The 72,089-nt window shown below is 40.4% G+C and overlaps 4 protein-coding genes and 1 long non-coding RNA gene across 6 annotated transcripts; 2 read left to right on the forward strand and 3 right to left on the reverse strand.

The window, feature by feature from the left end:
- Positions 1 to 14,957: 14,957 nt before the first annotated feature.
- Positions 14,958 to 44,735, reverse strand: LOC143851214 (KH domain-containing protein HEN4-like). 2 transcript variants are annotated; one of them, XM_077360562.1, is made up of 7 exons: positions 43,999 to 44,735; positions 29,280 to 29,630; positions 28,665 to 28,940; positions 27,459 to 27,758; positions 17,969 to 18,051; positions 17,163 to 17,274; positions 14,958 to 15,355 (listed from the first exon to the last, which is right to left on the reverse strand). In XM_077360562.1, exons 1-7 carry the CDS (start codon positions 44,617 to 44,619, stop codon positions 15,197 to 15,199), a joined length of 1,902 nt encoding a protein of 633 aa, XP_077216677.1. In that variant the 5' UTR covers positions 44,620 to 44,735; the 3' UTR covers positions 14,958 to 15,196. The 2 variants fall into 2 exon arrangements, 1 of the variants encoding a protein (XP_077216677.1); XR_013236258.1 differs by having other exon boundaries at positions 15,218 to 15,355; positions 17,988 to 18,051.
- Positions 44,736 to 48,958: 4,223 nt separating this feature from the next.
- Positions 48,959 to 50,178, forward strand: LOC143850397 (uncharacterized). Its single transcript, XM_077359655.1, has 4 exons — positions 48,959 to 49,344; positions 49,433 to 49,591; positions 49,676 to 49,762; positions 49,854 to 50,178. The coding sequence occupies exons 1-4, from the start codon at positions 48,959 to 48,961 to the stop codon at positions 50,176 to 50,178; spliced, it is 957 nt and encodes a 318-aa protein (XP_077215770.1).
- Positions 50,179 to 50,409: 231 nt separating this feature from the next.
- Positions 50,410 to 52,175, forward strand: LOC143850398 (uncharacterized). The gene is made up of 2 exons (XM_077359656.1): positions 50,410 to 51,556; positions 52,036 to 52,175. The coding sequence occupies exons 1-2, from the start codon at positions 50,410 to 50,412 to the stop codon at positions 52,173 to 52,175; spliced, it is 1,287 nt and encodes a 428-aa protein (XP_077215771.1).
- A 1,794-nt stretch (positions 52,176 to 53,969) lies between these two features.
- Positions 53,970 to 54,884, reverse strand: LOC143849568 (uncharacterized). The gene is made up of 3 exons (XR_013235719.1): positions 54,362 to 54,884; positions 54,160 to 54,255; positions 53,970 to 54,073 (listed from the first exon to the last, which is right to left on the reverse strand). It is a non-coding gene; the product is annotated as an uncharacterized LOC143849568 (long non-coding RNA).
- Positions 54,885 to 69,883: 14,999 nt separating this feature from the next.
- LOC143850399 (uncharacterized) lies at positions 69,884 to 70,483 on the reverse strand. Its single transcript, XM_077359657.1, has one exon. It carries the CDS (start codon positions 70,481 to 70,483, stop codon positions 69,884 to 69,886), a length of 600 nt encoding a protein of 199 aa, XP_077215772.1.
- Positions 70,484 to 72,089: the final 1,606 nt, after the last annotated feature.

Raw genomic sequence — 72,089 nt, forward strand, 5'->3', positions numbered from 1 at the left:
AGTAGACTAGGACTCTTTGACACCGATCCTGTCTTAAGGTGTAAGGTCTCCTAGATTCTTAGAGGTCTTCCAAAACACTCCGAAATGACTCGAAACCTGGGTCATTTATCCTAAAGTTTAGGTAATACCCTAAAATGTAGGACCCTCCTACAATTTAGGGTTTTTCCTAAATTTTAGGAAACGGCTCGAAATGACTCAGAATGCGGGTTATCCTTTTTAGATCCAAAGGATTCCCCCAAAATTTATGTAATACCCTAAAATGTAGGACTCTCCTACAATTTAGGAATTTTCCTAAAATTTAGGAAACGGTCTGAAACAATCAGATTGTTAGATACTCTTCTAGAGTTCGAAGCGTTCTCCTAAAACGTCAAGAATACCCTAAAATGTAGGACTCTCCTAAAATTAAGGATTTTTCCTAAATTTAGGAAATGGTCTGAAACGACTCGGAATGGCTGGATATTCTTTTCGAATTCTGAGGTTTTCCCTGAAATTTAGGATATATCCTAAAATGTAGGTCTTTCCTACAGTTTAGGATTTTTCCTAGAATTTAGGAAACGGCCTGAAATGACTCAAAATGACTCGAGAGATCTCGAAATGTACGGAATGCCTCCTTATCTTCAGGAATTCCCTGAATACGGAACTCTCCTAATTTTTAGGAAATTTCCTAAAATTTAGGAGATGGTGCGAAATGACTCGGAATGACCGGAGTAGCCTCTACCCTAGGGAGTTCTTCGAGCGTTTCAGCATAGAAGCCTTAACTACTTTGAAACGGAGCAAAATGAGGGTGTCTACAATTTTTTATTGACATGATAATCTAACTTAGCAGATAAAACTAATTTGTCACAATTTATTAAATGTTCATATATTTTGTGCAAACCTTAAATGTGGAATAGAGGTTATGAGTTTGCTAATTCTTCGAGGTGAAGTTCAATGTTAACTAAGTTGATAATTTGGTTTTTTGGCTTTTGGAAGGTTTTCTATGTAGGAAATTCATAATGCTTTTGATCTAAAGACATTTTTTGTTTGCTTCATTTGATTCTTTGTTTTTCGTTCATGTGCAACGCACGGGTCCGCAACTAGTGATTTATTCTAAAACATGATTTCAAGAATACATATCAAAATACAACATTTGAATGTAATCATGAAAACACAATAACATGTAAAGCATGGATTCGAAAACCTTAGTATAGAGATGAGGTGCTTACCATGAATATTGATCAACTTATTTCACAAGTGAAAAGCAGGATGAACCAATTCATATCAGATATTAAGAATGCTAACTCTATCAGATATTAAGTGTGCTAAATCAGTGCCTAACATACATCATAGGACTGATAGGAACACAAAATATAGGATTGATAGGAACGCAAAATAACCTCCCAAATCTCCCCGGGATCAAATCCCCCCATAACGGCTAGTGCCGTAGACGACCGACTGTGCGATCTAAAAGCTTTTCCAGATCTCGCGGGTTCCCTGTTTTTTTTTTTTGGCTTTTCACCCAAAACCCTTAATTTTCTTCAATAAAAATCACCCTAAGATCCATGAATTTAATATTATTCATCTTTCTTCAATAATGTGACCCTAAACGATCTTTCATGAGAATCTTTGCAATGAAAAATCCCCATGAATCCATGAAAATCACTCGAAATCCTTTTGAATCAAAGCCAACGATGAAAATAGGGTCACACGTTCGAAAATCTTACAATTATGTTAATGATTTTACAGATCATTCACATAACTCACCATTAATAATCACTACTAATGATCAACAATTAATCGCTTACCGTAAATCTGACCTTCCTTCATTAAAAATTTCCCTGTGCAGCACTTCCTCTACTTCTAGGGTTTCTTCTTCTGTTTCTCCCTTTCTAGGGTTTTCTCTAGAGAAAAAGTGTTGTATTAGGAGATTTAATGTGTATTTATACTTGGTAATCCAGGTTTTAAGTGATTTGACCTATTTACCCTTACAATTTTTGGGATTTTTCAATTATGCCCAATTGGGGCTGATGGACGAAAAGCGCCCCTAAGTTGGGCATTTCGTTCTACCCACTTATGAAAATTTCATCCTCAAAATTTAAATAGATTTCCATACTTGAGAAAAAGGTGGGGTACTTTTCTCACATCTCTTCTAACTCTCAGGTGGCCTCTCTCTTCGTCTGATTCCTCCTTTTCACCTTTACATATGGAATGACGTCTCAACACTTGGTCCTTTCAATCAACAATCCAAATTGGTTTTTCCTCATATGGCAAGTCCTCTCTCAATTGAAAAGGTGTCCATTCAATTCCATGGTTTGTATTTGGTACATATTTCCTCAACAAGGAAACATGGAACACATTGTGAACACCTACCAACTCAGGCGGCAATGCAATTCTCTATGCTCCACTTCCAACTCGATCCAAACATACTTGGGACTCAACTTGCCTTTAATTCCAAATCTAGCTACTCCTTTAGTTGGAGAAACTCTCAAGAATACATGGTCACCTGGTTGGAATTCCAATTCTGGCCTTCTGGTATCAGCATGACTTTTATAATAACTATGCGCCTTCCGAAGACGTTCCCTTATCACTCGCACATTCTCCTTTGTTTGATGAACCATATTTGGCCCTAAAAGTTTCCACTCATTAACGTCGTCCCAACAAATAGGGGACCTACATTTCCTCCCATACAATGCCTCATATGGAGCCATCTGAATGCCTGCTTGGTAATTGTTGTTATAGGCAAATTCTACTAGTGTCAACTACTCATCTCATAAATCCTTAAAATCAATGACACAAGCCCTCAACATTTATTCAAGTATCCGTATGGTTCTTTTAGATTGGGCATCAATCCGAGGATGATAGGCTGTATTGAAACTCAAATTCGTTTCCATAGCTTCGTGTAGCATTCCAAAATTAGGACGTGACTCTCATGTCTCTGTCCGATACAATTGTTACAGGAACTCCATGCAATCGCACTATTTCATCCACATACCTTTTCGCCAACTGCTCTAAAGTGGCAACGATATTATAGGCCCGACAATGCGCGGATTTTGTCAGTCTGTACATTATCACCCATACAACGTTATTTTTATTATACATTATCACCCATACAACGTTATTTTTATTAAGTGTCCGAGGTAAGCATGCCACGTAGTCCATCGTAGTATCCTCACACTTCCACTTAGGGATGGGAAGAAGTTCTAACTTACCTATTGGCTTCTGATGTTCAATTGTTATTTGTTGGCACCTAAACATTAAGATACGTATTTTGCAACTTCTCATTTCATGTCATCCCACGAGAAGTTTTTCCTCAATTCTATGTAAATCTTTGTGCTACCCATATGGATTGAATAACCTAAGCTATGAGCTTCTCCCAAGAGCCATCCTTTTAGAATCTGCATCGTTAGGTACACACAATTAATTTCCAAATCTTAGGGATGCATCCTCATGAATTCTAAAATTTGGCTGCTTCCCACTGTCTACACCTCGCTCTAATCTTCTGCAGTTGTTCATCTGCACTTGAGCTGACTTAATTCTCTCTATCAAAGTGGGCTGAACCCTTAGGTTTGCTATCTGAGCTACTGACCTATTCTTTACTACCATGACTTCTAGTCTTCTTAAGTCTTCCAAAATGGGCTTCTTGACCGTAATCACCATGGACAATTTTCCCTGAGATTTCTTGCTTAGCGTGCCACTACATTTCCCTTCCCTGGATGGTAGCTAATTGTCAATTCATAGTCCTTCAATAATTCTAGCCACCTCCTCTAGCGCATATTCAATTCCTTTTATGTGAAAATATACTTAAGGCTCCGGTGATCTGTAAATAGCTCACACTAATCCCCGTATAGATAATGTCTCCAAACTTTTTAAGGGCGAACACCACCATTGTCAATTATAAATCATGGGTGGGGTATTTTTGTTCATACGGCATCAACTGCCTGAAAGCTTAGGCTTCAACCTTTCCATGCTGCATAAAAATACAACCCATGCCATTCTTGCATGCATCACTGTAAATAGTAAATCCTCCACTTCCAGACAGAATCACGAGAATAGGAGCCGTCACCAATTTATTCTTCAATTCTTGAAAATTTGTTCACATTTATTCATCCATACAAATTTGGCTCATTTATGAGTTAACTGAGTCAAAGGCGCAGTATCCTAGAAAACCCTTCTACAAACTTCCTCTAGTAGCCAGCCAAGCCTAGGAAGCCCAAGCCTAGGAAGCTGTGTACCTCTAACACATTTGTTGGTTTGCTCCAACCAATCAGTGCCTCTATCTTCTAAGGATCCACTGATACACCATCTTATAAAATAACATGCCCCAAAAAGGAAACTTCATTGAACCAAAATTCGCACTTCTTAAACTTCGCATACAATTCCTGATCCTTTCATGTTTGGAGAACAAACCTTAGATGGTTTTTCTGTTCTTCTTAAACTTTGCATCCATCTAAATCTAAAGACAGTCTTGGGCAAATCTTCCGCTCTAATTTTCAGCTGATGATAGCCTAATCAAAGATCAATCTTCAAAAACACCTGACTCCTTGCAACTGATCGAATATCCGGGTAGAGGATATTTATTTCTTACAATCACCCTATTCAATTCTTTGTAATTTATGCAGAGTCTCATACTTCCATCTTTCTTTTTCACAAACAAGATCGGCGCTCCCTAAGGCGAAACGCTCGGTCTGATGAAACCTCTATCCAGCAACTCCTGCAAACTGCGCACTTAGTTCCTTCAACTCTGTTGGGGCCATGCGGTACGGGGTTTTATATATAGGACCAGTGCCAGGTAAAAGGTCTATAGTAAACTCTATCTCTCTTTCAGGGGCAGACCGAGTAACTCCTCTAGAAGACATTTGGAAATTCCCCCACAACGAAATTATCTTCCAGTCTCGAATCTCCCCTTCTAGAATCCACAACAAGGGCTAAATATCCTTGACAAACCTTCCATAGCAACTAACTGGCTTTCAATGCGTAGATACTCGTGGCGGAGTAAATACCTTACCTCCGACTACGCTGCGCTCTAGCAAGTCAAGAATGTAGAACCATACAATCTTTCTATGACAATCCAGGTGGACATGATTGGCTACCAACCAATCCATCCCTTGTATGATATCAAAATCTTTCATGTCCAAAATCACAAGGTCCACAGGTTTCCTCCTCCTATCTATCTCCACAATACATGATTTACACACAAAACTTGCAATCAACAAACTCCATACTTTCGAATCCACGACTTATTCAACATCTATAGGCTCAAAAACGCATCCATGCTTATCAACATAACTAGATGACATAAATGAATATGTGGCTCCCAAGTCAAATAAAACATGTGCAAATGTAGAGGACACAAGAATAATATCTATTAGATTTAACCAGTCACTTATTAGTTAATATTGTACATAACCATATAATAAGGATCATAGATTATCAAAATTAACATTGTAAGTGTACACAAGATTTAACTAAAATTGGATGCAGTACGTGACACTACAGCCTCTGAGGCCTGTGCTTCCGGAGCCGACATAGAGTAGACCCTCTCTGATGATCGAGGCTTTTGGCCTCCTGCATTGTTGTGCCCTAATGGTGGGTCTATGCAGGTCGAGGGGCTCCTAAAGTCTGAACGCCCTGCGCCTATGGGCAATATGTTACCTTTTGTCCAACCTGTCCACATCGGAAATAGGCTCCAATAATCCATGAGCAGCCTTTGTCATCATGTACCTACCCGCATCGAGTGCATGCAATCCCCTAATTTCTTCCTTTCTGCTGAGACCCATCACTAGAACGATAAGATTCCTGTCTTTGCTTCTTGAACTTTGTCCACCCTGAAAGTTATGTGACTTAAACTTATTCCTTTGGTGGAACATCTGAGTCCGTTGTGCTTTTATTACGCCTTCTTCCACGGCTAGGGCCTTGTTCATTGTCTCCGCATAGGATCCAATTTGAAAATCCTTAACCCTTTGTCTAATGGGCTCTCTCAATCTTTTCTGTAATCAACGAGCTATTGCTCCGTCGTTCTGCATTAATTATGTTGGGGCAAACTTCCTCAATCTGCTAAACTAAGCCTCATACTCAGACACAGATCTGATCCCCTGTTTCTGATTGAAGAATTCATTCTCCTTCATTATCTATATTATTGATGGACAATCCTTGTCGTAAAATGCCTGCCTGAACTACTCCCAAGGTAATCTCTATCTTTCCAACGAATTCTCCTTTTCATCTGCCACCAATCATCTACTCCCGCTTGCAACATGAATATGATAGCATTCAAATTTTTCGATACTGTAAACCCAAGGAAACTTAAGATCTTTCCAATACCCTTCATCCACGACTCTGCTGCTAAAGGATCAGTAGTCCCCTTGAATGATGTCGCCATCCTCTGAAATTCTAAAAGGCGGTTCCTTGCCTTAGCTGAATGTGCTCTTCGTGGAGAGTAACTACCCCTATGAGAGTCCTCATCATCTAACCCAGGGTAGGTGACCATGGCTGCTTCTACTTGGGGCTCCTGACGAGTACCCTCAACGACAGGAAGAACGTCTAGTGCAGGATCATCACCCCTAACATCACGGGGTTGCTCATGAACCTGCTCTCTCTGGGGTGGGGACTATGCGACCCTAGGGTTAGCAACAAAATCCGCTACACGCCTATATCCCGCTCTAGCCATTATCCACCTATAACCATCAATGTCAATTAAACTAATAAGATTTTGCATGGCTAGGTAAATTCAAATCAAATCTAATGCAACAAAAAACAACGGAACTACATTACGTCCCCAGAGCTCATAACTAATTGCTCATATATGCCCACATAGCTCGCTCACAAGTCGAACCAACAAGCCCCTACACGTGAGTTTGTCATGTGGTTCCTTAATGTCACAACTAAATCATGCATCAATCAGGTGTCCCCGTCGCACACAATTCCAACGTATCAATCCTAGGAGCTCCTAGCCTAGTTCTACCCAACTCACATCTCACGTGTAAAATCCCATTGTCTCGGCTTTGTAGACACCCCCATTTTGCTACGTTTTAAAAAGCGAAAGATTTGGTTGGTTTGTCAAATATCGAGTCCGTATTCCGCATTAGATTAGGCATCCATGAATTTTAGGGTAGATTTCATCTCATTTTAGGTGTTTTGAAGTTGATTCGCAATCCCAAAGGTTTCTAGGGTGTTCCAATGGTCTCCGGAAGATGAGAATTTAAGTTTCCAATCAAGTGAAAAAAACCTGCCATTTTGGAATTTCTCAGGGTTTTCCCTATTTTCACCTATTTTTACACCTCGGGGGTAATTTGGTCATTTCCAATGTATTTCACTTGACCTTTAGAGTGTGTCTAAGGAGTCTTAGATGATTTCATGAGTTTTTGAAAACCTGCTAAATTTAGAAACTCTTAGGGGTTTAACTTGAATTGGAAATTTTATGAAACGAGGGCATTTTGGGCATTTTCAGGGAATCCCAAGTAATCATGTTTGATATCACCCACCAAAAGAAGCAAACTTAAAAAATTTCTATTTTTTAGGTTTGACCGTGAAGACTTTCTATTTTAAACTTTTCCCTTTGAGGGCAATCCAATTTAAGGTCATTTTAGTCACCTCTCGGTGTATAATGATCAAACAGGGGCGTTTTTTGTCCGAAAAATTATATTTTCTAGAGGGGATGGTTCGACCATAAGTCGAGGGTGCACCATGAATGTCATATATGGGTTGGGTTTATAAATAAAAATTTTGAATTTAAAGGATTTTATTGAATTTTCATTTTAAAAAAACCCAAAATACATGTCATAAAGCCCATTGGGCTAAAGCCCACAAGGTGGGAGTCCATGTGGGTCGGCCACATAAGTGGGTGCCTCACATGGGGAGGCCACATGCAAAAACGTCCAACGTGGGATGAGGTGGTTGGTGACATCATATTTGTTTTGAAAAAAATAATAAAGAAAGGAAGGGTTATAATTAGAAAGGGCTAATATAGTTAGGTTACTAAAACGGCCATAACTTTTTATCTTTTCGTCCAAAAAATTTACACTTATACTTGTTTTAAACGTCTCAAAAATATCTACAACTTTCTAGTTTATGACTTTTCTTGATTCTGTCCCTAAATAGGTAAAAAATGAGCTCTTTTTTTTACGGGAATCTTTCATATATATATATATATATAATATATATATATATGTTATTTCCATTGTATGAGAGCTTCTAGAAAAGTCTTGAAAGATCTACCTTATGCAAAATAGTATGTCTTGGTTTGCAAGTAATCACAATTAGAATTCAAGTTGATTTGGAAACTAAAAGGAAGGAAATATAAGGAAGAGAAATAAGAAACTAGCTAATGTGAGACTCCCCACAAAGGAAACTACATATTCTTTGCAAACTCTAACTTTTTCTATAAAAGCAACCAAACATCAACCCTTGTGCTGCTCTAGAAAAATCATCCCTCTCTCTCCCCCCTTGGAATTCGTTCCCCCTCTTTTGGTGCCTTAGTGCTCTTCTCATCCACTTTGTTCTACACGAAGTGCTCTCATATTTCTTCATATATTCAACATATTGGAAGTTATAAAATCATTCTTTGGGGTTTTCTTTTGCGATAATAAGGGCTGGACAAAGCGTATATCTCGGAATATCAGCCCTAGAGATAAGGATTCGCGATCAACAGTAGGCGTTCTTTCACTTTTTCACTTTTTTGTTTAGAAATCAAGTTTATGATGTTTTAGGGTTTAATTTTTAAATATGATCTAAACGATGGAGTTTTTGGATGAAATTTGAGTATGATATAATATAAATCATGATCTTTTATTTTTCACATTTTCGCTGGAAAATTGATTTTTCTTCATTAAAATATTGATTTGCTTCGATCTTTCTTCAATGTGGGTTTTGAATGAGGTTTTCAAAACAAGTCCTCCAAATCATTGTGTTTTTCAAAACCTTATATTTTTCAAGTTTAATATAAAATTAAAAACTACTGAAAAATATAATTTTTTACCAAGGTTTGATCGTTTTATTTTTCAAAAGATAACCTAGAAAAGGGTTATTTCTCGAAGAATAAAATAAAAAATGGGTCAAATCAAATGAAAAATCGATGGGAATTTATTTCTAAACCGATTTTTAGATTTCCATATCACTCAAAAGATTTTGAATTTTTTAGAATATTTTTAATCAAATTTTAAATTATTTTAAATATGGGCTATTTCTAATAAATATCAATTTGAAAACTCATGAAACTTTCCAGATATTAGGTTTATATATAAATAGAATTTTTCATGAAAGAAAATTTAGAAAAATTTGCTTTATTCATTGTTTTCTAACCCGAGCTTCGTTTTGCTACCATAATTATTTCTTATGATAAAATTGATTAATTCTGAAACTTTTCTTTACAAACCAGTAATATAGATTACTGGTATGTCTTAGAAAAATTGTCATGAATTTTTATAAATATTTAATATGGTTTTTGACTTTTTTGAATAAAGCGGGTGTTGATTTTCTAAGAAACAAGTGATCTTTTCTTTTAAAATTGGGTTTCTTGGAGAAATTTTAATTTTCAAGTTTTGAAATTTGGAAGAGAAATATCATGATATATATTTATTTACTCTAATTTTCCTTTGATTTTAGGATGTCATTAAGTATGTCTTTTGATTTATTTTTCCAAAATATCCAGATTTTGTGTTATTTTTATTTGATATCAAATCACAATAAAAATTCATGAAATTTTTACAGTAGTTTTCTATCATGATCACCATTTCAAAAAAAAATTGATTATCTTGTTACTGTTGGATTTTGGATTAATTTGGAATTTGTTTACTATGGGTTGTTTTGTAATTCATACAATCTGGACTAAATCTAATAAAATCGGATTATGATAGTAAATCACCTTATTAATTCATGAAAGTTTTACAGTAACCTTCTCTGGTTATGAGGAAGTTTCTGTAAGAATTTGAACTTGATTAGAATCTGATTGCTATATGTTGCTTTGGAATCAATAACCTAGCCTCAAATTGATAAAATTCTTTAAAAATTAATTTTAATTCAAAAAAAACCATGAAATTTTTTAAAACATCTAAACTTTTCAGTAAGAATGTAATTCTTAAACTATTTAAACATAAGCCATAGATGTTAGTAGTTTTCTTTGGAATTTAGAGTGTTAGGTTATTCGAAGTGCAAAGGTTGAATTCTTAATCGTTTATTAATTGCATCCATCTTATATAGTCTAGGCATTTAAACTATAGCATGTTGTTGCTTCAGAGGTCTTCTGTCCATGAAAATCCTGAGAACATGTCAGGCAACAAAGTGTTATAATTTATATGCTAAATTGTATAAGAGTGGAAAGTATGATTTCCTTCCATGAAGGCAACCTATGCATAAGAATATGCCAGCCCTTAGAGCCTTAGGTTTTCCTTAAATTTTAGATATTAAGAACTCCTTTAAAAACTAAAAAATCAGCAACTTAAAAAATTAAGTTCATTTGATCCATGCTTTTGGAACCGTTGGATTGCGGTCTCCCATCGTAGGAACCTTTAGGGCCCCTTAGGAACATTTACGTCACGTTGTGTTCTAGGTTTTAGTGTGTTCTAGAGTTAGGAGTCTAGCCTCATCACAGTCGTTTGCTATGGATAACAATCGTGCCATAGATCTAGTTACACTAGTTAACCCATTGCCCATAGGACAAGCCTAGTTAACCTAGGATGTAGGTTCACTTGCATTAGTTTATGGAACGTCTTGTACTTAGATAGGATCATATAGCATCTTAGATGAAGTCCTAGGATAATAAAAGCTACTCAACTTGAATTAAATGAATTCCCTTAAACTGGTGAAACAATCGGCCCAATTTAGATTGGTGTCCTAGATGTCTTAGGCATATAGCTTAGTTTAGGCGCCGAACTACGATCGACTCTGATTCCAGTGAGACTTGGATACGTAGGCAGCTTTGGATGCTTGGATGGCATACCGAGCACGAGTCGACCCACCACAAATGGTGGGGTTTTGTATGTTAGTTTTTTTTAATTGAATTAATTAAAATATATAGGATTTCCCATAAATTAGAATTTTAGGAGAACATTCACTTAGATTGAATCCAAGCAAATTAAGAAAATTAAGATACACATTAAGGATTACATTGAAATTAGATTTTATGATGCATGTCACATAGTTCGCACATTAATATAGAGTTAAATGAGCCATTTAAAAGAAATTCAAGAGAGCGAACTTTTGGAATTGAATATCGGATTATCGGGCAAGAATGGTGCATGTGGTGGTAACTCCTCATACCTTTCATTCCCGTAATCAGGTAACGAATCTAGATTTCTGGTCACTTATGGGTCCTAGATCTCTCATCTAGGTGGCGACTCTGTCATTCTCTTTTGCGTGAAATTTGGATTGCTTTAGTGATCCAAGTTCACGAAAAGGATGAATTATATTAATAATAAAAAAGCACGCGCCATTCACGTGGGTACGAGAGACCAAGAGGGGGAGCCGGGTCGCCCCTCCCCCTCGGGATTGGGTCCCACAGGCTTGTCCTGCTAGCCTATAGCTTCTTAAACCTATGCTCTGATACCACTAAACTATCATGCTCCGAACTGGGGTCCGCGACAGCACCGTGCTCCCAAGACTCACCCGCATAGGCGTGCAAGCCAAGAGGGCCGATTTCATCACCTATACCACAAAACAGATATGCAGAGCAATTAAAAGTTTTGCTATCAAATTAAATGCCAATAATTCTTATAAATGATCCATCAAAATAACTCTAACCCATCAATTCCATCTGATAAATAAAAAGACTATTAAATTGTTCGTGCCAATAGTTCTAATAAATGAATCTGAAGATAATCATTTAACTACGCCACGCTCGCCCAACCTATGTCATACGCCTCTTCTATTCATCATGATCTGAAAAACATAAATATATTGGAGTGGGCGAATTCCCAGCAAGTACCAAATCGTTATAACAGGTGGATCAAGCATGCAAGTAAAACATGATCACAAACATGTTAATTTATCACAGATATATACATATGTCAAAACATGTATCATGGAAAGAGAAACTGAAACAAGTTCTACCAGTGGTAAGTCAAACCACGATGCAACAAGTACCAAAACATGCAATGACCAATTATATCGCTTAGGCTTTACCGCAGACAGTGCCACCCACTGGCAGATAGTTAATTGGTCTAACATGGTCATGACCAGTGCCACAACCCTAACTGGCAGGTAACGATACCAAGGATACATGGGAACTATCCCAAGATTGTGGCTAGTCTAATAATACACGTGGTCAAAACAACGACCCAAGGCCAAAACTAATTCCATGGAATCAACAATATATTAACATCAGCAAATCTTTCTACAACAAAAGAATGCACACATGCTTGATCTGATTTTTAGAAGTACAATAGGGCAAGAGCTTGATTTCTTCTAAAACATGATTTCATGAATACATATCAAAATTCAACATTTAAAGGTAATCATGAAAAACCGAAAACATTTAAAACAACATGGGTTCGAAAACTCTGGTATAGAGATATGGTACTTAGCACGAATGTTGTTCAACTTCTTTTACAAGTGAAAATCTGACAATCGGGATGATCTAACTCCTATCAAACATTAAGAGTGCTAAATTAGTGCCTCACAAACATCATAGGGTTGATGGCAGCCCAAAATAACCAATTCCCAAAAACGGCCAGTGCCGCGAAGGTCGACCGTGCAACGATCTAAAAGTTTTCCAGATCCTGTGGGTCCCCTGATTTTTTACGGGTTTCACCCAAAACCCTTAACTTTCTTCATTAAAATCACCCTAAGATCCCATGTATTTAATGCTATTCATCTTTCTTCGACGAGGCGACCCTAAATGATCTTTCGTAGGAATCTTTGCGATGAAAGATCCACATGAATCCATAAAAATCGTCTGAAATCCTTCTGAATTGAAGCCGACGATGAAAATAGGGTCACATATCGAAGATCTTACCATTATGTTACTGAATTTACAAATTTTTCACACAACGTACTATTAATAATCACTATTAATGATCAAGAATTAATTTCTTACCTTAAATCTGGGCTTCCATCTCTAAAAATCTCCCTCGGCAACAACTTCTTCTCCTTTTAGGGTTTCTCCTTCAGTTCTCTCCCTTTCTAGGATTTCCTCTAAAGAAATAGTGTTGTATTAGAAGAGTTAATGTGTATTTATACTTAGTAATCTAGGTTTTAAGTGATTTGACTTATTTACCCTTAAATTTTTTGGGTTTTTTCCAATTACGCCCCATTAGGGCTGATGGATGAAAAAAATCCCCTAAGGGTGGGCTTTGGGCTTTTCAGGGTACAAGGAAAATGGTTTTGGATCATAAAATAAGTAGGCCACACCTGTACCTATACCCGCTCATATTATTTTCCTTGTGCATCCAATTGAGATTTCAAATATATTAAATATAGGGAAATGATAACAGCACAACCATGTTTTTATAATTTGCACGGTCCTAGCTTGTCTTATCTTTTTTTTAATTGGATGGTTAGGATCATCCTATGGAGAAGATATTATGGGAACACACTATCTACATCATGGCCCAACAAATGAACGATTTAGATCACCCAAATAATGTGGGCCCCACTGTTCTTGGCCTATGAGTGGCAAGGACATGCATGACCGTCTATTGATGTGGTTGTAGACCGATATCAATGTCCCACATTCCATAAATCCCTACAATGTTTTAAAACGTTAACTGCAAGGCATGTTAACGGGTAATTTTTTCATTTTGAAAAATATTTACGGAGAAAACTAGCAATCATCAATTTTAGGGACTGTTTTTTTGGCAATAATATTCTAAAAGCATGACTGTTTGAATAATACTCAATTCTTGGGAACATTTAGGTGGAATTGAAGTCAGATCCAGATTCCAGCGCCTGATTCTGGCAATCCAAAAGCATTTAACCTGGCAAAAAGTGGCCCGCACCCATGGGTCCACCTGGCCCGCCCGTAATTTACGAGGGGTCACTAAATTAGTGAACGGTTGAAATTTGACCCAGCGCGTATGGGTCCCATCAAAACTAGGCCAGGTCGGCTGGACCCGCAGGTGCCTGAAAAACCCAAATGATCGAGATTTTATATGGTGAAAGCCTTATAGTCTCGTATTTTTCAGAAATTATTGTAAGACCACATCATAGGATGATCTAAACCGTCCATGTGATGGAACACAACGTAAATAGGTTGTACCTTAAAAATTATTTCCATAAGATGATCCTAGCCCTCCGATCTATAGAGGTTTCCATTAATAATATGATGCAATGAGAGATGATATTTTCAACCCCCCTTATAACCTGATTTGACGTGAGAAGCGAGCAACTTTATGTCAAATCACGTTATAAGGGGTGTGTGCAAGTACTGCGGGAGGGTTGAAAATATCATCACCCCATGGATCAGAGGGCTAGGATCAACCTATGGAAATGATTTTTTGGGCACAACCTATTTATGTTATGGCCCATCACATGGACCGTTTGGATCATCCTATTGTGTTGGAATATAATATATAAAAAAGCCTGGGGCCTGGGGTGACCCACAGGTCCACCCGGCCCATACGGGTGGGGTCTGGGTTCACCAAATTGTGACCTGTAAGATTCCGGATCATTTGTGACCCAGTACGACCCGGACCCGTACGGGTTGGGTGAAACCCGGCCCGGCCCGGCCCACCCATGCCAAGCCTAAAAGGCACCATCAATGTTTACTTTTTGGATTCGTGTTGCAAAGACAAAGACCCATTTGCTTGCACCTCTTTTCTTTTTCTTTTTCTCTCAATCTCATCCTGAGCTCTTTGTTCATGACTCGTTTTTGCCTTGACAATCATTAGAATTTGGATGATTATGTATCTACTGAAACCAAATTCCCAAACTTCATTTGCACCCCCAAAACACTGAAGGTTTCTTTACTACAACTGAAATATTCTTTAATACAAAGATCACCGTTTAGAGAAAACAATGCTAAGTTTGCTAAATATAGAGAAGGCTTGATATATCAAATTGTTAAAACTTACTCCATTGAAAAAATGTAAGATGTTACCACCTTTACTATAGCTTACTATAGAAAAATTTAGCACAGAATCCTACAAGGCTCAAAAATTGTGTCAATCTGCATCAGAAACTACATTAAGTTTGGCGCAAACACGGCAAAACCTATTCTTTCCTCAGAAATAAATAGCAGTAAAAAAAAGGATCATATATTCATATTGGATCATTGTGATACCATTCAAGATCATAGCATGAGCGAACGAGTATCTGACCTTCCACTTAGAATGAAGGCTTGAATAAGGCACTGTGCTGCTTGTGTCTGGTCAGGTGTCCCAGATATGAAGACCATTCGCTCATTCGTGCCAGGTAATGGATCTTGGATCGTAACTTTTGCAGCGGAAATCTGGCACAGTATATGATATGCAAAATCAGAAATTGGGTGATTGCATAAATGGGTAAATTAACCGAAAATGCACAAAATCTGATAAGGTAATTCAAGAAAATAGAGTTTTAAGAACCCACTTGATTAGATACTTTACCTACATAGATCTGCTATGCAGTAAGCAGTCTGAAGTTTGACAAAAGATTAGATACATAGTTAAAAAAAACAGTACATTTTAACGAAGGGCATGGAGAGTTTTGAATGATTCAGAAGAAACCAAGAACATTTGGGGAAGAAAATAAACTTCCAGTCCAACTACAGATACGCAGAAGCAAAGAAAATGAATGGCTATACCACTCAATCGAAAAGGCAGCTTTTACAAATGCCTGATTTCAGTTTCATGAGAAATGCTTATCGATTAACACATAGAAGCTAAGTGACGGATTAGGCAGATGATCACTGTTCTGGCCTCTTTTTTTCCTTTTTGAGAAAATAAAGAAATTTTATTCAAGGTAGTAACTGATTACAGCAGGGAAATGGAAAACGTGCCCCCTTCCAGAGAATACAGCAGGCTCTTGTCTAAGGCGGAAGAGAAAGGCTTCATGCTCGGATTAAATTTGCAGGAAGAGGAAGTGGAGCTTCACGTGCAGGCCATTGGTTGCTGAAAAGAAAGCTTGCCCATAAGCTACCTTGGCTTGTCACTATTCTAGTCATTGCTAATGATCAATTTTCGGGTCCCACATGGGAAAGTATGTTTAATCAAGACCACATAACTTGTAGAGGGGTCGGAAACCCACATGGTCCTGGCCCCATGCCAAACAGACAATCCGTGATAATGAACTACAAAAACCAACGGTTTGGCATATCTTGGTGGAATCCCAAACGAGGCTTGAGGATTCAAGTGGCAAGGATCATCTAATCAAGGTGGGGTCAACAGAAATTGGTTGGACTCATGATCGCTAGACGAATCGACGGATCTGGTCATGTCCACATGGCACATATTGGGCCAAAAAGTGATTCACAGGAAGAGCCTAACAACGATCATCCTATGGTCGTGTCAACATGGCACACAATGGGCCCAAAAAGTGATGGTCAGGAAAGAGCCTAAATCATCCTTTTAGAATTTTTCATAAAATAAAATCCGGATGGAAAAATAATATGATGAAAATACTAATCTATGCTATTGTAAAATGCTGAGCACAATCCTACTTTTGAAGAGGGGCAGCTAAAAAATTAACCGAAGTTCAAATTCACATCAGGGCATTGACTGTAGTCCGCACTCTTCACTAAAAAGTTGCTCAAGCCGTATCCCCACTCTTCTCTACACAATCTCTCCTCCTCTCATAACCATTATGCACTTATCCTCTCATCATACCAACTCTCAAACGGCAACATCCACCTTACCATGTCTCCTCTAAGACCTTAGCATCACGATCTCTTACTTCTCTTTCCGTCTCTATATGCAATTAAATCAAACAACTATGATAGGTTTCAATTAGATTCTTTTATATAATTGATTTTTTCTTTTGATCTTTTAGGTATTTTACAAACAAATCAAGGTACACGCTTACAATCAATATTATCTCTGTTTTATTGTGAATTTTTTGTCTTAGCTGTAAAAAATTATTTCTCTCAAAAGCTATTATATCGTTGTAAAGGACATTCCTTTTGTGTTACATGTATTAATGAGACCATCCAAATATTATATGATAATGTTTTATTTCCATTTAAAAATTAAAAATTATTTTTTCATTTCTTTTTTTGTTCACATGCACCGCACATGCCCTTTTTTACTAGCACTGGTGACAAGAATTACCCGGAAACATACCTCTCTGATTCGGATCAGGTTACTACCATTCTCTCCATATACAAAACCAATAACATCCTCAGGAACTACAATCTCCACCGTTGTATTTGTCACAATAACAGATTTGCTTCCACTGTTGTCACAAAATATAACCAATATAGATGAGAACTAATAGCTGAGAAATTTCTAGACAGGAAAATATTTGACGTTAAAACCTAATAAAGGGCCATTTGGATACATGGATTTTATAATCCAGGATTCTAAAATACAGGATTTTACAATCCTGGAATATAAAACCCAAGTATCCAAATGGCAAGTGGAACAAAATCTGAGAAGTCAAGATTGGAGTTTGACAGCAAATCCATTAAGTTTCACTGAAAAAGATTAAGCAGTAAAACCGAAGACTGAAAGTTCCCAGATGTCACAGAATGGCCATTTCTGAATCGCATAAAATAATCGAACAACGTAAAACAGAAACCCCATTACAAATAAGATTTCAAAACCACCTTACAGCTATAACAAATAAGATTTCTAAACTACCTTCACAAACTCCTTTTTTATGTTCACAATGATTAAAAACCAATAAAATGACAGGCAGTAGAATCAGTAAAAGGAATAGAACTTGAACATTTTCATCAGTAAAATGACAGGTAGTAGAATCAGTAAAAGGAATAGAACTAAAACTTTTAGTGATAAGATTTTAGTCATTTAACGAGCACAAGTTTATTAACAATAACCGGTTCCTATTATAAATCAACCTCTGTTGTCCTTATGTATAAATTTGCACGTTCTTGAATAGATATTATGCTTTGGGTCTTGAAACTCACCTTCCAAGTTCTAACCCACCTCTCAGAGTTGGCAATCCTCTTCCAATGTCCGTGAAACTCCTAGGATTCCCACCGCCATATGTCTGCAACCAAATCCACCAGTAAATAAACTTGGTCTCCAACTAAATCCACCATTTAAAAACTAATAACAATTGCTACTTCCTACACCTCTAAGTGAAGAGAGAGAGAGAGAGAGAGAGAGAGAGATCATAATGTTCCAGAAAGTCAACCCTTGCTTATAAGACTTTCACAAAGACAATCCAAATATCAAAATTCAAATTAAGATTAAAATGAGATGGTCGCCTACATCATCCCTAGAAACTAATTGAAATACCCAAAATTAAATTAAGACAAAAAATAAGTTGAAAATTAACAAAGGACCACAAAGTGATGCGCTTAACAGTGCACATGAATGACTCCTATCTCAAGCGAGATGGAAAACACCGATAAGTGAAAACCAAAATGAAAATAGAAAGGGTTTGAAGCCTGATCAAATAAGAATATAAATTGATGCGAACCCAATATTCGGAAGAAAAATGAAAGGAAGCTGGACAACAGATAGTAGGAGACGGAATCAGGGGTGGAACGGTTGGAAGCATTGGAACTGTACCAACTGTGGTTATTTCAACTTCAGTTGGAGGGGAAAATGCCGATGGTGTGCAACCTTCCGTCAGAAGAAGAAACCCACATCGGTGGTGGAATCTTATGCGAAGCAGTCAACAATCAATGAAGGTCGGAGACATGTAGAAGGAGGTTGGCCAGACTCACGTGAAAGCTCAACCAGCATAGAGAGCGAAGTTCCACTCTTATCAATTTCGGGGAAACAAATAGACGAAAGGCGAAATCTCTTAAACGCCTGTATTATAGGACAGACGGTGGAGATGGAAAGGAATATCGGGGAGCTACGGAGCTGGGCTAGGGAGCATTGGGGCATTCCGTCCCTGCCTAAACCAAATATTCTTGCCAAAAATGAAGTGTTGTTTATGTTTGACTGCAAGGACCTAGCTCTAAAGGTCCTAAAAATGGGTGATAAGGCTTGCGGCAAGCATCTTTTATCCCTTAAAAAGTGGGATCCTGATTATCAACAAGGAGAGGAGGAATTTTGGGTTAATTTTTATGGAATTCCCTTTCATGTTTGGGCAACTTCCACCGTTGAAGCTCTGGGAAGAAGTCTTGGATCGATGTTGGAGATAAGAATGGGGGAAAACAATGGCCACTGCATGAATTATGCATCGGCAAAAATTTACACCCCAAAATGGAAGCTATCATTACCATTTTTACGTCTCCGAGTTCAGAACTCTTATTTTATGGTTGGATTGAAGGTACAAAACCTACATCCATCGCCAATGGAGGGGTTTCGAGGGGGAACAGTGTATCTCCTGACGATAATGACAGATTCCCGCCGGAAGGATTCTCAGGCGTTCACCAAGGCAGGACCAACGGTCAATGTTACCCCTGCTGTCAGGGAGGGAGTCCGTGTTGGGATGGGTGATGGAAGAAAACGACAAAACATCTTGGATACGGTACTTCCAACGGGTCATTGTGCAACGTTTTCTAATTTCAAATTTCAAATTCAAAAAACAAACCCAGATAAGAGTACATAGCAGATGACAGCTGGAGAGACAAAAAGATGGCGTGGAAAAAAAAAAACATTGCAAAAGTGATTTCACCTGAATTGGAAGACAAAGTCAAGCGAGCCCTGGGAATTCTTAAAAGCAGCGCAGGTGGGCCCAATTTCAAAAGAGGGGCCTCGAAGCAGAGGAAAAATCACAAATGGAAGCGAAAGGTGAGTTCCCTCTTTCTGTGGCTAAGAGTAAGGAGAATTCCCTTGTGAACAAAAATATCAAGATAGTTACTAAGGACCACAGGAAAAAGGATCCCCACTCTCCGCTTCCGGCCGAAAAAGTCTTTGCTTGGTCCTCTGGAAGGGTCGTTTCTCGGAACCCTTCTTCGAGGGCGGTGGTGCTCTCTTAAACAAAATCTCTCACTCATTGGGAGTCTGAATCCTCGCTCTCGATGAGGATGGGATTTTGGAATATAAGAGGATTGGGGGAAGATAAGAAGATACAGTTAATCAAAGACTTTGTTTTTTAGCGCAAGCTAGATCTGGTGGTAATTACTAAATAAAAAATAATGGGGGTTACTTTCAAAAAATAATGGGGGTCACAAATCAACTCATTAACAAACTATGGGGCAGGAAACATCGGGAATGGGTTGTCTTGCAATCGGTGGGGGCAGCAGGGGGAATAATTGTAATATGGAAGGAAGGCAAGTTTGTTAATGAAGGAACCAGGATCGGCAGGTACTCGATCACAATTTTCTTTACTTAAGCAGAATGAGACGAGAGGTGGATCTTTACAGAAAGGAAGGACCTATGGAATGAACTGTTTTCGATTCGAAATGCATGTCAGGGTGCATGGATTATATAGGAAGAGATTTCAACACAGTTCGGTTCGCTTCGGAAAAGAACACTCCAACCAGAATAACCACAAGCATGAGGGAATTCTCAAATTTCATACAAGCAATGTAGCTAATTGACTTGCCATTAGAAGGAGCACGCTTTACTTGGTCAAACAATCAGGATCGATTAGTAATGTGTCGGCTAGATCGAGCTCTTCTAACCTCATATTGGGAAGATCGATTTCCCTTGATTAACCAGAGGGCTTTTCCTAAACTTCTATCGGATCATAATTCTATTGTACTGGAAATTTCGTATTTTTCTGGAGGCCCACGACCGTTTAGATTTAATTTAGACCTTCTTGAAATTCCGGAAGTAGATGAAAAAATCAAGCAATGGTGGAACGAGATTTCGGTACAAGGCTGGAAGGGTTATATTCTCTGTAAGAAACTTAAGGCTATAAAGCAGAAAATAAAAGAATGGCAAAAGGCAATAGATGAGGAGAATAATTGTAAAAAGGCAGAGATTTTAATTGCTTTGGAATTTCTGGAAGAAAAAGAGGGTGCTAATTCTCTTTCGAGCGCCGAGAAAATGGAACGGCTAGAGCTTCTGGAACAATATGAGGAGGTCTTGCGCAGAGAAGATATCAGGTGGCGTAAAAAATCAAGGGTCACCTGGCTAAAAGAAGGCGACCGGAATACAAATTTTTTCCATAACATGCCGAATTCAAGGCGGCGGATTAATACTATTTCGAGTCTGGAGGGGAGCTCGCTAATTGAAGATATGGGCTTAATTAAACAAAGAATTATTGATTTCCACCATGTTCTATACTCAAAATCGGTGGAATGGCGGCCGAAATTAGAAGGGATTCAATTCAAATCGATCAACCTTGGGCAACGGATTTCTTTGGATCGAGATTTCACAGAAGAAGAAGTGGAAAAGGCAATTTTCTCCATGGCGAAAGACAAAGCTCCGGGCCCGGATGGTTTTCCAATGGCTTTCTTCCAGAGGTTTTGGGGTATTATGAAGGGAGATATCATAGCATTCTTTCTTGAGTTTCAGGAGAGAGGCATAATTAGTGATGCGGCCAGAGCAACCTTCATAGCGCTAATACTGAAAAAAGAAGGGGTGATAGGGATAAAAAACTTCAGACCAATCAGTCTTATTCATAGCATTCCAAAGATTGTCTCCAAATTACAAAGAGACTACCTTTGGGATGGTAATGGGGAATCTAAAAAATTACGGCACCTAATGAAGTGGGACACAGTAACCAAATCAAAAAGAGATGGTGGGCTGGGAATAGGGAAGTTACGACTGCGTAACAAATCATTGCTAGGAAAATGGGTATGGCGATATGGTAACGAAAAGAAAGCTCTAAGGCATACTGTGGTTGACCCTAAATATGGTATGAAAATGGGAGACTGGACCATAAAAAATCCAATTGCAGGGAAGGGATCGAGCTCTTAGAGATCTATCTGCTCGGACAAGGATGATTTTGATCAGATAATTAGATATAAAGTGGGAAAAGGAAAAGAGGTCAGATTCTGGAAAGACCATTGGTGCGACAAAGTGCAATTCTCGATTGCCTATCCAGGGCTATATCGAATTGCAGTTAACCAAGAAGCTACGGTGGCCGACTATCTCAGTCGAGAAGGAGATTTCAGAAAAGGTGTTTGGGACATTCGTCTACGAAGGAACCTTAAAGATGAGGAAATACAGGACCTTGAGCGGCTTCTCTTACAACTACAATCGGTGAACTGTTCCAAATCAGCAGATGATGAGCTACTATGGGCACCGGAGTCAAATGGTCTGTTTACGGTCAAATCATTTTTTACTGAACTGAGTGCGGAACAAAAGTCGGACAAGAGGCGCATCTGGAACTCTTTGGCTCCACCAAGAGTAGTTGCTTTTGGGTGGACTCTGGTACACATCGGAAGATAAACACCTGTGATCGCCTGAAAAAAAAGACATTTCAGCCTTGCAAGCATCTGTGTTCTCTGCCATCAACAGGAAGAAACTTTAGATCACTTGATGTTGCACTGTCCTTTTTCCTATCAAATTTGGATGCGAGCAATTGGCGCCTTTGGAATGTGCTGGGTTTGCCCAAAGTCTATTAGCTCACTTCTCATCTATTGGAGGGGAGGCCCCTTTGGAGAGATAGGTAAACTTCTGTGGGCCACCTTCCCCTATGCTATCGTATGGAACATCTGGAAGGAGCGGAATAGGCGTCTCTTTGACGATCAAAGTAGATCCTTGGGGCGTATGGCGACATATATTAAGGTAGAACTCATACTTGGGCCAAGAATAAAAAGAAATTACCTTATGGTGTGAGGGGCTTGATAAGGAACTTGTGGGCGATCATCTGGGATAGAGCTATCCGAGCTATCCGAATTAAACCTAAACCTAAATGGATGGCCCCGCCAAGTGGGTGGCTCAAACTTAATTTTGATGGAAGCTCGATGGGAAATCCGGGGAGGGGCGGGATTGGCGGTCTAATCAGGGATGATAAACAATCGATCATTATGTCTTTTTCGGGTCCAGCAGGAATTTGTGATGCAAATGAGGCTGAAATCAAGGCTCTAGGGGTGTCAACGGATCCACCTATGTCTTAGTCACGATCCATTCAAATCCCTTATCGGTCGGATCGGATTCAGAGTGTTCTTCGGATCCTACTTCTTGTGTCCCGGTCACGATCCATTTCAAATCGGACCGTCCATCGGAGTGTCCCAGTAGGTCCTACTTACAAAACAACAAAAAATCTCAGCCTTCTTCATTTGAAATGAACTCAAAAACTTCCTCAATTAAGAAAAGAATTAGTTACTATATCTAATAATAACCCATGATTTTGATGAGGAATAGGATTTATTGTTGAAAAGAACTCCAATGTTCGAGGGTGCGCGACGATAAAACTTTTGAGTAACTAATCCTTGATGAAGCAGAGTGGCAAGTGAAGAAATACCAATTGAGGATTGGAAGAGAAAAGGTGCCTGGAAAAGGGGGGAAGTGGAAAGTTGTAAGCTAAATAATATTTAGTTCATTTTTATGAAAATACCCCTCTTTAAGTATTAATATAAGAAATATTTAGAGGGTATTTTAGAAAAAGGATTTCGGATCGTGACTATCCATCGGATTTTTTTTCCATGTCTTGATCACGATCCGAAATTTTCCGGATCTTATGAGGAGGATCCATAATATGTCCATGGATCCTTCTCATGTGCCTAGATCCTGTTCATTAAGGTTCGGATTCGGACTGTCCATCGGACTGTCTGGGTCCATTGACACCCCTACAAGGCTCTTCTTTTTGGACTACGATGAGCTTATGAGAACAACTTGGGATCTTTAATTGTGGAAGGGGACTCGACTAATGCAGTGAGTTGGGCTTCGGGTACTTCAAAAGGGCCCTGGCACCTTCAGGAAGTGATAGCGGAAGTCCTTGACCTCATAAGGGTGCTGCACCCTAGAATTGAGCACCGGAGAAGATCGGCAAATGAAGAGGCGGATGGGAGCCAAAGCAGGAGTCCTAAAGGAGGAAACTTTAGTTCTTACATCTTTGTAATCCTTTCAAGGATTGTACTTGGACTTGGATCCACTTCTGTAATAAGGCGGGGACAACTTGTCCCCAGCCACTATTCAATAAAATGTCAACTTTCAAAAAAAGAATTTAAATTGCTGCACCTTTAAACGGAGAATTCCCCATTACCATTGTTAGTTGGGTGCTTGGGTTAGTACAAGTTATAGCCTGCAATAAGCAATGAGTCAGAGATATTAGCCTCTTATACGTAAGTTTTCAGACGGCCTTTCAACACAGTTTATGACGCATTCAACACAGTTTAGGATGCATGACGGAAAGGGAAGACTCTATGGTACATAACTAGGATATCAAATTGATGTAAGAGATAAGGGAATGTAGGTTGGCAAATATTTATCATAGCTAGGGTAATGGATAGGATTGGCTTAGATTTTGGTAAGGACTAAACGAATAGAGACTGCAGGGATTAAAGAATAAGCAAAGGGTGGACGGTTGTGACAGGTTTGAAGAATTTACAGATCTGGACACATCTGCAGATAGATTAACTCGGTGAATTTTATGACAGATAATAAGGTGAATACTGGTCGAAGGTTAAGACTGGAACAATTAGGTCTCATGTGGTAAACTTTTAGGTTTAATGACTGATGACACAGTAGATTAGGAACAGGTTGTAGGCTGAATTCAGGGGACTGTTGCAGGACTGAAATCCAAGGTTTCAATTTCGTTATGTGTTTTGGTCATGATAGAAATAGAAATATGTCGAATTTGGATGGAAATTTCAGTGAAAATCCTATAAAATTAAGCAAACATATGCAAATAATAGACATTAAGATGAAATTTCAGGAATTGCTAGAATAAACATAAATACAGACTCAAAATCAATTACTTAAGCAAGGAAAAAAAAAACCCCACCCATAATGGTGTAACAGCATAAAACGCTTACTGACAGGCGCAAAGCTTGTCTGAGAATTCAGTGCATATCAAATTTCACATGTTATTCATATAAATATTAATACATAATACATACAGCAAATTTCACATGTAATTCATATGAGAATAATTACGAAACACTACTGGTGTAGTATACCACTAATATACTTGCAGTTTTGATTTCGCTGCAGTTCGGTTTCGGTATACATTTTGGTGTGGTTTAAAAGGAAACATTTCGGTCGTTTCACATCGATTTCTGTGAAATTTAAATCAATGTTGAAAGCAATAGTTACTAGGTTTAGATGGCACTAAGGTCTTGTTTTAAGAGCCTTAAGTTCTAGCGGTCTTCGAAAGAAAACTATAAAGTCACAAGGATGTTACAGAATTAATAATTGTTGTTGGGCTAATTAGGTTTAGAGAAAGGGGGTTTTTAGAAAGGGTTTAATCTGTAACGGGGTTGGACTGATAATGTAAAGGTATGGAACTGCAGGTTAGTAGGCTACTAACAGGTATTCAATAGGACCAATATCAGGTTACTGGATCATATCAACTCCCCCAATGCCAAAGAAGCAATCTCTCTCATGCATATCAGTGGTCACCTCATACTAGGATTGGCTTGGATTTTGGTCAACTAGGATGAGGACTATGGTAAGGGCTAAAGGAATAGACTAAAAGGATTAGAGAATAGGCAAAGGGTGCACTCTCGTGAGAGGTTTGAAGAATTTACAGATTAGGACAGATGTAGCAGATTAAGCCCGATGAATTTTATGACAGATAATAAGGTGAATAATGGTTGAAGGTGAATGCTGGCACAACCAGGAGGCTGAAAGCAATACTTACAGGGATTAGATGGGCATTAAGGACTGGTTCTAACCTTACAGTCCTAAAAAGAAAATCGTAAAGTCACAGGAACGTTACAGATTTAATAACTTGTTGTTGGGTTAATAAGAGTTAGTGAAGGAGGGTTTTTACGAAGGGCTTAGGTATATAACAGGGTAGTTAATGGATTGATCTGCAATGGTTTGCAATTGCAGGTTACTAATAGGTATTCGATAGGTGCAGCTGGGGATAATATGGTCTGAAGTTAAGTTTTTTTACGAGGCTTAAGCTAACCGGGATGGGTTCTTGGGGTAATCTTGAAATGGTATAAATTCTGGGTAGTACAAGGACTTTCTAGGCCAATCATTAGGCTATAAAAAAAATGTATGGAGACTGTTGCCGGTTTCAAAAAGACACCAGTCTCCCTCACTCGATCTGGGTATCCCTGAATCATTCCTCGATTCCATCGGCAAATGATGTATCGGAAGGACTCCAAGGCTGATCTCTTAGTGAAGATATACCTTTCTTTCTTTTCTATCTATCGTGTGGTCAATCTTGCACCACCGATTCGAAGAGGCCAATGAGATTGCAAGTTCAAGGTTCAAGGTTCCTAGAACTGATCGCGGATCAGGTAGGAAGCTAGGGCAGATTTGGATGGGAAGGTGTTCAGCAAGCTAAGGGTTGGATTTCAAGGCAGGCCAATGGAGTGGTAAGGTAATCATAGTTGCAGGCATGGTTTTAAATTTCAGCCGAAATATCGAAATTTCGGATTTCGGTTGGGACTGAAACTACAATCACCCAAACCCGAAATTTCAGAAAAATGTGATTTTTGAGTTTACAAAATTTTCGCCGAAATTTCGGTACAATAATGAAATTTGCTTTGATATTTTACCAAATTTCGGTTTCAGCTATGTCCGAAACCGAAACTTTAATTTAAATCCATGGTTGCAGGTTTATGAAAAAAAATAAAGATGAAAACGAGAAGAGTGGAAATCACAAAAGTAAAAGAGAACGAGAAAAAATATAACATAGTGTAAAAAAATCAAAGCAAATACTGTATCCGTGATCTACTTTGGAAGGTTTCACCAAGCTTGGGACTGTAAACTCAATTAATTCAATTCATAGAGCATGTGAGCAAAGTCCACGTCCCTTTACAATTTATAGGCATAGTAATTCCCACAAAAAAAAAATTGATAAAAATTTCCACAAAATTCTAAGTTGGAGTAAAACGAAGTCTTAATTGCCTATTGCTAATAAAAACCAAATAAAAATATGCCACATGGCATTGACTAACTCAGACCCCTTTAATTACGTTACTCACGCTACTACTAGGACTCTTATTCTCCATTTACATGGATTCTATCTAATCCTTCAACAAAAAAACTACTTTTCTTTTCGAAATAAAACTAATAATTCAAATCAAACTCCTAATATCTACCAATAGTGTGATGACACTTGTCACTTGACTTATTCAACGTCCTAATACTAATTACAATTAAAATGAAACCCTTATGACAATAGGTTTCTTTCGTAAAAAAGAGTGACCCTTTGTAACTTATGTGACATGATGTCAACTCATGTCACAAGTATCTAATGAATTGGGTAATTAATGATAATGGCACCCCATCAATAATGATGCATTTAAATGATAATGACACCATCTTTGATAATATCCTCACAAATGATAAGGACAACCATAATTGATAAAAACACCCTGAGAATTTTAGGGAGCAGGGGATGATACCCCATCAATTTATCTGTTAGATTATAACTCCATGGATGACATAGAAAGAAACAAAAACATTAAAATTTACCTGTGATGGCCATAACCTTGGGGATGAAGGAAGATCGATGCTGTGTGAAAGGCCAAGATGATCCATATTGTGGGGTAGAGTACTTTGACGATCAAGACTGTGGGAGAGACCAAATGACGAATATAGCCCAGAAGAGGCAGGCTCCCTGACTTTTCCATACAGAACTGTCTCTGGAATGGTTGACGGTGGATAAATCCCAGCTCCGGCACCATTCAGTACTTTACCGGGAATAATGTTATCTCGGAGTCTACTCGTAACATGAAACAAAGCATCCTGAACATTCTCCAATCGGCCGTCAATCTGCAAAGCCAACCATTTCCAATAAGATTTTCAAAAATCTGTTGACAACGAAATCACAAAAAGAATCAACTGTGCCTGAGAAAAAATAATTCAGAAGTGTGGAATGTTCCTTTTTCGAAACATCATGGACCAGATGGAAATGCAAGGATTGGGTTGTGTGGGGCATCTTTTGTGTGATTGGACATCATTCGTGGGGTCGGCTCATGTGGAGGTGGCCATTCTTGGTCAGAGTGAAAGGCCCGTCATTTAGATTGAAGAAAAGGGTTATCACAAAGTGGCAACAAATTACCAATATAAACCCTAATTGTTCCAGAAATATGAAAAATGCTCATGGTTTCCCAAGTCTTGCTAGAAGTTTGCGACAAATTATGCCTTTTCAAACAAGCATCTATATTAATGTGCAAGAGATTCAATGTATTTGGTGTCACTGAATACCTTCAATATTCATGGAACTAGAAAAGATATACTCAATCGTGTACCATCTCATGGAAAATTAACAGAAGGGTAGAGGCAAAAATTACTTCAATAATTTAGGAAAAATAACACTAGTTAGTTTTTTGGGATTTGCTAGGGACCATCGCAGAAGGCATTTCGCGCATGGGCTTGTTGCATGTGAGAGCAGCCACACATGCTCAGATTTTGTCTTAATCATTTAATTCATCTGATGAGGCTGCTCTCACATGCAACAAGACCAAGCGCGAAATGCCTTCTGTGATGGTCCCTAGCAAATCCCTAGTTTTTTATCATCCATAAAAAAGTACTTCAAGTGTTGGGATCAAGACTATATAGTATTCAGTAATTAAAAAAATAAACAAAAAACTGAAGTGATCTTTCGCTTCAAAAGTTGGGTATAATTCAGAAAACCTCCCATCACTTTTATATTTAAGAATAGAGACACGATCCCACCTGTACCACTTCGTCCTTGTCAGAAGCACATTTTGGAACATCATCACGTCCTATTATCCGGATGCCAGCACCAGACGCCTTCCTCATTTCGGAAATTATCGTGCCTCCCTTACCCATCAGGCAACCAACATGGTTTGCTACCACCAAAAGCCGGCAACAAACAGATGCTCCTTTATCTGAGCCCAATCCAAGCTCTTTTTCCATGCCCGCCTCTACAGATCTAAGAAAAACACGAATAACAGCATTTTGTGCAGGGGAGAACCGTGTTTCTGGGTTCTGCACGTTAAAAGATACAGAACCAAGACAATAACAAATATCATACAATAAGCACATATATCCATGACCTTTAGCAAGTACAAGAGTGATTTTAAATGCAAAAAAAGTTTTATATTGTATAAATGAGGAATGCTAGATTCACAGGCACCCTTGCAAATAAAGGCGCAAAGGGCGCCCCCATTGGTCAAATCTCATGTAAGACAGTTATGATCTTAATTTTCTGTGCCATCTTAAATGAGATTTGACCAATAGGGACGCCCTTTGCCTCTATATTTGCAAGGGCGCCTGTGAATCTAGCATTCCTCTGCACAAACATAGGTAGCAAGTGTCAATGCAAACCTCCAAAGCAGAAACCGTAATGACACGCTCCTCAGACCCAGTTACTAAACTTCCAACACTTATAGAAGCACCGGTTTCATTCTGTAGCGCTTTGACAACAGTCCCTCCCTTGCCGATTACACCTCCGACCTTATCATTGGCACATAGTAATCTGAAAGAAACATCTTGCTGGGCCTTCAAAGAATCCGTATGCAAAAGATGCTCCCCAACTGTATCAGGAAAGTTCATGCGAGGAACCGGCGCAACAGGCCTGCTTACAACAGCTTGTGGCTTGTCTAATGGCGGATTGTCTTGAAGACGGCGAGAAACAGAAAGAAGAGCTTTTTTAACTGCCAAAACATCTCCCGTAATCTGCCAAAAAAATAGAGCAAATATCAATTGAGCATCACTAGATAAAATGATTCCAGGAAATAATACATAAGCACCCATATGTCAAACATGTGAATTAACCTTAATAAGAGTGTCTTGCATCTCAAATAGCACCTCAACATTTCAATTTCACATGCCTCAATAATATGGGAGCACCTCAACCTATGTCATTCCGTTAAACCCTTGAGCCTCTGCCTCGGGCTCAAATAATTTACTAAGTGGTAGGCTTACTGTGCTAAATGCACGAGCTCGTGTAGCAAATCTAGTTAAACATTTGTACCCTTTTGACATGCATTGTGAACAATTTCATTGAGTAGACATCATATGCATGAGGCCATTTACAGAATTCCTAATCATCATTTGAATATAAGAATAAATACATAATTAGCATTGTCAAGAATGCTTCTAAATCAAATAACTATATGCAATAATTTTATTCATCAAAAACAGGATGATGTTACCGTCTCTGTCATCTCCCAGCAATGACATTTTACACAGCATAATGTAGCCCCAAAAGCCAGGTGCAAACTGGATGCAAGGCATGAGGCATTTAAAACTATTCAATGGTTAAATAGGAGGCTACCCCATCAACCCTTTTTCCTCCTAGAATGGTATACCAAAAGTTGTAGCTAAGCAAAAATTATAGCAAAAATGAAAAATCGATGGAAATAGAGAAACTTTGAATTAATAGAACACGAGCTGTTCGTACAGCCTCTGGAGACATAAATTTCTTTCAAAATGTCACTAGTCTAAGCACCCACTGCGAAATCCAGGTATAAAAACCCTAGCCAGGTAACTCCTAATTTTTAACTCCTTTGGAACCTAGGCCCAGCCCAATATAAGATTTTGTGAACTGTAATCATTGGCATAAGAGATCTCATTTCAATTCTATCAGTATTAAGAATAGTTTAAAAAGTTAAAATAAAACAATTATATGGCATGTTAATTGATAACAGATCTTTGAACGACAGCGAATACAGATCTAGGCAGACACATACGGATGGGGTTAAGACTGAACACTAAATCTGTAACAGAACAATTCCAATGTCGAAAGGAATATTAACTGTTATAATTAAGGCAGATACATACGGGCAGGGTTAAGACCAAGGTTTTAAATTTCGGTTTCGGAATGCATTTTGGTACTCACCGAAACTGAAATTTCAGACGAAATCTAACGACATCTTTCAATGCCTATTTTATCTCGGACATTATTTCGATCAAAATTTCGGTAATTTCGGGATAATATTAAATAATTATGTAGAATCCAGATTTTTGGGTGAAATCCCTTAAAGAGTGGGCCCTATGTAACTTAAGTGATGATTGCACATCATGTCACAAGCGCATAATGGGTTGGGGTCATTAGTTGTAATGACACCCTTGCATGATGTAAGCCCTAAGGGTTCCCATGGGTTAATCATTCACCTTACCTTCTTGTTTTGATGCTAGAAAACTCAAATTGATTAGTATTATGAACTAATGTGTTGTTTTGAGGTGTTGTATTGTATACAGGATTTTCATGTCATAATCGCCATTACACAACTCTTCTCAACACATGGCTTGTGGATCAATGATCGAAGGAACCAAGAGCTTGCACCTACAGTGAAGGCATCCTCATTTGAAGATGTTCAAGTAAAGAAGCTCAACATGAAGATTCCACAAGTTCCTAGCAAGTGTCAAGAAGGAGCTTGGAGTTGAACATGCCATGGTGACACCTCATGTACCTCAACATACATTGAAGATTGGAGGACAAGTCATAAGAGCCAAGACAAGGTCAACATGTTCACCCAAGCAGAAGAAGTCCAAGGAAGTGCAAATGAGCGAATACATTCCAAGAAGACTCAACGGTATCATTTTTAGAATGCATTTGGAGTCCTCTTGATTTTATGTAAAATGCACTTTCAATAGGTTTTAAATGGTTTTTATATCTTTGAAAACCATACACACACCCAAAAATGTATTTCAAAACCTAGGACTAAAGCCCAAAGACCATGGCCCAAAATCCCTGATTTTTAAATGTTAAAATGGAAATTTTACCGGGGCCGGTCGACCGGGGGTCTCCCGGGCGACCGCGGCAAGATGGCTGGATTTCCAGCACTTGCGAAAAATAGCGGGCTAGTCGACCGGGTTGAGCCGGGCGACCGCGGAAATAGTTTTGTTGAAACAGAACATTCCGACATAGGTTTGGGCGGGCGACCGCCGTGGGTCGGTCGACCGAAATAGGTTTATGAGCCAAAAATTTTGAGCAAACAGGTAGCCGTCGCCGGATGACCGCCATGGGGTGGGTCGACCGCGACGGTAAGAAATTTGAAAATAAAAAATGGCGCCCGATAGGGGAGGGCGACCGCGGTGGCTCGATCGACCGCGACGGTCGGGCAAACGGTCATATTTTCAAATACACTATATATTTTCAAAAAGTCGTAGGTTGACCTTTCAACCCAGTTTTTTACAGTTTTACCCCAAAACGGTCATATTTTCAAATACACTATATATACACTATCTAAACAAGCTTTTATACATTTGAGAAAGATCAAATCCCATTGCTCTTTGAGCTTGAACTTTGAAATCAAATGCAAAAACCTCTTTGAGCTTGTATTTCTACATTTTATCAAGAGGTACTCCATAAGCTTTATCTTTGCTATCTTTTGGAGTGATTGTGAGCTTATATCTTTGTAATCCGTCTATTAAGAGGCATTGAGAGTTTTTCACTTTTCTTTGTTCTTCATTGAGGGTCTTCTCTTCGGCCCGGTAAGAAAAGTGAAAATGAGGGTCTTCTCTTCGACCCGTTAAGAGTTGTGAAGATGAGGGTCTCCGATTCGGCCCGTTAACCAAGGTGAATCATGTAAGAGAGTGTGTCCCCTCGTCAAGGCTTCATGCAGAAAGGGTTTGTTCCCTTTGGAGATGGAGGAGTCGGGTGTACGGCATCATCATTTTTAGTGAAGATCCCAAGGAGGAAAACTTGGAAGAGTGGAGTAGGTCTTGTGATAGACCGAACCACTATAAATCTTGTACCTTGTGGATGCTTACTCTCTTCTCTTTCTCTTGCACGTGTGGTGATTGGTAAACCATAACCCTAACTTGTATTTGTGCTTTTAATTAAACAAGGGTTAGTAAATGCACTTGATTGAAATGTTTAAACCCTAATTGCATTATAATGTCTATTTGAACAAGGGTTAGCAAATGTGCATGATTAGAATGTCTAAACCTTAGCTTTTATTGATATACATATTTGAACAAGGGTTAAGCTAATTAGTGCTTAATTAAGTGGAATAATTTTTAATCTTTCCCTAATTAAGCCTAAAATTTCTAATTGACCAATTCACCCCCCCTCTTGGGTTTTTACACTTGGATTTCACATGATAATAGGATCCATAATTGAGAATGACACCTTTCAGAGAAGGTCCTACTTAGCAGATCTTCCATGTTCGTCTTCATGTCTCATGGTTGGAGTTTTGAAGGTAAGTTCCCTCTGCTTTTAGAGGTACTTTTAGCGGTGTCTAATCCCTATCATCTCTCCCTGGCTACGAAGAAATTGACTTTGAGGAGTAAAAGACGTGGTATGGTGCATTGCGTTTGGGATACAGATGCTACACTTTCTCTACCATAGTGAAAGTACATTTTGACAAGGGATGAATTTCCACATATTTCCACCGTAGTACACAAATCAAGAGGTCGTCCATCTAAAGAGCTTAATTTGGATATCGAGCTAATTTAAATAATATTTTAAGTTACGGATTTGCTAGGATCAATCGCAGAAGGCATTTCACGCATAGGCTGTTGCATGTGAGAGCAGCCACCTCATGAATAAAGACAAAATCTGTTGAAAGTGAGCCTGCGTGGCTGCTCTCACATGCAACAGCCCATCCATGAAATGCCTTCTGCGATGGACACTATGAAATCCCTTAGCTTTATGATCGTCGATAGAATAAAAGGTATGTCATTCGCTTGAACTACACAAGACGCTTCGTTTGACAACATTTGAAGATCTCAGACTCTGTTGAACTACTCTTCTTTTCCAGATTGTTGGCTAAGGTTTGTCACCTTCTTTATCCTTGCAAAATGTGTTCGAGCTGAATATTGTCGAAACCAACTTTGTAGGACGATGGATGCTCTCGTTCGTTGCTCAAATTCCGTGCTCTCCATGGAAAGAATCGGCAATAGTTGCTCGGGATGAAGTTACTAGTATGTGGCACATTTTGTATGGTAGATGACTCATCATCCAACTTGGCAATCAAATAAACCTAGGAAACAAGGAATATTAGTGGTTATAACCCTGGTTTAAAATTTCGGTTTCGGTAACCGTTTTGGACCCCACCAAAAACCGAAATTTCGGTCCGAAATTTGGTAATTTCGTTCCAAATTTCGAAATTTTGGCCGAAATTTTGTAACACTTTTTTTTTAAAAATAAATAATGTCATTAAATCGAAATTTCGGACCGAAATTTCGATCCGAAATTACCGAAATTTCGGACTGAAATCCAAAATTTCGGTAAATGGCGAAAAATTGAATTTCAGTTTCGGTCCCCACCAAAATCCGAAATTTCGGTCCGAAATTTCTGATTTCGGTCGAAATTTAAAACCATGGTTATAACTAAAAGATCGTAGCAGATGTAAATATGTATGTATCTTCTAATCAACATATCCCAAGGTTGGGAATGAGACAGAAGATTTAAACTAGGTAACATCAGTAGAATGCAATGGTAATGAACTGGCTCTATAGTTATTAATGGGTTACAGGCTTCTGGGCCTGGAACAAGCTCTAGAAAGGCTGGGTAACAAAAGTATTATGGAGGATAAGAATTTTTGTAACGGGTAAACCTGCAACAGGCATGTAGTCAATAGGTCGCTTGCGATTATATTTCTGAACAGTCGTAGCGTGAGGGGTTGCATGTGATAAGTGAAAGAGAGTAGGTATATAGTCAATAGGTTGGACGCTTGCGATTATATTTCTAAGCAGTCATAGGGTGAAGGGTTGCAAGTGATAAGTGAAAGGGAATAGGCGGTCGACAGGGTTGATATGTGAAAGGGAATAGGTGGTCGACAGGGTTGATATGCTAAGGTAAAGGGGTTGTGGAATTTAGGGTGATGTAATGAGGCTAGAGTTAAGGGTTTAGAGATGGGAAACTAAGGTGGTGATAGAGTGTTGAAGACTATGGAGAGTGATGGCTTTGGTTGAAAGCAAAAGCAATGGGCTGTAATGGAATTGGGGATGGTCGTAGCTGCAGGTTTATGAAAATAAGAAACATAATGGAGTAGAGAAGAAGAAAAAAGGAAAAGATTTGGGGATAGAAAATGACCTGAAATCACACCAGAGGTCTCCTAGGCATCACACCATAGGATCTAAGACATCACACGGCAAGAGCATCACACCCAAGCAAATAAAGAGAACTTTAATTTCCACTCATGGTTCTTTACTTTCAGGGCTAATAGGCCTTACAAATATATAGGCATAGTAAATAGTACAAAATTTGAAAAGAACGTCTAATCCCAGTACTAACAACCACTAATCCTTGTTGCAAACAACATCTAATCCGCTTACAAATTATAATAAACGATGGCCATTTTCTATCGATGGGAAATTGACATGTGTCGAAAGACTTTTCTTTTTAATGGTAACATGTGTCGAAAGACTTATCCAAGTTTCTCAATTTAAATGTCTAATCCTCCCATTACAAGAACTCTTGAAGAATCCTAGTACAACCAAACTAATACTAATATCTACCAATAATGTTCTGACACATGTCACATGACTTCAAGTATCCTAATACTAATAATAGTTAATATAAAAACCATATTGACCATTAGAATTCTCTCCTAACAAAGAATGGGCCCTATGTGACATAAGTGACATGATGTCACATATAATGTGTTGAGGTCCAGTCATAATGGCGCTCCATCAATAATGATGTCATCCCTAGAAAATGACACCCTAGCATGATAATATGATCCATAATTGATAATGACACCTTTCACACAATCTCCTACGTATCAGATCTTCGTCCTCATGCCATCTCATGTTGGCTTTGAAGGCAGATTCCCTGTGTGCTTTCAGGGGTACTTTTAAGCGGTGTCTGATCCCTATCATCTCTCCTCGTTGCTTAAAAACAACTACGAGGAGTTAAAGATGTGGTATAACACATGGTGGTTGGGATTGAAATGCTACACTTTCTCTACCATAGTTGGGGTGATAAGGGATGACCTTTCCACCGTACTACGCATTTATACCGCAGTATGCACGTCAAGTGGTCGTCCTTTCTGATGAGCATAATTTGGATACCAAGCTCATATTCAAAATATTTTAACTTTATGATCGTCGGTAAAAAAAAGGTATGTCGTTCGTTTTAGCTACACAATCTACTTCCTTTGACATCATTTGAAGATCTCACAGACTTTGTCGAACAGATCTCACAGACTTTGTTGAACACTCGAACTATTCTTCTTTTCCAGATGTATTGAATAAAGATTGTCGTCTTTTTTATCCTTGTGTAAGTGTAATGCATTTGAGCTAAACATTGTCGAAACCAACTCTGTACAACAATGGATGCTCTTGCCCATTGCTCAGACTTTATGCTCTCCATGGAAAGAATCGGCAAGAGTATGTATGACGTTCGAAGGTATGTCACGCCATATAGAATCATTATATGTACCAAACGAAATATTAACTAGAGCACGTTGGGTTACCAAAAGCATAGTTTTATCAACCCACATAATCCTGTAAGGTCTCGGATGTAGGTCGACCTTGAATGCAAACGATCAATGGTCGAGTAGGAGACAACATTCACACTACTTCCATTGTCTATGATGAGCTTGCATACTTTGTCACCACTCTTGACTAATGACTGGATGATGGCATTTCGGAGCAAATCTTCCTTGATTTCTTCTTTCGGTGTGGTTGAGATTGGTCCTATCGTGCACACTAAGGATGTGTCAGCATCGTCCAAGGGCTTATCATCATAGTATAATATTAAACCTCTCAAATAGGATCATCACTATTTTGCTCCGGGTGGGGTCCCTTGGCTACTACATCCTACCACTGTGGGTTGCTATGGTGGGAATTAAGAAAATGTTAAAATAAAATAATGTTGTGACAGATCATAACTAATAATAGATTTTTGAACAAAACTGAAAAGAGATCTAGGCAAATACATACGGGTGGGCTTAACTTAAGACTGTGAACAATAAATCTGTAACAGATAAAACCTAAAACATAACAATTCCAGTGTCTATAAATAAATCTGGGAAAAAGGAATATAAACTATTACCATTAAAAGCTTGTAACATATGTAAATCTGTAACCGATCTCCTAATCAACAAAACCTAAAGTTGGGAAAGCTTGGGCTCCAAGAACTGTGTAGGATGAGGATTTCTGTAACAAGTAAACCTGCACCATGTCTGTTGTGCATGTCTTGTATATAAGCTACATATTAAAATTACGGGTGTGAGTTTTTGGGCATTTTCTTGACTGACAGAAATGGTAGGAAAGAGAGTTAATAATCTTAATATTGAAATAGTGAAACTCTCTTCTCCCGTGGACATAGGCATACTTTTGAACCACGTAAATCTTGAATTTCTTTTCTTTTCTTTTTTTGAATGGTCAAAGATTCATTTAAAAAGGACAGAGATGGTCAAATACAATAATGCAAACACCCCAAGTAGGGATACAGGAAAAAAAAAGGAATAACAACTAAAAATATCAAGGCAAGAGGTAGTCAAACTGCTCTAGGGTCATCAATCGCACCCTATTCCTGGCCAACCTATCCGCCACAAAGGTTTTAAATTTCAGTTTCGGAATGCGTTTCGGTCCTCACCGAAACCGAAATTTCAAAATTTCGGCCGAAATCCGACAAAATCTTTTAACGGCTATTTTATCTCGTACAGAATTTCGCCCGATAATTTCGGCTGAAATTTCAGGAAAATATTAAATAATTATAAAGAATCGAGATTTTTGGGTGAAATCACTTAAATTTTGGATGAAATTTCGGGATAAGCGAAATTTCAAAATTTTGATCGAAATAAAATAACGTTTCGAGTATTACGCATTTCGATTTCAGTCTCGACCGAAATTTCGGATTTCGGTTGAAATTTAAAACCTTGTCAGCCACATCATTTGCCGATCTCCTAATATGGCGAAAGGTGATGGAGGAATTGCCCACAATATTATTAATTTCCTCAAAAGTCTCTGCAAGTCTCCAGGGGAAGACATGAGACCCCTTCAATCACTGGAACGCTTTAAGAGAGTCCCCTTCTGTCACCACTCCATGCAAATCTTCTTCTATTAAAAACTTTATTCCCTGATGAACCTCTTTGACTTCCGCCTCATTTGAATCAGCCACTCCAATAGGTCTTGAAATGGCCCAAAACACCGACCCCTCTCATCCCTTAGAACACCCCCTTGTGCCAGCCGGTCCCGGCTTACCGAGCCATCAAAATTAAGTTTCCGGCAACCGGGAGGTGGCGGTTCCCACTCCTGGACAATCACTTACCAAGACTTGAGCCATCAAAATTAAATCTTGTATTTCTTGTTTTGTGTGTTTGTGTTGCTTGCATCTCATCTTGTTGTTAGCTGCACATCGAGTTCGATCATGTTTTGAGTAGATTAGAGATCTTTATATTTTCAACAAAGTCTGAGGTCTGTAGGTCGAAGGCTTGCGATTATATTTTCGAGCAGTCATATGGTGAGGAGATGCCATAGATAAGGGAGTGGGAATAGCCCGTCGAAAAAGGTTGATAGGCTAACATAAAGGGGTCGTCGGATTTGGGGTGATGTAATGAGGCTATGGTAAGGGTTTAGAGAAAGGAATCTAAGGTGGTGATAGAGGTTGATGGCTTAGGTTGAATGCAAAGGTTTTTAGCTGATATGGAATTGGAGATGGCGATCGCAGTTGCAAGTTAATGGAAATAAAGAAAATTAAGTATAATGGAGAAGGAGAAAAGAACAAGAAGAAAGAAATGAAAAGGTCTAGAGATAGAAAATGACCAGGAATCACACCAGGGTCTCCTGAGCAACACACCATATGATCTTAGTCACCACACCTAAGGGCAAGAGCATCACAACAAAGCACATAAAAGAAACTTCAATTTTCATATGTCTTACATACTTATAGGCATAGTAAATCATGAGAAAATTGAAAATAACTCCTAATAACCAATGAATCTACTTTCTAATCCTACTTGCAAATAGGGCTGGCAATTTCACCTGAGAAAGCGGGGATCCGCCCCGCTTAGGGAGGGGATTCGCCGATTTGAGCGGGGAAGGGGAAGAGGATTTAAAAAATTCCCCGGTGCGGGGACGGGGAGGGGAAAGGGATGGAGTTGGACCCGACCCACCCCGCATTAATTCCATTTTTTTGTATTTTTTTAAGTGTTTTTTTGGGGAAAACTACTAGAAACCCCTTGGATCAAAACATATCTACAAGATTCCCCCAAAATTTTCATAATTACCATTAGTACAGTTTTGTCCTTGAAATAGCATTTTATATTTTCTTTTACCCATAACCCATTGGGCATTGGCCCTCATTATATTAGTATATTACCAGAAATCCCTAAAATCTCTCCATCGAACCATCATTGAAAGGCAACATTAAATCCTTTGAAAATCTCCTTCCCTCAAATAAAGGCAACATCTCTCTAATAAGTGATGAGATTTTATATGGTGTACGCTCGTATAGTCCATTATTTTTCAAAAAGTAATGTATGGGCTACGCCATAGGATGATCCAAACCACAGTGGGGAGGGGAAGGGGAGGGGGAAAATTCCCCGCAGAGGGGAAGGGCTAGGGGACCCCAACATCCGGCCCCGACCCGCCCCGTTGCCAGCCCTACTTGCAAACAACTCCTAATAACCTATGACTACTTTCTACCAATAGGAAACTAAAATGTATCCATAGCAGTGTTTCAAAATGCGGATGCGGGCCAAAACACGTCCAAAGCAAATCCTGGTTGACTCAGTGCCGCACGATCAAGTACTCAGTTGATGTGGTCATAACACTCAACGGAGCTTTGATTGACTTTGTAGGGAAAAACACGAACTTGGACAAGAACTCCGTCAGGGTAAAAGGGACTCGACCCGGGTGAGTTGACGATCACATAGTGGTGGTTTGAAACTATGGTCGAAGGACTTATTCAACTTTTTAAATTTAAACGCCTAATCCAGCCCTTACAAGAACTCTTTAATAATCCTACTACAACCAAAGTAATTCTCCTCCTACCTACCAATAGTGTGCTGACATGTCACATGACTTGTTCAAATATCCTACTACTAATAACAATTAAAATGAAAGCTCTATTGACCAATATCATTTGTTCTTAGCGGAGAATGGGCTTTATGTGATTTATATGACATTATGTCTAATGGAATAGTATCATTAGCGATAATGGCACTCCATCAATAATAATGCCAACAATTGATAGACACCATGGCATGATAATACTACTCATAATTAATAATGACACCCTTGAGGGAATGTAATAGATCCTCCACCTTCATCCGCATGCCATCTCAGGTTTGGAGCTTGAAAGGTAGTTTCCTTATGTGTTTTCAGAGGTACTTATCGGTGTGTCTGATCCCTATCAATGGATCATTACTAGAAATGAGTTCATGACTTTTGGGGTATACGGATGGGTGGACATGGAATGGCAGATCGTAATGAGATGGAAGCTCTCTCCCTTCTATCAGTCTTTGCATTTTCAAGATGGAGCCATTGGAGGCCCTTCGGATTGAATGTAACTCTTCAAATGCTATTGCATGAGCTTTGAAGCCTTGGAATGAAGTGGAGAAATTGAACATTATGATTCTTGACGCTAGGGACTTATCACTTTACTTTGATCATGTTCCTCATAGTGCTAATAAATTGGTACAATTGGTAGAATAGGTGTTGATAGAGGCAGGCCCTAACAGTTGGAGAGTTCCCTTCTATATTTTGTTCGGTTGGTGGTTTTTCCTTGTCGAAAGCGTCCTGTCCCCTTTTGTATTCCCTTCTCTTTCTTAACAAATTATATTATCTCTCAGATAATAATAAAGGATTTGCTAAGGACCATGGCAGAAGGCATTTCACGGGCCCGCTGTTGAATGAGAGAGCAGCCACCTCATATGAATTAAATGAATAAGACAAAATCTGTTGAAAAGTGAGCCTATGTGGCTGCTCTCTAGAGCAACAGCCGGGCCCGCAAAATGCCTTCTGTGATGGTCCCTAGCAAATCCAACATAAACCAAAAAAAACAAAATTTTAAATTAATATTCTAATGAAATGTGTTCATAAACTAAAATATTAATTGCACATCCTAAGCATAGATTCCTCAACAAAACACTTTTGTGCTCTTCTACGAATCAGATAGAATTTACTATGATTCAGCAAAATAAAATAAAAAAATAGACCACATCTGGGCCCTTATGCATGGTAAGGCTGCTCCATTGTGACCTGGTGGTCACGGGTTCGAGTCACGGAAACAGCCTCTCTGCAAAGCAAGGGTAAGGCTGCGCACATCTAGCCCTCCCCAATCCCCGCAGTGGCGGGAGCCTTGTGCACTGGGCCGCCCTTTTTTTAAGACCACATCTAGGCCCTCTGTAGATGCCAACATGACATCATGAAGACCTAAACAATACAAGCTGATATTAGCTCTCTTTTTTTTTAATGGTAAAACAGACAACGCTTTACAGGGATATGGGAGAGTATCCCAAACTCCAAGCAAAGAATGAAATATTAGTTGTTGTTCTTCCTATCTAGGTTTCGATAATGGCAAGGCAGGTTGTTAGTGGGGCTTTTCATCGCTTGAATTGCATCATTGAACACGTTGCCATAACCAAACTGGGAGTGAGTGACAACAAGAATAGGGGTCTAAATGCACTTAATTCATAAGTTATTGATCCAAATATTACAATGGAATCAGGTCAAAACTGGATTCAATCTATTCACATTTTGACCAAACATGTTATCGAGTCCGGCACATTGACATCCACAGAGAATTTTGTTCCTCGCTACTTTTTGGAGCAGTGGTGGGGTCGCAGAGGAGATATGTAGAATTTATTGAGACTCACTCTTAGATGCAAAACAATCATCAATATCATCATCATAGAGGTATGAGAGGGGGCAACAATTCAACAATAATTTACATGAGTGTTCCCACATCATTAACATCCATGGATTTTACCATTGTTTGTCAAAACTACAACCTATCAAACAGTACCACCGTGAATAAAGTTATACTTTATGGAAAAAGCAGAAATGGGAAAACCAATTGGTCAGGGCTTGGCGCACTATTTCATATAATTAGGCCACTTCCATCTTTCCAACATTAGACATGATAGGATCTCTGATGTTATTATCTCATTGAAGTAGAGGTTTGGGGGTTGCACACTACGATCAAACCACTTAATATGGATCAAATGTTTTTTTGGACCCAGTGCCTCAAAGGTAATATATTTCCATAAACCAAGAAGTGAAGCACTCTCTCCCTACTTCCTTTGGAGTAAAGAACTCCCAAATCCATAGGGATGGCAATTTTTGGGCCAAACAAATTGGCAGATTTGGAGTACGGCATAGCTTACTGAGAACATATTTTTATGTACATAATTCATAATATTTGTTTTATGCTCTTTGCTTTACATAATTATAGATGTATGAATTGCATGAAAAATGTGGTGTGTGTATTATGCATGAATATTCATATGAATTACTTGCGAAATTTGGTGGGTACTTATCAGACATGCGCTACAGTGCATGTTACAAGGTGTTCGATGTTTTTAAACAATTATGGATGGTTGTCCTGCTTATCTGATGGTTTCTATGTTGCATTTGTGCTTATTCTAGCATTTCCTGAATTTTCATCCTTAAATTCTATCATTTGCAAATCTTTCCATAAGTTTCTGTGATTTTACAGGATTTCCACAAAAAATTCCAACCGAAACCAAACCGTTAACATTTTCGTAACCACCAAACCGAAACTGAAACTGAAATTTAAAACCTTGCTCAAAGTTGGAATGGAATCTTCATAATTAGCTGGACAATCAATAGATGAATTGCCATCCCTATGAATATGGGAGAAGAACACTCCAGCTCCTCAAAATGGCGAAGACATCTTGATGCGGGCCACAGAAGAGAAAGAGAAGAAAGAAGAGACGAAGAAAAAGAAGAAGGAAGAGGGGAAGGAGAAAATTAGAGGGGAGAATCTGTCATCAATCTTTTTTTCTTTTTTGTTTTTGAAATGGGATCTGTCATCAATCTTATTTCATCAAAAACTATCGAAGTCTACTGCATGAGGCCTATATATAGGTAACGGAAATAAAATTTGGGAGGGGGGGAGGGGGTGCTATTTTTATGATCCACATCTTGTACATAACAAATCCATTGAGCTATTAAAAAAACATAACAAATCCATTGACATGCAAGTTAGGAAATAATCCTAACCATGAATTGTGACCTTAGCAAGATCAACAGCCTTGATCAAGTGGGGGGATAATGGGTGGTTTACAATAGCCATTTCAGGAAGAGATGTAAACGAACTAAAGGGTTGTTTGAGAGAGTAACTGGCGTAATGAGGAGCCGTGTTCCTCCCCTCAAACTCTATAAAAATACCCATCCGGTCCCTGCTTGCACACAACATTTTCAAGCATCCATCCTTTGCAATTCATGGCAAAAGGAAGAGGAAGCAGATACCCATGACCTTCCATTGTGAAGCAAGGAGAAACCCCGGAGAGGAATCCCGTCCAACAAAAGGAAACAATATCCATGGCTTCCGGTATGAAATCTTTCCCATTTACATTTAATAACTATATGATAGATTGTATTTTCATAGTTTGGATCGACCAAGATCCGTGCCTACACTCCTAGACGATTGAGTGATATCACCACACTGACATCACGCATAGGAAGGACACTGATAAACAAAGTTAGCATTTCCGTCCGCCATTGAGGAAACATAAGAGCAGAAATCCAATCCCTGTAACTAAACACAGAAGCCGCTTTCCTACTCTGATGTGCAATGAAGGATGTTCTGCAAGTGGGATACTTTTAAAGTTCAAATAAGTTCATACATTTGAAACTAACTTCCTAGTCTAATGTTCAATGCAAGATATTCTAAAAGTGGGATACTTTTAAAGTTCAAATATGTTCATCCATCTGAAACTAATTTCCTACTCTAATGTGCAATGAAGAATGTTCTGCAAGTGGGATACTTTTAAAGTTCAAATAACATTTGAAGCTAATGTCCTAGTCTCATTTGCAATTAAACTGCTATACTTTTGGAATTCAAACAAATTCATCCATTTCCAATCCAGATATCAAAATAAACCCACCCTAATCAATGCAACTTATCAAGTACAATAACAAAAAGCGCATAAATTCCAAACCAATTCCTAACCTGTATCATTTGATCAGTCGGCAACGTGCACGCCGGCAGCTGCTCCGAAGGCAAAACCCTAATTTTCGCGCCACTCTCATTCCTTATCTTCTCAACTATCTTCCCTCCTTTCCCAATCACTGACCCCACCTGTCCCGCCGGAGCAATCAATCTACAAGCCACAACTCCAGCCACTGCCGCGGGCCCCTCCACCTCAACCTCCACAGCTAAAACCCTCTCAAAAATCCTAAAAAGCGCCAACTGGACCGGCGAAACCTCATGCTCTTCCCCCTCTCTCTCATTTTTAGGGTTTATCGAAATCGTCTTTTTAGGGTTTTCTGATCCAACGATCAGGATTACGCGATCTTCGCAGGGGATTTCGGGCTGTTCTACTCGGATCTTGGCTCCGGTCTCTTGCCGGAAAAGTTCGATTATGCTTCCAGACTTTCCAATGACACCGCCGATCTTTGATACGTGGCAGAGGAGGCGGAAGGACACGTGGCCGGGTGGGATTGCGATTGGGGGTTGAGGGTTTTTCCGTCGGCGCTTTGATGAGCCATTGGCGGGTTGGGGTGTGGCGGTATCAGAAGGAGGGGTGTCGATAGGGCGCTTTGCCGGGGTGGATATATATGGGCCCTCCATTTATTTGATATTTCCACCCTCTTCTTCTTGTTGTTGTTTCCGGCCGGTGAGAGGAAGCGGGGAGTCGCAGTGGGGGAGCGAGGGAAATGAAAATTTCGTGGGGTTTATTTTTTGTACTTTTATTGTTTTTATAACTTATATCTGCAAGACAATGTCTTGATGATGACACGAGTCGCCTTATTTTAAACTTGGGCAAATTATTAAAAAAATGTATAGTTTTAGTTATATTGTGAATAAAGGGCAAAGATTTCAAAATAAGGAAAGAGGGGCAGTCAGGTACGGTCATGGAGGGGAAATGACAAGATTACCCTTATGTTTTAAAAACAAGGCTTTTACCCATCTTTCTCACCGTTCTCCCTCTTTCTTCTTTCTCCCGTTCGCCTGAAATATCACATTTCTCATCGGTACGCATGTCGCCGGAATCAGCCCCTTTGCCGCCGGAATTCTTCCCCTTCTCGTCGGAAATTGTGGTGCAATCCTGAGAAGGTATTTTTGAAATCTATACAGTTAGAGTTTCAACTTTTTTCATTTTCTTGTGGAGGGGTTGGATCTGAAACACTTGGAACCATGTTTAACAGTCTCGAAACCTCTCACGTCACATATCCGATTAAAAGAGGATACCCATGTTTCCCAATTATAAAGGCAAAGTGAGAGAGTCGGTGGGGGATGTGTGGCCGTGTGTGTGTGAGGGTTTTTGAGAAAACCCAAAAAGGGAAAAAAAGGGGCTGTTGGTGGGTGTTGACGTTTTAGCAAAAACGTTAAAAGGAAGAAAGAAAGAGAGAGGGAAGAGAAGAAGAAGAAGAAAAAGACAACAAGGGTTTTTCTTGGGTGCTCTTTTTGGAGGTTTTGTGCGGAATCAAAACCCAGTTTTTTTTAGCGTTTCTTCTTGAAGCTTTTCACCGCACCGTTGAATCCTCTCGTTGCACGGAGACTTCGTTAGGATTTGGGCTTCTTCGAGTTGAAGATCGAAGTGGGTAATTTTTTGTGAGAAAGTGGGTTACGTTGTTTGCAACGAGGTAACCTTTTATATCTCTTATTTCTTGTATGGTCTCAAGTTTCGGGTGAGAACTTGAGAAAGAGACGTTGTATTACTTATTTGATTAGTGGATATTTCGTCGGTTTCGCCCCGTGGTTTTTCCCTCTTCGTTAGAAGGTTTTCCACGTAAATCTTTGTGTTCTCTTGTGTGATTACTCTCTTGATTGTTTAGTGTTCTTTTATCCACATATTTATTTGCTTCGTAATTTAAGTGGGTTTTCTTTGGCAAAAAACCCAACAAGTGGTATCAAAGCCGTGGTTGTTTGGAAGCATAGTTGTCTGTGTGGATTGAGATGGAGAGTTCTTCAGGAACTATGATAAAGTTGACTGGATCAAATTGGATGATTTGGAAACCAAAGATGGAGGATATTCTATTTTGTAAGGATTTGCATGAACCCATTGAAGGTGATAAGGCCAAGCCAACTGGCATGTCTGATAAGGATTGGCAAAAATTGAATAGAAAGGTTGTTGGACATATTAGGCAATAGTTAGTTGACAGTGTGTTCCATCATGTGTCTAATGAAACATCTGCACGTTCGCTTTGGACAAAGTTGGAGACAGTGTGTTCCATCATGGTTCCGACGTAGAAAATGTGGTTCGGTAATGGTTCCGACGTAGAAAATGTGGTTCGGTAATGGTTCCGACGTAGAAAATGTGGTTCCGTAGTGGTTTCGGGTTATAAAATGTGGTTCCTTACTGGTTCCGTTGTGAAAAATGTGGTTCCCTAATGGTTTCGGGGTGAAAAATGTGGTTCCGTAATGGTTCCGCCGTAGAAAATGTGGTTCCGTAGTGGTTTCGGGTTATAAAATGTGGTTCCCTAGTGGTTCCGTGTTGAAAAATGTGGTTCTCTAATGGTTTCGAGGTATAAAATGTGGTTCTCTAATGGTTCCGCCATAGAAAATGTAGTTCCGTAGTGGTTTCGGCTTATACAATGTGGTTCCCTAGTGGTTGCGGGGTGAAAAATGTGGTTCCCTAATGGTTTCGGGGTGAAAAATGTGGTTCCGTAATGGTTCCGTCGTAGAAAATGTGGTTCCGTAGTGGTTTCGGGTTATAAAATGTGGTTCCCTAGTGGTTCCGTGTTGAAAAATGTGGTTCTCTAATGGTTTCGAGGTATAAAATGTGGTTCTGTAATGGTTCCGCCATAGAAAATGTAGTTCCGTAGTGGTTTTGGCTTATACAATGTGGTTCCCTAGTGGTTGCGGGGTGAAAAATGTGGTTCCCTAATGGTTTCGGGGTGAAAAATGTCTGTAATGGTTCCGACGTAGAAAATGTGGTTCCGTAGTGGTTTCGGCTTATAAAATGGGCATCCTTCTGGGTTCCGAGGTGAAGAAGGTGGTTCAGTAATGGTTTCAGGGTGAAAAATGTGGTTCCGTAATGGTTCCGACGAAGAAAATGTTGTTCCGTACTGGTTTCGGCTTATAAAATGTGGTTCCCTAGTGGTTCCGGGGTGAAAACTGTGATTCTCTAATGGTTTCGGGGTGAAAAATGTAGTTCTGTAATGGTTCCGACGTAGAAAATGTGATTTCGTATTGGTTTCGGCTTATAAAATGTGGTTCCCTACTGGTTCCGTTGTGAAAAATGTGGTTCCCTATTGGTTTCGGGGTGAAAAATGTGGTTCCGTAATGGTTCCGCCATAGAAAATGTGGTTCCGTAGTGGTTTCGGGTTATAAAATGTGGTTCCCTACTATTTCCGTTGTGAAAAATGTGGTTCCGTAATGATTTCGAGGTGAAAAATGTGGTTCTGTAATGGTTCCGCCTTAGAAAATGTGGTTCCGTAGTGGTTTCGGGTTATAAAATGTGGTTCCCTACTGGTTCCGTTGTGAAAAATGTGGTTCCGTAATGGTTCCGCCTTAGAAAATGTGGTTCCGTAGTGGTTTCGGCTTATACAATGTGGTTCCGTACTGGTTCCGGTTGAAAAATGTGGTTCCCTAATGGGTTCGAGGTATAAAATGTGGTTCCCTAATGGGGTGAAAACTGTGGTTTCCTAATGGTTTCGGGGTGAAAAATGTAGTTCTGTAATGGTTCCGAAGTAGAAAATGTGGTTCCGTACTGGTTTCAACTTATAAAATGTGGTTCCCTAGTGAATCCGGGGTGAAAACTATGGTTCCCTAATGGTTTCGCGGTGAAAAATGTAGTTATGTAATGGTTCCGCCATAGAAAATGTGGTTCCGTAGTGGTTTCGGCTTATAAAATGTGGTTCCCTAGTGGTTCCGGGGTGAAAAATGTAGTTCGGTAATGGTTCCGACGTAGAAAAAGTGGTTCCGTATTGGTTTCGGCTTATTAAATGTGGTTCCCTACTGGTTCCATTCTAAAAAATGTGGTTCCCTAATGGTTTCGGGGTGAAAAATGTGGTTCCCTAGTGGTCTCGGGTTGAAAAATGTGGTTCCCCAATGTTTTCGAGGTATAAAATGTGGTTCCGTAATGGTTCCGCCATAGAAAATGTGGTTCCGTAGTGGTTTCGGCTTATAAAATGTGCTTCCCTAGTGGTTGCGGGGTGAAAAATGTGGTTCCCTAATGGTTTCGTTGTGAAAAATGTGTTTCCGTAATGGTTCCGACGTAAAAATGTGGTTCCGTAGTGGTGTGGGCTTATAAAATGGGCATCCCACTGGTGTAGAGTTGAAAAATGTTTTTCCCTAATGGTTTCGAGGTCTAAAATGTGGTTCCATAATGGTTCCGCCATAGAAAAGGTGGTTCCCTAGTGGTTTCGGCTTATAAAATTTGGTTACCTAGTGGTTCCGTTGTGAAAAATGTGGTTCCCATGGTTTCAGGGTGAAAAATGTGGTTCTGTAATGGTTCCGACGTAGAAAAAGTGGTTCCGTAGTGGTTTCGGCTTAGAAAAATGTGCTTACCTACTGGTTCCGTTGTGAAAAATGTGGTTCCCTAATGGTTTCGGGGTGTAAAATGTGGTTCCCTAATGGTTTCGAGTGTAAAATGTGGTTCCGTAATGGTTCCGCCTTAGAAAATGTGGTTCCGTAGTGGTTTCGGCTTATAAAATGTGCTTCCCTAGTGGTTGCGGGGTGAAAAATGTGGTTCCCTAATGGTTTCGGGGTGCAAAATGTGTTTCCGTAATGGTTCCGACGTAGAAAATGTGGTTCCCTACTGGTTTCGGCTTATAAAATGTGGTTACCTACTGGTCCCGTTGTGAAAAATGTGATTCCCTAATAGTTTCGGTGTGAAAAATGTGGTGTCGTAATGGTTCTGCCATAGAAAATGTGGTTCCGTAGTGGTTTCGGCTTATACAATGTGGTTCGAAAAGTGTAATAGTTATGTTTTGGTCCAATTAATATGATAAGTGTACTAATAATGGTTCTGATCGAAACAGGGTGTGCAAAAATGGTGGAAAACAGGGCTTCTTTTATGTTACACGTTGATGGGTACTTGAAGGATGAAGTATCATTCGAATATATTGGCGGGACGAAAATGTGTTTAACTGTGAATCGCCATATAAATTTTCTAGAATTTCAGTCTCTAATTCACCAAAGGATTGGGACCACTGGATGTCGCGTGTCATTATCTATAAAATGTCGATATGTCATGGATCCATATCAAATCGTGTTATGCGACATTCGAAATGATCATGACCTAGGTATGGTGATGATGGTTTTTGAGAATAGCCTCTTTAATTCTATCAGCCTGTACATACGTAAAGAGTACAGAGTTGGAGAAATTATATCTGCACCCATGAAGAGGTAAAATATTAAGTCAGCTGGACTTTGGCATTCTTTAAATTCTCATTCCATTAGAATATTATCTCATGTGGAAATTTTCATTGCTCAGAAATGTAGTTCAGATAAATGAACATTATGAAGCTTCTACTCCAATCGAACCTGCTTTGAGTCCCAAAAATAATTCCGTTCGTGCAGTGTCAGCAACACCTATTGCAGCTGAAGCTCCCAGCAAACGAAGACGACATGGCGAAGGACATACCAACAATAGGTACTATCCGTGTATTGAATTGTGATTCCATTGATGAATTTATGATTCCATTATTGTTACTCTAATTGTTGATCGGGTTGGCAGATATTCAGTAGACTTGGATGAAGATTATGAGGATCCAATTTTTAATGAGACAGAGGAAGATACAACTGAACATAAGAGCACTTCCATGTAATAAATTAAAGAAATTATATTTAGTTGGGAGGTTATATTTTTCTCTCATTGAATTTCATTCTAACCTAGTCCTTTCCTTACCATACAGGCACGATGCACGGTTCAGTAGGGATTTTCATAGTGATATGCATGTTAATGATGCCATTTGCGAGGATGGTAATGAGGACTTTGATGAGGACAATGACGACTTTGATGAGGACGATGACAGCCGATTCGGAGAAGAGCAGGATGGTGTAGATGATCAGGATAGTTTAGATAACATTATCGGGGACGGGGATGGTGTAGATAACATTATCGGAGACCAGGATGGTGTACATAACATTATCGGCGACCCGTTCGGTAATACGTATACAAGGGAGCCGATGGAAGTAGATGAAATGGTTGTGGATGAATTAAATGTGGGGAGAATATGACTTGAGGAGTTCAAGGTGGGGGGAATCTTCCCAAATTTTAAAGTATTTAAGAACAAAGTTAGAGAGTATGCAATTGATAGGCGTTTTGTATCCGTCCCAGTAGACTCAAAACCTACAAAGTATGCTGTTAGATGCAAGAATGGAAGTTGTCATTTCAGAATTACTGGGACAAATTACCTGGATTCTGTCAGGGTGAACAGGTTTGTGCCAGAGCATACATGCTCAAGTACGATGAGTGGTAATGATCATCCCCTTGCCACAGCATCTTGGGCAGCTGAAACCTGCCTAGGGTTATTTCCCCGTCCAGGAGACGTGACACCTAGTTTGATAAGAGCATACGTCAAGGATAAGTGGAGTATAACCTTAAGCTATACGAAGGCTTTCAATGCGAAGGTCATTATACACGAAATTATGTGTGGAAATGCGGAGGCTTCTTACCGCATCCTTCCTGCATATGCTCAGGAGATGGAGAGATGTAATCCCGGCACCATTATGCGTGTATACCGAACCCGGCAGCTATGGGCTAGTGGAGATAACACATTTGGTCGTTTATTTTGGTCATTCGGCCCCAGCATCCGTGCGTTCAGTCGCACAGTTAGACCCCTGATACTAATTGATGGGACACATTTGCGGGGGAAATATAAAGGAATCTTATTAGCTGCGACAACTGTAGATGGTGATGGTGGATTATTTCCGTTAGCTTTTGCTGTGGTTGAGAACGAGAACTTTGACAGTTGGCTATGGTTTCTTGTTTTACTCCGCCAGAGAGTGATGCCAATAGAAAAAAACAACAATGAATTTACGATTTCCTCCGATCGGATGAAGGGTCTGGTTAGAGCTGTTGCTGAAGCATTACTGGGATCATACCATAGCTACTGTATTCGTCACCTCAATGCCAATCTGTTGAAGACCTTTAAGAGTCAAAAACTTTGTAAACTATTTTCGAGAGCGGCATATGCCTTAAGGGAGAGTGACCATAAGGAGGCGATGGAACTCATAAAAGCAAAGAATGAAAAAGCAGAGAAATGGATATCTGAGATTCCTAAAGAAAATTGGGCTAATGTACATTTTAAAGGGGCCAGGTGGAATGTGCTCACCACTAATGCAGCAGAGTACTTCAACAACGTATTGAAGGGCGCAAGGGAGTTGCCGATTGCTGCTCTAGTTGATCACACTAGATGGAAAGTACAAGACTTCTTCCAGTTTCGCCGGAAAGCTGCGGCTACATGGAAAACGCATTTAACTCATAGAGCAGAAAAGTGGTTGGACAGATCATGTTCGTTTGGCAGTAAGTTTCTACCCCGCGCGTGTAGTTGGAATGAATATGAAGTGCTCTCATCCACTCATACGGATAGTGTGGATTTAGAGAAGAAAACATGTACGTGTGGTCTTTTCCAAACGATGGGATTGCCGTGTGGGCATGCCATAGCAGCTATGGGATTAAATAAGCTTGACCGATATAAATACTGCCAGGATTGGTTTTTGGCTTCAACATATCGGAGTACGTATGAGGAGGTGATTCATCCAACTTTAGATCGAACACAATGGCCCGAGCCATCCAATGATTTAGTAGTACTATTGCCACCGCGAGTAAGACGACAGCCCGGACGACCGAAAAAAGTACGAATAGAGAGAGGGCTGCAATTTGGAAAACATCACAACTGCAAATCATGTGGGGAACCTGGACATAACAAAAGAACGTGTAAAAATCCTCCCCTCGTAAATCGTCAGTTAAATATGACTCCCATCGGTCCATCCGCACCTACACAGAACAGGTATGTTTCATTATTACGCACTCGATATGATTTTCATATTAAACCCATAATTGTTATTGATTGTACCAACTTTCTCTTGTAGGTCCGGAGTGTCCTTCGCACCTCCTTTCTTTACTTAGGGATGGAGTTGTTGGTTTTTCTGTACAAAGTGGCAATGATTTTGGGAACCTTGTTACTACACATGATACTTACTCACACGAAAATTGTAAAAAGTGGCAATGATTTTGGGAACCTTGTTACTACACATGATACTTACTTACACGAAAATTGTTCAATTTATACGTTGTTGTATCTACTACTTGCCCGGAACTGTACATTTTTTGGAACCACAATTTTGGAACACCTGGTTGAATAATTTTGTCTGGAACCACAATTTTAATTGCTATTGGATACACCCTGTTCATATTCGAACAACTGCTTCAACACTTTTGTTTCGTTATTGCCATGTTTATGTTGACCTCTCTCTATGTCTCTATCTCTCTATCCTCTCTCTCTTTCTCACTCTGTGTATAGAGTTGGTCTCCAATCTGGGTTTATTTGGGAGTCCGAAACAACCTTCGGAAGTCTTATCCGGAAGTCCGACGATTAATTCGGACTCCCGAATTCATGCAAGTAGAATTGCCATCCAATCTGGGCATCACCGGGGATGTCCAGTACTTTTTTGTTCCAACTGGGCATCATTCGGGAGTCCAAATGCGTCGTCGGAATTCGGAATCGGAAGTCTGATAGTTCCTTCGGACTCCTAAAGGATCTCCAGTAGTTTATGGTATATACTGGACATAATTCGGGAGTCCGAATACATCGTCGGACTCCCGATTCGGAATTCCGAATGTCCAATCGGACTCCCGAAGGATGTCCAGTACTTTTTGGGTATCACTGGCCATCATTCGGGAGTCCGAATGCATCGTCGGACTTCCTCTTCGGAATTCCGAAGGTCCAATCGGACTCCCGAAGGATGTCCAGTACTTTTTGGGTATCACTGGCCATTATTCGGGAGTCCGAATGCATCGTCGGACATCCGAATCAGTATTCCGACGGTCCAATCGGACTCCCGAATGATCTCATGTTGCTTTTAATTGTCAGTGGAGTTATAAATGTTAGTTGATCCTATCTTTAGAACAGTTATAAGATTAGGTCCCTTAGCTCTTAAGTGGTTTTATTTGATATAAATACCTTGTAATCTTCCATTTTTCAAATCGATGATGAAATTTACCCAAGAATTGTGTATTTCAGTAGAAAGGAGGGCTGACTCATCCCTCGACATGGGAGAAGAGGTTGATCTTCGCTCTAAGAAAACCAATCACATTGGGAATGGATTTGGGTTCGTACAACCAACTAGCTTATCACATCCCACATGTAACAGAATGGAGTGCAATAAAAAAAAATTTGTTTCCAGAGGCAATCCATACCTCACTGTCCCAAAATTACTTACACCTGAGTGCCTGCTATAAAGTTACAACATCAGTTCCTCCCAAAAGTTAAATGGATACTTTCCCATACACCCCATTTAACATTTCAGAAAATAGAGAAGTTCGCATAGCTGTAATATCTTTCTGCGTGAAATCCAAACTAGCGTCACGGCTGAGGTATTCCATCTCTTTCAAAACGAATAGCCCACAATCGTAGCTGCAAAACATGAAGAATATGCAACAATAAGAATTAGAATTAATCGTTTACGTAGATTTCCCTAACTCAAGTAATTGGAAGTTACATCACCCGTTATTTTGTATGGGCCGAACAACGACTTCATCAATGGGGAATGCACTGATATCAATGTCTTTCACCCTTTTGAACCATTCAACAAGGTAATCAACCTACAAATCAATAATTCAGTACGTTATGCAGGTAGTCAGCAGAAATTTATATTTGGCTTACGAAATTGGACTTAGGGTAGTACTCACAAGGGGTTGCACCCTTGTAGGATCCGTGCGAGCGACTAGTGAGTTGTAAAGAGCGAAGGTACACTGACCCATATCCAAGAGTAGAAGAACCCAGTGAACCAAATCTATGTTGACTGGAATGAGTACTTTTCTTAGCTCTTTAACTGAGATATGCTCTAGACGCTGTACGAATCGGGAACATACTTCGGGATTTTCACATCTATCGGTTATTATAAGTTGCTGCAACCACGAAAAGAAATGTTATAATTGCCGGCAGCTCCAAATATAGAAATCATTACTTGTAATGTAAGTCACTTGAATCTCACAGCTAGATGGGTAGTCAGGGAAATGCATGCTCCCTTTTGTTCTTTTCGCAAACATTCGTCCCGCGAGTTCAAGTAGTCTGTATATACATTAACGATCTACAAAACAGACCATTGGTCAACGAGAAGGAACTTAATAAGAAATGTGCGCTCACTCTTTACGTTACTCAATGAACCATATCTAAGAAATAACATAAAATCTTACCGGAGATGATAACCACCCTCTACGATCGCTTAGTAGAAGCAAGTCTTCTTTACACATGTAGTACCCATCACTTTGAATGACTTTGTCACTGCAAATCCAGTAAAAAGTCATCTCCCTCTATGGACCTTAGCTCAGATCATTCTACTGAAACAACCTATCTATGAATTTGATCGGAGAAGATAGAGTTCCAAAAAATGAAACGGGCTTTCCAACACAATCTAAGTTATAAGGAATTTACCAAGGTTGTAGCGCTGCCAATGCATCCACCTTGGTCGCTGCAGGCCCGGTGACTTTGGCAAGAGCATCCTTGAATTTCCGCTGGCCTATGTAATATGGCGATCTCATTGCTCTACTAGGTCTTGTTCGCCTTCGACGTTGCTTTACATTATTTTCAATGCTCCATTGTTTACTCTTCATTTCGGGAGTGTCAAGCAAGATAGCAACTATATTAGCTGCAGCCTCTCGGTCATCCTCTGTAATTTGACTATTAATATAGATCTCGTCTTTTCGATCAACAACCACATCTTTCCCAACATCATACCCAATATCCATCGTCTTCGGATCTTCTACTAATCCACCCTCCGAACGTCCCTTATCACTCCCTATCCCAACGTCCCCATCTTTCTTTTCAATATGTCCTGTTTTATCCATTTCTTCATCATCATTTGTTTGCTTCTTCTTTCTTCGATTATATTTCTTTTTATCCTTCACTACCTTCTCCTCCTCACCCGATAACTGTACATCTTTCTTCTTCAATGAATCTGTCCCTTTCAACTGACTGAACTCACTTTTTAGCTCCCCCACTTCACTTTTTAGCTCCCTCACTTCACTTTTTAGCTCCCCCACTTCACTTTTTAGCTCCCTCACTTCACTTTTTAGCTCCCTCACTTCACTTTTTAGCTCCCCCACTTCACTTTTTAGCTCCCTCACTTCACGTTCAAGTTTCTCTATCGTCTCCAACGAAGAACTATGAGATGCAGATTCCTCTACTTCTTTCATAAGTCCCTCTCTTACTTTCATCCCTCTCCTTCTTCGTTCTCTCCCCTTACATGCCACAATTGGCCCGATCGCATTCAGAAGTCTCTCTCTTACTTTCATCCTTCTCCTTCTTCGTTCTCTCCCCTTATATGCCACAATTGGCCCGATCGCATTCAGAAGTCCCTCTCTTACTTTCATCCCTCTCCTTCTTCGTTCTCTCCCCTTACATGCCACAATTGGCCCGATCGCATCCCCCACTGTAGGCGCAATTGCCCCAATCGAATCCCCCACTGAAGCCTCTACAGCACTAACAACGTCGGCCTCAACCTGGCCGAGCAGTAGGGCTTCCTCTCTCGCCATAGTTTTAACCATCAGAACCACCTGAAATAAATGTCATATTTTTATTATTACAAATACGAATGTAATAAAACAACACGCAAGGCATACATACAACGACCAATTAACATTAATCTCTCACCTCAGTTGGTTTTACCATCCCATCACGAACACGGTCAATCAACTTTCTATGCTCCGTCTTCTTCGTATCCTCACCGATCCACTTAAATAGACGTGGATAAGCATCAGGGTAATCAGGTACCCAGAACGTGGTATGCTCAAATACCCATACCTGAAATGCGGCTACATTATTTACGCACTCCTAATAATTTAGAAACAAGTAACTATAAGGCATGAATGGAAAATTACCTGTAAAATGATAGAGCAACCCAATATATGCCCCTTCCCACCAAGTGCAGCATGTGAATTTAAGGACAGGACCAAGAATTCATGAACGAGATAAGCCCACGCAACATCTCCTATAGTCCCCATATCAATATAAGGGAATAGGCAAGAACATGCCTTGTGATCCCTCTGTGCGAACAACACAATACTGCAAAATAACAATATCAAATGTTTCACTGTGGACTTTATCGACTCTTCTTCATTTGAATCCATTTCCGCATGAATAACATTTACGACCTCTTCGAAGGTGGCTGTTGGAAGCCGAAACCTCCAACCATCCACCGTTGTGATGCTATCCCAATCTAGTTGCACCCTCTTCCCTCTCATAGTTAAGCCTAATATTTTGGCTACATCACTAACTAAAAAAGGAACTACAATGCTCCCCAATCTAAATGCTTTCCTCTTCGGATCCCACTTTCTCACCAATGTCGACAAAATCCTCTTGCGCAACTCCACATCCTCGAGGTTCTTGTGTAGTACCAAATCTCTAAATGGGGTCTCATTTATCAAATTCTTATGCGCATCATGTAACCGGAACGTTTTGAAGGACTCCTGGAAGCGGGAAGGACAGCATCTAGAGAAGACATATTTGGCCTGCAAAAAATGCTATTAGGAAACAGTTGAGGTAGAAAGTTAAGGAGATGCAAATGGAAATGGAGAAGTTAATCACCATGACGAACCCGCAACGAAAGAAATGGGAACCTTTGTATCCTTAAGTTAAACACAATCTGTACAAAGCAGCGACAACCACTTGAAACACAGTGTTAGTCCCATGCACAGGTAAACAGAATCAAAATTATCCATAAAGGCCTCACAAATATCCCCAAGTCACTTTAGAGTTTTACCATTCATTGGATTAGTAGGACCATTGCTATTCATAACAACCATGAATACATACCAGTCATCCAAGACAGAGAAATTGAACAACCATAATAACATATCATCCATTCATCCATCCATAATAACATATCAAACCCAAATATAACATACCTACCCTCCATTAATCCATAATATCAACCATAATAACATACCATCCATATACATGCCAAAAAAAGTAAACCAAAAAGTAAATAACTGCATAGGGATCATGTACAGTTCTCATCGGCAGCAACAACCTAATGATCTGGGGGCAGAAGGCGGCGGACGAACTCGCTGAGTGAAGAAACCTGCTCAGTGAGGGAGCTGAATGACGTCCCATACTCCTGCCGGAGGGTGGAGACCTCGGTGCGTAGGGCGCTCACAGCCTGCTGTGTCGCGACATGGTCCTCACGATGAGATGCAAGGAGCTGAGAAAGCGCAGCAAACTTCTCGTCAAAGTACTGACGATGTGCAACGAGCTCCTCTGCCGATACACGCTGAGCCTGCGGACGAGGTGGTGGAGCGGGCCTCTGGTCATCAAGTCGCATTGCCTTTATAGTTGTACGATTCATTGGATTAGAAGGACGAACGCGTTCTTCGCTACCTTCGATCAGCTTCTCATGCTGGAAGATACGTGTCAGAAGCATCCCAAATGGTAGACTAGCCAAGGCCTTTGTCCTGGTGTCCTCCATGAAGCTAAGTATGATATAGCCAAGGTGAAGGGGCTGGCCCTTTAGAAGTCGATACATAATAAACGCCTCAAAAGGCCGGACCATGTCACTATTACCTCCGCGAGGCGTGATATTGCTGATCAGAATCTTGTGTAGGACTTTGCACCTACGGCTAAGGGAATTGTAGGACACGTTGGTTGACCCGTCATTAGGTGGGGGTCTGCAACCAAGCTCCCCATAAGCAGTGACAGGATCAACCATATAACGATCAAAGTCATCCATGGTACCGGGCCAAAAGAAACTCTCGTCGCCTGTGGTGGGAAGAGAGGCGACTTCACAAAACTTCTCCATGGTCATGCGAAAGGTTTTATTATTGACTGTGGACTGGAAGAACTTATAATCTTCGTCGACTCTATAATTGGCATAGAATTGTTTCACAAGAGTCGGGTATGAATCGCAATGTACTCCGAGAAAATTGACCCATCCAAAGGCCACAAAAAGGGACCGAACATCATATGCGGCAAGATCTTCAAAGACGATTTTCCTACCTCGCAATATGCCCTTCCTTTCTATACGACGGACGGAGGATGCCGCCTTTACGGAGCCGACCTCGACATCCTCCTCTCCTTCGCCCATATATTCGGCTTCCTCGGAGGAAGGTGAGGGAGGGGAGGGCTCACGGACAGCCTTCCCTTTCCGTTTGCGGCTGGAAGAGCGTTGGGGCACAGTGGCAGTCTTCTTCGCGTTCTTTGTGCGCGGCATGATCTCTATATTGGGGTTTTGGCTTACGCTTTTAGGGGGTTGCAAATACGAAAAAGGGAACCACTTCCACTTCTTCTCTGCAGAAACCAGGACAAGATACTTGAACGAAAACAAACTTCAAACACACTATTATTCCATTCACCAAAGTACGATGCAGTATAACACACTTCAAACCACATTTAATTACTATTACACACATGGAACACTATATAGATACTTGAATTTAAAAACATTTACAAACTTCAAACAAAACCACTCTTTACCGCAGAGAAGATCCATGCATACCATTGAAACCACTCAAAACCATTGAAACCCCAAGTGAATGAAACGCATTGAATGAAACCCTTTCACACCGAAAATAAAAAATGCTGAAATACCAAGTCAAATGAAACCCTTTCGAACAACAATTTCGACAGTTGGAACCACATATTAGACTGTTGGAACAGATTACTGATTAGCGCATCCAGGGAACCTTAAATTACACAGTTGGAACCAATATTACTAGATAGAGGATCCATCGAATACTGCTTCCAACTTTCTAATATTTGGTTCCATGGATCCAACTTCCATGGAATACTGGTTCCAATTTCATAAGCCCTAAATAAAACTTTTTCAAACCCCAATGCAACCATTGAAACCCTAATGCTCTGTTTGGTTGCCGGGTTTTTTTTTGGCTCGTGGGAGTTATGTGGGAGAGTTAGTTAAATTTTGGTCCCATCCCATGTTTGGTTGCCTTTTAGCACTAGGTTTATTTTAATCCCACTCTTGTAATGATTACTTGTGGGGTGAATTTTTTAATCCCACTTTTGTAATGATTGCCTTTTCATCCCATCCCAACATAACCCCAGGAACTAAAATAAACTCAGGAATCAATAATAAGCTTCAGAAGAATTTTTTCCTACCCAACAGTTCAACCAACCAAACAAAGGTTATTTTTTTCCCACCATATCTCCCAGGCTATTTTTTTTCTCCCACATAACCAAACATGGGATTTTTATTTTACCAGGATACTTCTACGACTTTTTTTTCCGACCTATCTCCCAGGGTATTTTTTTCTCCCACATAACTCCCAGGAACAAAAATAACCCGGCAACCATACAGAGCGTAAATGAAACCATAAATGCAACCATAAACCATTGAAACCTTTTCAAACCTTAAATGAAACCCTATGAACTAGAGTGAAATCCAACATGAAATATGCCGAAACCATTGAAAACCTAAATGAAACCTTTTCAAACCATTGAAACCCATTGAAATCCTAACTGAAACCCCTTAAACCATTGCAAGCATTGAAACCCTAAATGAAAGAATTCAAACCCCAACTAAAACCCTAACTCAAACCATTGACAACTATTGAAATCCTAAATCAACCCTAAATTTTACCCTAAACCATTGAAATACTTTGAAACCCAAAATGAAAATAATGAAACCCTACATGAAACCCTTTCAATCCCAAGATGCTGTTTCAAACCCTAAATGAAACCCTTTCAAACCATTGAAACCATTGAAACCAAACCCTAAATTAACCCATTCAAACCACTGAAACCATTGAAACCCTAAATTAAAGCATTGAAAAACCCTACAACAAACCCTAAACCGTTCAAACCCATTGAAACCCTAAATGAGATCATTGAAACCATTTAAAGCCCTAAATCAAACCCTTTCAAACCAAAAATCAATGCCCAACATTTCAAAACCTACAAACCCTATATCAAGATATTTTCTTCCTAACAATTAATAGTTCCAGCCCATTGAAACCCTCAAAATTCCGAAACCCTCCAAATGAAACCCCTTCGAAACCATTTCAAAGCCTTAAAAATTACATACTAATGCATATCCGTTTCACACACTTGTCAAGAGGCACTTAAAAGAGCTTCAGAGAGCAATGGAGAGCAACATACATTGTTGAAAGTGTGTGAGATCCAACCCCTAAAAAAAACCCAAAATAAACTAAACCCTAGAAGAAATATTTGAAAATTACCTTCGTGTAGGGGAGGAAACTGAATTCCGGCGAGAGGGGGTGGTTTCCGCCGACTATGTCGTGCTTCCGGCGAGTAGAACGGGCTTCGGGAGAGACGTACGAGGTCGACGGCGAGTTTCTCCGGCGAGATAAACCATCCTTTCGGAAGAGAGAATGGGAAAAGTGAGAAACGGTGAAAGTTTATGGGACTCCTGCTTCCGGCGAGTACAACGGCCGTCGAGAGCGACGTCGGAGACGAGTTTCTCTGGCGAGTTTCTCCGGCGAGTCGTTTGGGAAGAGAGAAACAGAGAGAAGGTTAAAGGGTTAAAAGTAAAAACTCATGGGTTAAAAGTAAAACTAAAGAGGGGTATTTTCGTCTTTTAAAAACCTGACAACCCCTCTTTTACAAATTCTGCAACTCTACCCTTACTTCACTATATCATGAAATCTTTGCATTTTCCTAACAAATTTTCCTTTAAACTTCTATAATTGGTAACTTATAGAGTTATAGCTGCCAATAGGAAAGAGCATTGTTGGAATGATATTGGCACTACTTTTTTTATAATAGGACGAAATTACCTCTTCTTTTATTTGTCTAAAGGGGTTACTAGCCTAAAGGAATTCCCGTTTGGAGAAAAGCTACATGAGCTCTACCATGGCACGTGCACAACAAGACAAAGAGGACATCATGTATCCCCAAAAATGGTAAAAAAAAAAAAAACACTTGTGGAAATGACTAAATCGTTAGTCATTTTCACTCCCGGAATCCTGTTTTAGAAGTGTTTTCTGAAAAGATAAAGATGAGTTCGGCCCATTATCAAAACATTGTAGTGCCTGTTGTGGTAAAAAACAGTCATGTGAGGTGGCAGTCCAAGAAGAGCAAATCTGACTGGGATATGATCCTGCGAAAGGTAACAATCGGTCAGAAGGGCAACCCGGGGGATAGTACCTGGACGGGCCCTCCGATACTTAAGCCAGCACATATCATCTATAGGCTGTACAGAACAGTAAATAGCTATGAACAATAATTTTTTGGGTTTCGGACCCTTACCTTTAAGCTTTTACTGGCTATTTATAGTAAGTGGATGTGGTTGGTTTACCGTTCTACCCTCTGACAGGCGTTGTCCTATGATTGGGAAGAATGTGGATTTGTATTTCTGATCTTTTTTGTTAAATCCATAATTACCCTTTGCTAGGAAGGGTAATTGGGGAATTTTACTTGGGGTCACGCGTCACATTCTGGTTGGACAATCGATTTTGGGTCCCTATCAGTTGCCCCCCAGTTCCTTCAATCGTGTTGATGGCCTGGGCTGTTCTTTTTGGTTAAATCCATAATTACACTTTGCTGGGAAAGGTAATTGGGGAATTTTACTTGGGGACACGCGTCACGTTCTGTTGGACAATCGATTTTGGGTCCCAATCAGTTGCCCCCCAGTTCCTTTGGTCGTGTTGACGGCCTGGGGAAGTTGAAATGTCACTCTCCGGCGTCGGCGGGCTGGAAATTGCATTCGGCCTAAGATTGTGATCGGCCAGAAATTCGGATCGGCCTTAAACGATCGCGTCTCTGGGTTACATCACGATTGGCCTTGGACGATCACGATTTTGCCGCCTAGCGATATCGCATCATATCACGATCGGCTTTGGTCGGTTGCGATTTTGTCTTTTATGGCTTTGTGGCATATCGCGATCGGCCTTGGTCGATTGTAATTTTGTCTTTTAGTGGCTTTGCGCCATATCGTGATCGGCCTTGGTCGATCACAATTTTGTCTTTTAGCGGCTTTGCACCATATCGCGATCGGCCTTGGATGATCGCAATTTTGTCTTTTAGTGCCTTTGCCCCATATCGCGATCTGCCTTGGACGATCGCAATTTTGTCTTTTTGTGGCTTTGCGCCATATCACGTCGGCCTTGGATGATCACAATTTTACTTTTTGTGGCTTTACATCATATCGCGATCAGCCTTGGACGATCCCGTTTTGTCTTTTTTTGGCTTTGCGCCATATCGCAATCAGCCTTGAATGATCACAATTTTGTCTTTTTGTGGCTTTACGCCATATCACGATCGGCCTTGGAAGATCACAATTTTGTCTTTTTGTAGCTTTGCGCCGTATTGCGATCGGCCTTGGATTATCACAATTTTGTCTTTTGTGGCTTTGCGTCATACCGCTATCGGCCTTGGACGATCCCGTTTTGTCTTTTCGTGGCTTTGTGCCATATCGTGATTGGCCTTGGATGATCACAATTTTGTCTTTTTATGGCTTTGCGACATATCGCGATCGGCCTTGGATGATCCCGTTTTGTCTTTTTGTGGCTTTACGCCATATTGCGATCGCCCTGGACGATCGCAATTTGTCTTTTTGTGGCTTTGTGCGATATCACAATCGGCCTTGGACGATCCCGTTTTGTCTTTTTGTGGCTTTACGCCATATCGTGATCGGCCTTGGACGATCGCAATTTGTCTTTTTATGGCTTTGCGTCATATCGCGATCGGCCTTAGATGATCCTGTTTTGTCTTTTATGGCTTTGCACCATATCGCGATCGGCCTTGGATAAACGTAATTTTGTCTTTTTATGGCATTGCGCCATATCGCGATCGGCCTTGGATTGTCACAATTTTGTCTTTTTGTGGCTTTGCGCCATATTGCGATCGGCCTTGGACAATCCCGTTTTGTCTTTTTGTGGCTTTGCGCCATATCGTGATCAGCCTTGAATGATCACAATTTTGTCTTTTTGTGGCTTTACGCCTGTAGACACCCCATTTTGTTTTGTTTTAATCAACAAATAAATTAGTGTGTTAAATCCATGTGAGAACCCCCTCTATCATTGATTTATATGTTTTAGGTCATTAATATCTTGATCTGAGTTTACGGATCATCAATCGGGACAAAATAAGCTAGGGTCACTTCATAGCCCGGACCCTGATTCCATTCCGAGACCCGATTTCCGTAAATCGTTAGATCAATGGCAGATCATGACCTGGGTCTAACCATCCAAAACCACCTAACCTCTCCTCTCATCCTAACCATTCAAACCTCACCTAACCTCACCTAACCTCTCCTCCCATCATAACCATCCAAACCTCACCTAACCTCACCTAACCTCACCTAACATCACCTAACCTCACCTAACCTTACCTAACCTCACCTAACCTCACCTAACCTCCTATCCCATTCTCCTATAAATACCCTCTCATCTCACCAAAGAGGAAAAAAAAGAAAAGAGGAGAGAACCCCTCTCTTAGAAAAATTCAAGCCCTCTCTCTAGACCAAATCCCTCTTCTCCATAAGTTTGCATGGAATATCGTCTACAAAAAGGTATGTCTTTTGGAATTTTATTTTCTTTTCTATATTTGTAGGATTGAGTGTTGTTTTGCGTATATTTTGGTTGATGTCATGTTTAATTTTGTACTAGTTTGGCCTTGGTCATGTTCTCACTTATGCTAAATATAATTAATGTGTTAGGGTCATTAGAACCTATTTGCGATGGGATGTTGAAATCATTGGCTTGTTAGGGAATTTAGATTTCTTTTGGGAAAACAATTCATTAAAAATTTTGAACATTTACAAGAAAGAAAACTTGAATTTTACATGAATTATCAAAACCCATTTAATTTGGCTTACAAAACCTCCATCTTTCAATTGATAACAACAGCCCCCACTCCAATTTGATAACAACAGCCCCCACTCAATCTCAAGAACCCAATATCCATACCCCACCTTGCCAAGTAGATAAAAACAACCCCTTTTTCAAACATCCCATTTGAATCTAATCTCAGGCCCATTCAAGCCATTTTTCATATTCACCGTCTTTTAATCACTAAAAAAATAAGAACTATCAAAAGAAAACATGGGGGTGCCAATATCATTCCCGTCATAGTGCTAGCTGTTAGACTTTAAACAGATTTTTCGACCTCTAAACAACAGAATCGTGGGAAATGGTTAACTACAAAGTAGTAGATATTTTCGTGCCGTTTCCAACGAGTATTCGTGCTAGATCAGACAGCGAGCGGTTAAAAAGTTAAGTCCAAAATGGTTGCGGCACACCTTTAGGCATTTCCAGTTTAATGTTGCTGTCCTTTTGTTTGCAACACAAATTCGAACCTCTAAATCACAGATTTACAAACAATGGAGAACTACAAAGTTGTATCCCTCTAAAAGATCTTTCCAACGCATGTTTGTACGTTGAATTTGGCCAAGCGGTTAAAGAGTTACGACAGTTTTAGTGGGCTGCATTTGTCAGATCTTTTAATGGTCAATGGTTTGTCGAATTTGTGCAATTGTCAAAACTTGGTTGTGTTAACGTCATTTTCCAAACCAAAATCGAAAGACATTAATCTAAAGTACATCCAACCTAAAATTAACAAAACTAAAATTCACCCATTTAAAATCCACTGATAAAAATCCGTTAAAAGCCATTAACCAAAAGACCACTAAAAATTTCAAATGAAACTAAAACCTTCTAAATAAACAACTTTAAAAGCTACCAAACACACTAAATACCTTCAGATAATAAAAGCTTCAAGAAAACTCTAAAAGTTTCCACAAACCCAAAAGAATTCGAGATTCCCAAGAGCCGGTGGATTCAAAATTCCTTTAGGAACCCTTAGAGCCCAATTTAGGAACACTGGTGTCGTGTCGTGTCGTGTCCTAAGTTTTAGGGAGTCCTAGGTTTTAGGGAGTCCTAGAGTCAGGAGTCCAGCCTCATCACGGACGTTTGCTATGTATAGCAACCGTGCCATAGGTTTAGTTACACTAGTCACCCGATCTTTTCCATAGGACAAGCCTAGTAAACTAGGATGTAGGCTAACCTGCATTAGTCTAAGGGACAACTTGCATTTAGATAAGAATCATATAGCATCTTCGATGAAATCCTAAGATAATAAAATCCTCAACTTGAATTAAATAACTTCTCTTAAAACTGTTGAAACAGTCAATCCCGTCTAGGTCGGTGTCTTAGTTGAGTTAGGCATATGTAACTTAGCTTAGGTGCACCGAACTACGTCGACTCTGATCCCAGTGAGGCTTGGGTACGTAGGCAGCTTGGATGTCTGACGGCATACCACCCGCGAGTCGGCACCACAACAAATTGTGGTGTTTTATATATTAATTTTCTTGTAAATGCTTAATTAAATCACTTAGGATTTTCCATGAAATTAGAATTCTATGAGAACTGTCACTTAGATTGAATCCAGACAAATTAATAAATCAAGATACACATCTAGGATTCACATTGAAATTAGATTCTAGGATGCATGTCACTTAGTTCGCACATTAACATAGAGTTGAATGAGCCATTTAAAATAAATTTAAAAGAGTTAGCTTTTGGAATCGAAGACCGATTATCGGGCAGGAATGGTGCATGTGGCGGATAACTCCCCATACCTTCCATTCTCGTAACCAGGTAGCGAGTCTAGATTTCTGGTTAATTACGGGTCCTAGATCCCACATCTAGGTGGCGACTCTGTCAGTCTCTTTCGTGTGGAATTCGGATTGCCTTAGTGATCCCAAGTTCACAGGAAAGATTAATTCAAATCAACATTAAAATGCACACGCCAATCGCGTGGATACGAGAGACCAAAAGAGAGAGAGAGCGGCGGCTCGCGCCCCACACCCCTCTCGCGGGATCCGGGTACCACAACGCCATATCACGATCGGCCTTGGAAGATCACAATTTTGTCTTTTTGTAGCTTTGCGCCGTATTGCGATCGGCCTTGGATTATCACAATTTTGTCTTTTGTGGCTTTGCGTCATACCGCTATCGGCCTTGGACGATCCCGTTTTGTCTTTTCGTGGCTTTGTGCCATATCGTGATTGGCCTTGGATGATCACAATTTTGTCTTTTTGTGGCTTTGCGACATATCGCGATCGGCCTTGGATGATCCCGTTTTGTCTTTTTGTGGCTTTACGCCATATTGCGATCGCCCTGGACGATCGCAATTTGTCTTTTTGTGGCTTTGTGCGATATCACAATCGGCCTTGGACGATCCCGTTTTGTCTTTTTGTGGCTTTACGCCATATCGTGATCGGCCTTGGACGATCGCAATTTGTCTTTTTATGGCTTTGCGTCATATCGCGATCGGCCTTAGATGATCCTGTTTTGTCTTTTATGGCTTTGCACCATATCGCGATCGGCCTTGGATAAACGTAATTTTGTCTTTTTATGGCATTGCGCCATATCGCGATCGGCCTTGGATTGTCACAATTTTGTCTTTTTGTGGCTTTGCGCCATATTGCGATCGGCCTTGGACAATCCCGTTTTGTCTTTTTGTGGCTTTGCGCCATATCGTGATCAGCCTTGGATGATCACAATTTTGTCTTTTTGTGGCTTTGCACCATATCCCGATCGGCCTTCGACGATCCTGTTTTGACTTCTTGTGGCTTTGCGCCATATCGCGATCGGCCTTGAATGATCACAATTCTGTCTTTTTGTGGCTTTGCATCATATTGCAATCGGCCTTGGACGACCCCGTTTTGTCCTTTTGTGGCTTTGCGCCATATCGCGATTGGCTTTGGACGATCGCAATTTGTCTTTTTGTGGCTTTGTGTCATATCGCGGTCGGCCTTGGAGGATCATAATTTTGTCCTTCTGTGGCTTTGCGCCATATCGCGGTCGGCCTTAGATGATCACAATTTTGTCTTTTTGTGGTTTGCGCCATATCGCGATCGGCCTTGGTCGATCACAATTTTGTGGCCTTGGACGATCACAATTTTGTCTTTTGGCGGCTTTGTGCCATATCACGACCGGCCTTGGACGATCCCGATTTGAGGGAATTTTGACAAACTACTTTGGGCAGTAGTTTTTTGTCTTTTCCCGTACAGTGACTTTTGGGAGCTAAGGGTTAGCAACTGTCAAGCTTCTCCGAGTTTGGCTTTTCGGGGTTCCCAACTCCCTTGTATCATCTAGCTTGGTTTCGGCATTTTTCCCAGGTCGTTTCCAGGATTGATACGTGTAACCAAGTTGGACGTTTGCGCTTTACCCAAGTTAAGGACTCGGGTTTATCGTTTACTTAACCCATCATCATGCCGTTTTTCTCCCAGCTTGAGGTTGTCCTCCGGCTTTCGGGAGTATTAGTAAGTGATCGGTTTTCACTCATCCGAATTGGAATATTCGGATCTGTCTTCTTGAAATCGATAGTGGTTGAGAATCTCACTCCCTTTTATTGATATCAAGAGTGTTTACATGGATTTTCTTTTCAAGTTCATTCCTGATTCCAAAACGTTGCAGTGTTTGAGGGGAACATGAGCCCCACTACTGGAAGTACTTCTGAGGTTCTTGGAATTCCACACATGTGGGAGCGAGTGCCCTTTGAGGGTCTCTAGCCTGTAACTGCCTGGTCGGATGATCTGTGAGACTTTGTATGGCCCCTCCCAGGTCGGGGAGAGTTTCCCAACTTTGCAAGGCTGTGAAACGACTACTTTTCTTAGTACCAGGTCCCCCACTTTGTGGTCCCTTGGTAGGAGCTTCGAATTATAATATCGAGAAATCCTTTGCTGATAAGCGGCGACCGGAGTTTGGAGTCTCCTCTGAGTTTGTCGAGGAGATCGAGGTTTGTCCTCAAGCCTTTGTGGTTCTGTCCTTTGTTAAAAAATTGTATACGAAAGAAGGGCACACTGATCTCCACGAGGATAACAGCTTCGGTCCCAAATGTTAAATTAAATGGGGACTCTCCTGTTGGGCCCCGCGGAGTGGTTCGATAAGCCCACATGACACGGTAAATTTTGTCAGCCCATCGTCCTGGCTTCTCATCGAGCTTTTTCATGATCCCCTGAAGAAGGTTCGGTTGGAGACTTCAATCTGACCGTTGGTTTGGGGGTGTGCCACGGATGTGAACCGCTGCTCAATTTGAAGATCCGTGCAGAACTTTTGGTATCAAATTGGGTTCCGTTGTCCGTGATGAGAACCCTTGGGATGCCGAACCGACAAAGTACTGATTTCCAGAAGAAGGACTGGATATTTTGCTCTGTGATTTCCAATATGGGTTCTGCTTCCACCCACTTGGTGAAGTAATCCACTGCTACTACTACGAACTTTTGACCTCCCGGTGCCCTGGGGAAGGGTCGCAGTATATCCATGCCTCAAATTGCAAATGGTACTGGGCTGATGATTGGAGCCAGGGCTACTGCTGGTCGGTCGGGTGTAGGGGCGAACTTTTGACATTTGTCACACTTCTTAACGAGATCCATGGCGTCTTTCCTCAAGGTAGGCCAATATAGTCTTCTTAGAAGGACTTTTCGGATTATGGCCTTCCTTCCAAGATGTTTGCCACAATTCCCTTCATGTACTTCTCGTAAGGAGTATGTTGCATCAATGGGATGAAGGCACTTCAGATATGGCCAAGTGTAGGATCTTTTGAATAGGTTCTCGCCATCATAGCTGAAGCGGGATGCCCTCTGCATCACCTTGCGTGCTTCTTTCCTATCTTTCGGGAATTTTCCATCTCGAAGATACCAAATGGCTTTCTTCATGTGCTCCACACATATGCAACCTAATGTCAAGTATCCCGATGCTGCAAGTCGGGATAGTGCGTATGCTTTCACATTCTCTTCTCGAGGGATGCGTTCTACTTCGAAGCTTTGAAATTTCTTTGCAAGATGCTGAACTCTGGCCAATTACTTAGCCATTCTTGAGTCCCTGGCTTCAAACTCACCTTTCACTTTACTGACGACCAACTTTGAGTCGTTGAAGGCTTTGAGTTTGTCCGCACATACCTGAACTGCTAGATTCATTCCCGCTATCAAGGCTTCATATTATGCTTCGTTGTTGGATGCGAGGAATCCGAACCGGATGGTGTATTCGGCACTGAAGTCGTCGGGTCCTGTCAAGATAAGGTCGGCTCCGCTTCCTTATGCATTGGAGGAGCCATCTACATAGAGCTCCCATATGGTGTCTGGACCTTGTCGATCGCCTTTGCTTGGATTACTGGGTCCTTCGAGGTTCGGTGCCTCTTTCTCATGCTCTTGCCCCCCGAGAGTAGTTGTATTATTCCCACCTGGAGGTTGTTGTGAGCTCTCTGCATCGTTCACATGTTCCTGCTCCCCATGTGTAGTTGTATTTTCCCAACCTGGGGGCTGCTGTGAATTTCCTGCTTCTCCTCCGATTGCTTGTGCTAAGTACACTCTACCACGAAGTCAGCAAGGATTTGAGCCTTTAATGTCGATCAAGGTAAGTATCTAATGTTAAACTCACTAAGTTCTACCGACCACCTGACGAGTTGTGCGGATGTGTCGGGTTTCTGTAAAATCTGCCTTAGCGGTTGGTCAGTCAGTACTTTGATTGTGTGTGCTTGGAAGTATGGTCTTAGTTTCTTTGCTGCCATTACTAGAGCGTATGCCAACTTCTCCATTCGAATGTACCTTGTCTCTGCTTTGTTGACGACCACTTGGGCTTCATCGTGAAGATCCAGCATTTCAATAGGCTTTGCTTCTGGCGTAGTTGTATTATCCCCACCCCAGGTGCAGTTGTATTATCCCCACCTAGGGGCAGCTGTGAATTTTCCTGCTTCTCCTCCGATTGCTTGGGCTAAGTACACTCTACCACGAAATCAGCAAGGATCTAAGCCTTTATTGTCAGCCGAGGTAAGTATCTAATGTCAAAGTCACTAAGTTCTACTGACCCCCTGACCAGTCGTCCGGATGTGTCGGGTTTGTGTAGAATCTGCCTTGTCTCTGCTTCGTTGACGACCACTTGGGCTTCGCCGCGAAGATCCAGCATTTCAATAGGCATTGCTTCCGGCAGTCTCTTCCCTTTAAGGGCGGTGACGTAGCATTCTCTGGAGCGAGTTTGATCGCCTTTTACTTCACTGGGTCCTCTCAGGCTTATGAATTTCATCTTTTGGTGATAGGCAAAAGGTATTGCTCTTAACAAGTTATGCCCTGGTCTTCCCAAAATTGCGTTGTATGCCGAAGGGGTATTCACTACCAGGAAGTCGATCATGGCGACGGCTTGTGGTGGTGCATTCCCCACGAGGACTGGTAGTTCTATGGAGCCCGTCACTTTGCCGTCCTCCTCAGCAACCCCATAAAGTTCTGTGGTGGAGGGTTTCAAGAGATCGTCTTTGATGCACAGCTGTTTGAAAGCGTGATAGTACAAGACATCGGCGGAACGTCCATTATCGACCAGGATCTTTGGTCTTTCAAAGTTGGCGACCAACATGGTGATGACCAAGGCATCGTTATGCGATAAGATTACGTCGTTCAGATCGGCATCAGAGAACGAAATTGTGTTTTCAGCTTTCAACTTTTTATAGGGGATATGTACTGAGTTGACTTGGCGAGCGTAAGCCTTGCGAGCAACCGCTGAGCTTCCGCCTGCGGTTGGTCCTCCGACTATGGTTTTGACGACCCCAGTTGGCTCGAAAGATGGTTCTATTCCGAGAGGGCTTACTGGAGCTGGGGACTTTGCTCAACTTCTCTGCCACGGAGACCCTTGCGGACTTCTGCCCTTGACTGGACTAGGAGCCCAGGGTTCTCTTCTGTCTTGGCCCTTTGACATAATTTCTCAAGTTCCCCTGCTTGATAAGCAGCTCAATTTCTTCATTCAGGTGCCGACATTCGTTGGTGTCATGTCCATGGTCTTTGTGGTACCTGTAGGTAGTACTTGGACTTATCCCTCTTATTGCTTTTGCTCAACATCTTGGCTGGCCACCTAAGAAAGTCTTCATCTGTAATGGTTGCCAAGATCCGAGCCCTGGAGGTGTTGAGCGGGTATAATTTTCTTCTCTTCGTGCGGGCTCTTATCCTTTCAGGGTGGTCCATCTTCTCGTCTGTGTTTCTGGTTCGATGATTGCCCATTCCTTTTCTCTTCAGGTTGGCCACCCTGCCTATTGTTCAGAGCCGCCACTGTGTATTCTACCGAAATGTATTTTTCTGACTTCTCAATGAGATCAGCTAAGGAAGTTGGTGCCTTCCGCGCAATGGATTGCTTGAAGTCATTCGACTTAGCTCCTGCTAGCAAAGCGTTTACAGCTGCTGATGGATCCAAGTTGGTTATTTGTAGGGCTTCCCTATTAAATCAGAGTACAAAATCCTTCAAAGACTCATCACCTTCCAGTTTTAGCGCCATGAGGGATGCGGTTGTTCTCTTGGGTCGACGACTGCTCATGAAGTGCTGAACCAAATTGTCTCCGAGATGTTCAAATGAGTTAATGAAATTCGGTCTTAGTCCTGAGTACCAACCTATGGCCACACCTACCTGCGTGGTTGGGAAGGTCTTGCACAGGAATCCATCTGAGACCTTATGTAGCAGCATCATGGTTTTGAAGGTCTCCAGATGGTCTACGGGGTCAGTTGTCCCGTCGTATCACGGGATCGGTGGCATTTGGAAGTCTCAGGGAGTTGGTGCATTTAGGATGACCTCTGTAAATGGAGGCTTGCTGCTGAAGACTTTGAGGTTAGGATTCTTACAACCTTTGGCTAACTCTTCAATCCGATGATTGATTTCTTCAAGCTTGTGCTTCATGCGCTCGTCTTTTTTGTCTTCTTTTCTTTCCTGGTCCCTTTTATGTTCTTGCAGAGGACTAGAAGCGAAGTCCGATCGACTCTCGGATCTTCTCTTCCTCTCTTGGTGCTTTCCTTGACCTACGATAGTCTTTGGGCTTTGCTGTCGATTTACCGATCTCAATTGATCCTAATGGCAATCGCGACTTGGTGATGGAGATTGTTCTCGACGTCTGTTCGACTCATCGAAGGAGACCGGTCATGAATGTGCTGGGAATATCAATTGGACGAGCGCGGGCGAGATCTGAGACAGTCAAGCGGCT

Source organism: Tasmannia lanceolata, unplaced genomic scaffold (genome assembly GCF_043159265.1).
Source record: "Tasmannia lanceolata isolate RefF3 unplaced genomic scaffold, GAP_Taslan_0.1 ptg000018l, whole genome shotgun sequence".
In the NCBI taxonomy this organism is placed as follows: Eukaryota; Viridiplantae; Streptophyta; class Magnoliopsida; order Canellales; family Winteraceae; genus Tasmannia; species Tasmannia lanceolata.

What these genes read in the sequence shown, in the direction of transcription:
- LOC143850399 (XM_077359657.1), bottom strand. Translation starts at nt 70,483, where the DNA reads ATGTTGGTCGCCAACTTTGAAAGACCAAAGATCCTGGTCGATAATGGA.
- LOC143850398 (XM_077359656.1), top strand. Translation starts at nt 50,410, where the DNA reads ATGAGTGGTAATGATCATCCCCTTGCCACAGCATCTTGGGCAGCTGAA. An exon ending in GGATTTAGAGAAGAAAACAT is followed by an intron (nt 51,557 to 52,035) that starts GTACGTGTGGTC and finishes TTTCTCTTGTAG; the next exon opens with GTCCGGAGTGTCCTTCGCAC.
- LOC143850397 (XM_077359655.1), top strand. Translation starts at nt 48,959, where the DNA reads ATGGTTCTGATCGAAACAGGGTGTGCAAAAATGGTGGAAAACAGGGCT. An exon ending in ATATCTGCACCCATGAAGAG is followed by an intron (nt 49,345 to 49,432) that starts GTAAAATATTAA and finishes TTCATTGCTCAG; the next exon opens with AAATGTAGTTCAGATAAATG. An exon ending in GAAGGACATACCAACAATAG is followed by an intron (nt 49,592 to 49,675) that starts GTACTATCCGTG and finishes TCGGGTTGGCAG; the next exon opens with ATATTCAGTAGACTTGGATG.
- LOC143851214 (XM_077360562.1), bottom strand. Translation starts at nt 44,619, where the DNA reads ATGGAGGGCCCATATATATCCACCCCGGCAAAGCGCCCTATCGACACC. An exon ending in CAAGGTTATGGCCATCACAG is followed by an intron (nt 18,052 to 27,458) that starts GTAAATTTTAAT and finishes ATTTGGTTGCAG; the next exon opens with ACATATGGCGGTGGGAATCC. An exon ending in ACCTGATCCGAATCAGAGAG is followed by an intron (nt 15,356 to 17,162) that starts GTATGTTTCCGG and finishes ATACTGTGCCAG; the next exon opens with ATTTCCGCTGCAAAAGTTAC.